A 72089-nucleotide genomic window follows, 5' to 3' on the forward strand; every position below is an offset into this window, starting at 1 on the left:
ACGAACAATATTTAATATTTCCGATTCCGGAATTAATTTCCGTTTCGAACAAATATTTAATATTTCCGTTTCCGGAATTATTTTCCGATTCCGGTAATATTTCCGATTCTGACAATATTTCCGTTTCCGGCAATATTTCCGATTCTGGCAATATTTCCATTTCCGATAATATTTTCCGACACGTACCATGTTTCCGTTTCCGGCAACATCTACGACTTGGATAATATTTATATTTCCGATACGATCCATATTTCCGTTTCCGGCAATATCATCGTTTCCGGAGTATTCATTCCTTGCCTGTGACGATCTTAGCTCCCACTGAAACCAAGATCCGTCGGTTCCGAATATTCATAGATGGAGTATTTAATGCTATTAAATACTTGATCCGTTTACGTACTATTTGTGTGACCCTACGGGTTCAGTCAAGAGTAAGCTGTGGATTAATATCATTAATTCCACTTGAACTGAAGCGGCCTCTAGCTAGGCATTCAGCTCACTTGATCTCACTGAATTATTAACTTGTTAATTAATACTGAACCGCATTTATTAGACTTAACATAGAATGCATACTTGGACCAAGGGCATTATTTCCTTCACGTTGAGCGATCCCCACCACCAGGGATCACAAGGGAACCTACGGCCGTCGTGGTCAAACATAATTGCACTCCCTATATGTCACGATAACCGGGTTTTGTCAGTTTTTCTCATTGTCGTTAAAAACTGAATAGCGACTCCTATATTACTAGTCAATTGGGTGTAAAGTCACAGGAAATCCAATTACACTTAATTTGACAAAAAGAAGCGTCACACCCACGAGGGACGAGGTCACGCATTAGCCTCGTGCTTTTTCGACCCCCTCACACCAGGTCATTCCGCAATTGCTTTCCCATCTCGTTATTTTCAGAATTCGAATGCCGCTCTTGCTAGTCTTCCCACCGGAGAGCATAATGAGACCACCTGGTTTCCTGATTCCGGAGCATCTTCTCACATGACTAACGACCTAGGTATGTTATCTGACAAATCTATTTATACTGGTCCTGTTCATGTTGAAGTAGCGAATGGTACTAAAATCCCAATAAAACATGTTGGCAAGGTCACATTAAACTCAAACAGTCGTCCTTTGGTTTTAAACAACGTTTATCATTGTCCCAATATTAAATTTAATCTAATGTCGGTGCAAAAGTTAGCTAAAGATAACAACTGTACTGTGAGTTTGAATGGTTCTCATATTTTTGTAAAGGACAACCAGTCGGAGGAAGTGCTTCTCAAAGCTTCTAGTCAAGGCAGTGTCTATCCCATCACCCTCACCAACACCCTTAGGAGGCCAGTTGCACTTGCGTCAATCACAGCTCCAGGTCCTACATGGAATCGTCGTCTTGGTCATTGTGGTGATAGAGTATTAGGTGCTCTTAAAAGCAATAAGGCAATAGTTTGTGCCAGTAGTCATGCATTTGATTGTGTTTCATGTTTCCTAGGAAAGTCTCATAGGCTACCTTTCCAGGATGTAATACACTCGTTTGATAAACCCTTGCAATTGGTTCATTCGGATTTGTGGCAATCGCCTATTTTGTCAAACCTTGGTTTTAAATATTATGTTTGCTTTATTGATGATTTCTCTAGATATACCTGGATCTATCCCTTAAAACGAAAGTCAGAAGTGCATGATCGTTTTATGGATTTTCAAAATTTAGTTGAGAATTTATTTGATTGCAAAATAAAATATTACCAAAGTGATGGGGGTCGAGAATTTGATAATGCTCCTTTACTTGATCATTTTCGAAAATGTGGAATATCATTTCGCAAATCATGCCCAGACACACAACAACAAAATGGTGTTGCTGAACGAAAGCATCGACATGTAATTGAACTAGCTCGAACGATGCTCATTGAGTCATTGCTTCCTGGACAATTATGGGTCGATGCTGCGTATACGGCAACATATATAATAAATCGGTTGCCTACCCCAGTTCTGCAAGGCGCATCTCCTTTTGAAAAATTATTTTCGAAACAACCGGATTATTCGTTTTTACGTGTGTTTGGTTGTGAGTGTTTTCCAAATTTAATTGCAAAACCATCAAATAAATTGATTCCGCGGTCTGTCCACTGTGTCTTTATTGGTTATGCTCCTGGTTATAAGGGTTATCGTTGTTATGAACCAAAGTCGGGTCGTGTTTATGTGAGTCGGAATGTGAAATTCCATGAGTCGGTTTTCCCGTATAGAAATCTAGTCTCGTCTCGTCCTTCAACGTCGATAAATTCTAGTGATACGGATCCCTCTCTCCTCCTATTACCATCGTCTTTGTCCCATAGCGTCGCCCAACCATCGTCTAGCTATCCTCTTGCATTACCTATAAATGAGTCCCTTGTGTTGCCTAGAGTTGGGATGGAACAGGCTTGCCCACAGCCTGACCGTGGCAAAAATGGCCACGCCACAGCCAGGCCGTGGACCAGTCTTCCTAGCCGTGGAAAATTAAGTCAGCCGCAACAAAATTATGGTGAGCCAAGCCCAGTCACTTCCAGACCGTGGCCCACCATGCATGCCTCCATTGACTTGCTTTCCTCTCCATCCCCAAGTCCAACACATAAAGCCCAACTGGAAATAATAAATCCGGCATCCCCATCCTCTAGGAAAGACCCCTCTCCTAGACCAACCAATCAAGCCCAACTGGACATTATTCCAACGTCCCCACACTCTAGGATAGACCCCTCTCCTAGCCCAACCAATTCGGTCCAGCTGGCAATCAAACCAGCGCCCCCACCCCTTTTGCAGTCCTCCAATTCGGCCCATGTGCCTACCACGGCCCACTTGCCTCCAATCCCTATTGACCCATTGTTGTTATCACCTCAAATCCATAATTTACCTTCCCAAGCACCTCCTTCGAGTGGTATTTTCACGGCTCCGTCTACAAGCAATGTTCATGAAATGAGAACACGTGCTAAAGACGGCATTTATAAACCAAAATCAATATTAAATCACAGTACAGTTGAAAAAGAGAAGGCACCGACATGTTTTGCTAAAGCAAATAAAATTCCAAAATGGCGTGAAGCCATGGCGGAAGAGATTAATGCCATGCTTGTCAACAAAATATGGGACTTAGTACCATTTGATGCATCAAAGAACTTGGTTGGTACGAAATGGATTTATACGATAAAAACCGACGAAGATGGTCATGTGATTAGGCCTAAGGCTCGTCTGGTTGGTCATGGGTTCGGACAGCAAGAAGGTATAGATTATTCTGAGACCTTTAGCCCTGTTGTTAAATCAACAACTATTCGGTTGGTTCTGTCTTTAGCTCTTTCCTCACATTGGGTCATTCGTCAATTAGACGTTAAAAATGCATTCTTACATGGTGATTTAATTGAGGAGGTATACATGAAACAACCTGCAGGTTTTATTCATCCTGATTTTCCTAACCATATTTGTCGTCTTAGGAAAGCAATCTATGGTTTGAAACAGGCTCCTAGAGCTTGGTATCTTCGCTTCAGCAGTTTCTTGTTACAACAGGGCTTCTTTTGTTGTCAATCAGGTAATTCTATGTTCATTTTTCGTCGTGACAAATTCATTGTTTATCTTCTTTATGTCGACGATATCATTGTCACGGGCAACTCGGCTCCTTTGATCACCAAGTTCATATCTCTTTTGTCTACCGAGTTTGCTATGAAAGATCTAGGTGATCTGCACTACTTCCTAGGAGTGCAGGCGATACGTACTTCCAAAGGTTTATTTTTGTGTCAGAAAAAGTATGTCCATGATTTACTTCTGAAATTCCATTTGCACACTGCTAAACCTGTGCGTACTCCTCTTCCTAGTTGTACCACCCTTTCTATTAACGATGGTGATTTATTATCCGATCCTACTGAGTATCGCAGTATGGTTGGGGCTTTACAGTACTTGACTATGACAAGACCTGATATTACATATGTTGTGCATTTAGTTTCCCAATTTATGCATGCCCCCCGCACATCTCACTTGTTGGTGGTTAAGCGTATATACAGGTACTTGCAGGGTACTGCAGACTACGGTCTATGGCTTCGCCCCGCCCCAGACATGTCAATCATGATTGCCTACTCGGATGCGGATTGGGCAGGTTGTCCTGATAGTTGTCGTTCCACCACAGGTTATGCAATTTTTCTTGGTGGCAACCTAATTTCCTGGCGCTCGAAGAAGCAACCCACCGTCTCCAAATCGTCCACGGAAGCAGAGTACCGCGCTGTTGCGTACACGGTACAGGATACTCTCTGGATTCGTTCCTTGTTAGCTGAGTTGGGGATCGTCATCCGCGCACCCGTCAAGCTCTTTTGTGATAATGTTTCTGCATCCTATCTTGCGGTCAATCCGGTTCAGCATGATCGTAGCAAACATATCAAAATAGATTATCATTTTGTTCGGGAGCGTGTTGCTCATGGTGATTTAGTTGTTCGTTATGTCCCTACTGAGTTACAATTCGCTGACATTTTTACGAAAGGTTTGTCTGGTCAGCGTTTTGAGTTTTTAAGGTCCAATCTGCACGTGGTTCCCCCTGCACAGATTGAGGGGGTGTAATAGAGGATACTAAGGGTATACTCGTAATTGTACTATTGTACCATATTATTATATATATGAGTCCCAGGCACCCATAATAGAGTAAGCCGTATCATTATATTCACACTTACCATAAATTCTCTTCCAAACATTTTCAATTAGCATTTTGAAAAGATGAAACCTCTAATTCACCTCATACAATACTTTTTCTCTCAAACCTCTCTTAACCAAACACCACTTTTGTCAAGAAAACAGTGAAATTCTGTCACTCGACAATAACCGAATGATAGCAATAGTTGGACGAGCTTGGGTGTTGTTTCTTAAGTGGATTAGTACGTACATTGTCTACGTTCACTTGTTCCCTTTCGTTATCGTTTGAACAATTACCAAACAACGTGACACTAATGACCATCAGCTATCCAACTTGGATTGGTTGATGTTCAGCAAAACGAGACCAATAATGAGGTGATCGAATGACACCGTTGAAATCTTGATCATAGAACAAAAACAGAAGATATATATTATAATAAGATGAAAAGCAAATTAGCATAGATCATGAGTCTCAAAGTCCTGCATTTTCATTAGAAGCTCAACAGCCTAGCTAGCTAGTTCCATAACTTTGGTGATCAGCAGGGCAAATCAAGAACCTATGTGCACAAATCACAACCAAGAAAAGCAACACCACAATGGAAAGAGTCGACAACACAAGTTTTTACCAGCAAATTAAAGTTAAACAAGTACAGGATTATAAGTCGATCACTAGTATGACCAAAAAGATTAGTCTAGCAATGGAATCAGTTAACCGGAATGAGCACCACATCCATCCTCTCCTCAATCCTGGCCTTAGGAATAGTAACCTTGAGCACTCCATTCATCATCTCTGCCTTGGTCCCTTCAACCTTGTGGTTAGGCGTCAAGCTCAAACGGTACTCATACGATTTAGGACAGCTCTTATATTCACGACACTCATCAAATTCAGGGTCCGACTTCCTCACTCCCTTCACACAAAGAGCGTGATCGTGAAAGCTGCCCTCTACATAGATCTTCACATCTTCTTTGCCTACCCCTGGCATATCCATCTTCACGTACAGAGCTTCATCGCCATGCTTCACATAGATTGACTGCTTCTCTTTATAGTTTGGCTTCTTCTGCTCACCATCAGCTTCCGATTCATCACCAGAATTGTCACTTGAATCGTCACTTGAGGTATCATATGATGGCTGCTTCTTTCTCATTTCTTCAGCAGGTGAGGACGACGGGTATGGGTATCCATACTTAGCTGAAAACAATGTAACAAGATTAAGCTCATAAAACTGATCCACTAATCCATAAACAAAGCTAATTAACTTAAGGTTATACCAAGTACTCCGTATATTTTACAATTTACTAACGATACTCTAAAGTTTCTTTTTCATTTCTAAATACCCAAATTAAAGTTCAATAAACACATGCATATAACGACTAATCAAAATTCAAAATGCTTAAGTTTGTAACTTATAAATTGATTAATGAAACCGCCGAGATCTAGTTAAGTTAACCCGTTATGCCTACTACGACAATCGATTCATCATCTCAAACCAAATTAACACAAATCATAATCAATCAATTGACAAGTTAGATGCAAAATCCTACAGATACAAACTAACAGTCACAAAGTTCTTTTTATCAACTTCAAGACACTCAGGTTGCCACTTTAATACGCTAGGAATGTATTAAAAACATCTCAAATACAAACATATAAACGTACAAAATCACAAGTGAAACAAATATTCCAAATAAACCAACCTCAAATTTTCATTTACAATAACCAAAATCCATATTAATATCCATATACTAAAGGGTTTGAGAAACGGGGTATTTACTAAAAGCCACAACACAAACAACAAAACCCAGACAAGGGAGGTCCGAAACAGATTAAACGCTTTACATTTTTGGTTAATCAAAGATACAAACCTCAAACCCTAGCAAAAATCAACACTAGATTTAAAATCAAAAGCAACTTTTCTTAACAATTACTCCCTATATTGACATAAAAGAAACGTCAGCCCGATTTGTCATCAGCATAACTCAAAGTTCCTAATGAACTTAGATTTATCACTTAAGATATTCACAAAAAGAGAGCAAGCATAAACCAATCTCAAGTAAATAACAAGCTAAAAGTACCCCCTGATTCGAAAGGGTTTAAGAAATGGGTTTTTTACCTCGTATAACCACAGTGAAAAACAACAAAATCCAGAAAATATAGGTCAGAAACAGATTAAATGCACACAATCTTCAAGAAATAATGTGACTCGTATCTCAAACCGTAATAAATATTAACCACGAACACACACTAGCTTAAGCTTCAAAACAACAAATTAAAAAAAAAATTGAAAAATGGTAATGAAATTACCTCGGAAGGCACAGGAAGGAGGGAGTCTGTCAGCATATCTGCAGTAATAGGAGAGGTGACGAAGAGAAGTTCCAACAGCAGTAGGGAGTGGTTTTGGTGGTGGTGGAAGGCTGAGAAAACCGTGGTTGAGGTTGTTACGGCGGGAAGAGACTCTTGCTACACCAGCCATCATCACACGGAAACTCATTCTCTCTCCTGTTTTTTGAAGATTGTAGTAAGAGAAAGTGATAGAACAAAGATGAAATGAATTTGAGATAAATAGAGCAGAAGATCAAACTAAACCATGGTTAAACTAAAAAACCTTTTATGAAGAAATTAACTAGAGTAAGCAGCTTGCTTACCTGCCTTTAACTGCTGTAGTACGAATTCAGCCATAATTAATGAGGTGGCGCTACAGTATTGGTTACTTTCAGCGTTTGGAGAGAGGCAGAGGGGGAGTGCAACAGTGCAGTGGCCAGTGTGCGGTGCAGGAGATGATCACAGTCCACCCTATTTTCATGCAAATCTTTTATTTTGGACGGATTCGATTTGGGTGACCGAGAATTCGGATATTCGAGGCTGTGCCAAAAATATACTCCCTTCGTCCCTTAATACTCGACATGTTTTGACTTTTTGCACTATTCATATAATTCACTTTGACCTTATTTTATTTATAGTATATGAAAATAAATGTTAGTATATAATATATTGTTGGATTCATCTTAATATATATTTTCAAAATATTAATATTTTGGCAAATTTGCCAAAAACAACTTTTTAAAATCTATTTTTTGTGAAGAACAACCTTTTAAAAATTATTTTGCAAAAACAGACCTTAAAGTAAAATTAATTTGCCAGAGACAACCTATTTGCGTTTTCAGGCGTTGACCATACATTTCCGGCTTTGACTTCCCTGATTTTACTACCCTCACCCATATTCCTTTCAATTTTTCCCCTTAAACCCAAAATCCAGCAAAAATTCCCACCAAAAAGTAAATAAAATAAATAATTCCCCCTTTTCCTTGGGTTTGTGTAATTTCTGGGTTTTTATTCCATAATGTAAATGCATCAGAAAAAAGCTGAAGTTCAAATCGGAAAAGAAAGTAATGACATCTCTTCCGATTTCAACCCAAGTCCACCATCTTTTTTAAGATCTTTAATCACCCAAAAACACCCAAATTTTGGCAATTTTAACCATTTTAATCATCAAATTATTGAGTTTCAATCAAACCCACCTCTCACTTCTTCAATAGGTCCAATTTCTGGTGTTTTGGATCCAATTTTAGTGAAGAATGGTCCCAATTTTGGGTCAACTCCATCACCTTCATCTTCGATCAACGTCAACACCTAAAAACCCCATTTTTTCACCTCCTCGTAAGAGGCCTTTGATGAACCCAACTTAATCCCTTGTTAAGTCCCCTACTTTACCTTCATCTCTTAGAAATTACCCTTTTTCTTCAACACCCACATCGGATATCAAGTATTTTACGGTGAATTTGCGTTGTGCATCATTGTTATTGGTGGTTTCAACAACGAAATCGGCTGCGTTTTTGTTAATCCCCCAATGTCGCCACCTTCGCCGCTATCGGGTTCACCTGCGCCTGCTGCTTTTGCTTGCCTTACCCTTTTTTTTTACCTCTTGGTGTTGATTTCAGTGAATTAATTGCTCAAGCAAATTTGGGGGGGAAAACCCTAACTTTCCTACATTAAAATTACACAAAATTAATGAACAACACTTACCAAATTGTTGTTGTAGAGTGTCAAAAATGATTGAATTGAGAAGCAATCTAACTTGGAAGCAACAATTTCATACAAAATGATTCAGCAGGAAGAGAGGGCAAAAAAATTGGTGGGGGAAGAAGAACAGAGAGAGAGAATTTTGGGTGTTTTTTTTTTTTTTGATTTTCGGCTCCAATTTGGTTTTAAGTGGGAAAAGGGTGCATGTAGTAAAACCGGGAAAGTCAATGCCGAATATTTATGGTCAACGCCTGAAAACATAAATAGGTTGTTTCTCGCAAATTAATTTTACTTTAAGGTTTGTTTTCGCAAAATAATTTTTAAAATGTTGTTTCTCGCAAAAAATGGGCTTTAAAAGGTTGTTTTTGGCAAATTTGCCTAATATTTTATAAGTTTATATAATACTGCCTCTGTTCTTATTTATATGATTGGGTTTTAGACACTATTCACACAAACACATTTGACTTCCTTTTGTGGTTTATACATAAGAAAAAGCATAGTCGTGTGGGGACTTATTAGATTCGTATCAGTAAATATTATTTAAAGATCAACTTTTTATAATTTTTTCCCATCCACAATTAGAGATATTAATGTTTGAAACCGTGCATTGGCAAACGTGCTTAAATAATTGTGTCATTTAAAAAAGAACGGAGGAAGTATGTAATTAAAGAAATTGGTGATCAAAGTTGTGCATTGACAAGCGTGTCCGGTCAAAACAGGTCGAGTATTAAGGGACAGAAAGATTAACCAGCTACTCTCTCTATTTGAGGTTTATATTTTTTTTGTCTTTCATCGAGCTCGAACGATGTAGCGGATTGTTGCGTGTGATGGAGTTGTAAATTTGTGCAAGGTTCAGAGATGAGTCGATGAGCAATGGTAGATGTTTGATTGTCTAAACTACGGAGTATATGATACAAGTAATTAAAGTTAGATGATGATATAGGTCGCAAATTGCGATAATATTTAGTTGTCATAATTTTATGTGTCGCAGTTTAATTGGTACATAGGCGTTATGTAGGTTATACGTCATCATAAATTTTTACTATTAATGTAATATTTTTACCATGAATATGTAAGTAAATAAGGTATTCGATATAAAGAATGAAACAAATTAGAATATTAAGATTTTTCTATTTTTTTTTGAAACATGGATAATAGTTCATATAAGTTAAATATTTTAGTTTTCAATTTAAATTATGGTCCAAAAAGATGTCATGTCATCATTGTGACATGACTTAAAAGGTCGCATGTTCAGATATTGTATCTTGGACTGATAGGACTTTTCATACGGAGTAACGTAACTTCCATCATTACATTTAGATTAGATTAGCCGTTATAATTCTCATTGGGAAACACAAAGGGAAAAAAGTGAGTGAAAATAAAGAGTCTCACATGGAAAAAACTCTTCATATTCTCCTTGTTTCATTACAACATATAAGATCAGAGAGGGCGGAAAATATCGCCCTCTTTGATGTAAATCTCGCCCTTTTAGGCTATTAGGGCGATTTTAAGGCCTGTTAGGCTCGTTGTATTAGCTTAGCAGGGCAAACAATATTTTTTGCCCTCTTTGATTTCAATCAAATAGGGCAATATTTTTCGCCCTCCTTGATTGAAATCAGAGAGGGCAACTTTTTTTCGCCCTCTTTGATCATTTCAAGGAAGGCACATTTTTTGCCCTTCTTGATAGGAATCAAGAAAGGCAACCTATTTCGCCCTCTTTGATTGAATCAAGGAAGACCTTCTTTTTGGCGCCCTCTTTGATCTAGTTTGCTTTTTTTAATTTCTATTTCTCTTTTAAATATTAGCCAATTCATCAAATAAATTAACCTACATGGGATTCGAACCCACATATTTGCGCATTTGCACAATGCTCTTCCATTTGAGCTAATAGGTTAGTGCTACATATCTCTAAAAATGAAATGCACCTTCTGGTTTCTGTGTGTACATTTAAAAGATACGATGACAAGAATGTCAGGCAAATTACACAAAGAGGCTACATGAGATCAGTGTGTGAAATCATGCTTTTAAATTTCAATAGGTAACTCAAACAGTAACATACAAAGACCGATGATGCTCTTGCGTTGCCCCCGCACTGTCGAACCCGAGTCGGAATCCAATTAACCTTGCTGCCAACTGTCAAAAACAAAACAACAACAAAAAAACATTCAAAGAAGTGATTCCTAATCATGCATACAACTGAATTATAAGGTTTGATCAAGGTCGAACAAACGGGGGGAAGGAGTGTCAAACATTTGTCATGTAGGCTGTAAGAGTACATGACTCGAGTATCGTCGAGTTCCATGACATAGTTAACAGAATTCCCAGGGACACCGTTGCTGTCTCCTGCACTAGTTGAGCCCCAGCACCAGGTCTTACAACACTTACCTTCCATGACAAAAAATGCTCGATCATCTAAGGAGTTAACTTCCACCCAATTCCTTACCTTGATATCCAACTCCCAAACTTTTATAAAGTTATAGCAAAGGTTGCGACCATATCTTATGAATCTTCCTACACAATATACCTTACCACAAGATTCAATCAGATTCATGTGTCGACTAATCCATTCGATAGATCTGGCCATTCTAATTCCAAGTTCTTGATGGTGATGGAGTTCGTAGCATCCACTTCTATAGTCACAACAGTCCACTGACTGGGAATCTGCAGGCGTGCAAACCCCAAAATTTAACATAGTTAATTTCCTAATCATGCATACAACCCTAGAAATATCATAACGTACTTTAACAAAGGAAAAAAAACGTTTTAGTTAATGTTGTAATCATAACGAACTTTAACAAAGGGAAACGTTACGTTGATATGATGTGTTACCTCAGATTCAGTATCTTGATTATCTTGAGCGTCAACAGAAGTATCGACACCATCGATAACAGCGATGTTATAGATGACATTGTCAAGAACAGCTGGGTAGTGTAGAGCTACTCTTCTACCATCAATCTCAGGTCTTACCTTGACCCAAGTAAAATCACTCGTTATAGGCCTGCAAAAGAAGAAAAGACCATAAAACATCTTACAGAACATTCCAAATTAGAAGTGATTGATCAAATAGACTATTACATTAATAAGTGGAGTATAAGGTATTGGAGTTATCTGTAAATAGCATACAATTTTAGTAAACACAGTGCCCAAACTATGATAAGCTTGTGGAATGACACCTTCTACTATGTCAAATATCTGACGAACTGCTCATGGAACGACACTAGCCTCAACACAGACACTAAAGTTCCTTAACATGTATAGTTCAAGTTTTCATCACATATATTGATATCAAACATAGAAGCAGCAGGCAAAACTGAAAAAGAATGATGCTTAAGAAAATGCATACATTATTGTCGGAAAGACATCTCTCTACGTGACTAGTGAAAAAATAGAAAAACAAATCTGCTACACATCTTCCTTTTTGTCTTTGACACGATTGAGATGAAATCAAAGACCATCTAGCTAAAAAAAGGCAGTTCGAAAGTCCAGAAAACTAGCAGATTCATAAATAAACACTATATGGAACCAATTAATTTAAAACTAAATCAAAGGTCTGGGATAGTCTTACCACTTTACTGGCATACTCCTTTTGTTCTGTCATACTAAAAATTAAAAGCGGGTGAACACTACAGAATAGCTATCTAGCCAAAGGCTCAGGCATATATTTTTTGCATCACTATATAAACTGATAGAAAAATATTAAAGAGGTTCGGTGATTCCATGAGAATGAGGAGATGGATAATTTGCCTGCTATATACATGGATATTGACTCCGATGAACACTTATCCAGCAATTTCTTACAAGGAATTAACAAAATAGAAGACAAGGAAACGGTTCCATTAGAAACTTAGAATCAAGCTGAAAGGAAGAACCAATTATCCTTCCCTAATTCAGATTTCCTTATAAGAATGTCTAGTCTAGGTGTTCAGATTTTAAACAATTCAATATACATGTATGAAATTAAGAATCAGAAAACATTGCAAAGAAAAAAACTAGAAATTAGAGAAAGAACTACACTATAATACTAATCTCACACCAAATAATCAAAGAGTATATATAAACAATCAAAATCAACAATGAAATTAGAACATTAGAATCAAATTAATATAATACCACAAATAAATCGCAATGATTGAATAACAAGCAGCTTAAACTTAGAGTATCAACTTATAGAACATAAAAACCTCAAAACTTTGAATTATGTCCATTCTGCAAATTTTGAATGTTCAACCTCAATTAGCATGAAAGTGCAACAGATCAAATTCAAAAGTACGATAGTACCTGAAATTGAAGGTTGATCTAAAAGGAACGAGTAACTCCAACACAGACCTCAGATTGTAAGAGTCCGTAGATTCTCAGTCCAAAACCCTAAATAATTAACCTAAAACAGCAAATTAACCGGAATTTAGTACCGAGTTTTCAGTACACTCAACAAATTATATCGACGAACGTATATTGTGTCTAATTAACAAATTCTGGTTCCATTTATGGATTTTTTGTATCAAAAATCATATTCAATAAAAATACACTGAATTCTGAGGTTTCATGCTAGTATGTTAACACATTATCGAATCTCGACAAAACTAAAATCAATCATCCAAATACCAGAAAAATCAATCATTCAAACATAAATATAATCAAACAGAGAAGATGATACCAGAAGGTCAGTATTTGATAGAAATCGGATATTTTTCGAACAAATCTTCAAGCTAACGAACTCAGGAACGAAGAAACTGAGAAAAGTCGACCAATTTTTTATTAATAAGAGCCGGAGAATCAGGAGAGAGAAAGCAGCATCCATTACTTTGGGATTTTAGGATTCCTCGCCATTTTGGGGATTATGGGTTAACAGGGAGGATTTTAGGCGTGTGTTTTATTTTAATTTTTTCATTAAGTGATTTTTTCAAAAAGCGCGATTTTAAGAAGTCGCGTTCTGTGTTTTATCAAAGAGGGCAACTTCGCAATTTTCGCCTTCATTGTCCTTTGTTTATAAACGACGACTTTGATATCGCCCTCGTTGATAGTGTCGTAATTGCCCTATTTGACTATTTATATGAAGACGATGTTAAAATCGTCCTCCTTACTTAAAAATTGTCGCCCTCTTTGCTCTTCATTTTTGTAGTGTTTATTAATTGGGGAATGAGTGTAATTCTTGTTTAAAAAAGTGTGAGAGTGGTATGGGTGGACACATCGCGCGCGCGCCGGGCCGGGCTCGGGCCGTGGGCCATGGGGAAATTCATTCACATAAAATACGAAAATACATTTCTTCTCTCAAACAAAAAAATTGCTCTCGGTTTTGGGCATATGTTCTGACTCCATCCGGCTTTGTGAGTGCACACAACGTCGGAGTTGCGCTAATCCTGGAGGGCGACCGCATTATGTTCTACTGCACTCGGAGGTAGTGCGGAATCGTCTTTTAGGACAGTGGGTGTCCACGACGCAACAATTGTTCTTCGTTCAGTTCATCGAATCAGATAAGTTTGTTATAATTTTTGGTTTAATCGCAACAGTTGAATTTTAGACGAAATAGATTATCATGGATGAGCCTAATTGTTGCAAATGTGGGTTTTGCGCGAGTTGAATTTTAAACGTCAAAGGTAGTCATTGATTTAGATTTTTTCTAGTACATAACATAAGTATGGTTTGTGTAATAAACAATGCATCAAACCATCAATAGTGTAGTAGTGTTCATTTTAATTATTTCAATGATAATCATTGTTTTTCGAACGTTATGGATTTAACATTTGGACTTGTGAATTGTGATCATGGTATTTTTCAAATCAAAATTATTGTCAACATATTGTGAGTAGTTCGATGTCAAAAATCATGAAGAAACAAAAATTAGAAAATGCATATCATTCTCAATGGAATATGGATATAGAAATATATATAGTACTCGTTTGAGATTAAAGGACCTTAATGGTAAATTGTGTACCCGAATGCATTTAATATTCTAATATTCTCTTACATTGTGATGAAAATTCATAGTATTATCTCAATTAAATTCTATTTCTTGACCTTAAATTATGTTAGAATAATGCCTTGAATCGGTCAAGCCCCTTATTTAGGGTTATCTGTTTTGGGCCTATTTTCTGGGTTTTTCCGTATCTGTCTAGAGAAAACTATATAAACTATCTAGGTCATAAACTAGTTGTATTCTGTAATCTGTACTCCTCGAGATCAATAAAACTTTCATCCCCTCTGCATGTGGACGTAGCTAACACATTGTTAGTGAACCACGTTAAATCTATGCGTTCTTTATTACGTTATTTAATCTTTCTTTGCATCCGTTATAACAAATTATATTTTGGGTGCTTGTCGAACAAGTCTAATTATTAAAGGTGTACTAAAATTTCATGACCTTATCATTTAAGGTTTTCAAAATAGATTATCACACAAAGCCGGTTGACTTTTACTCTTCTAACCATTACTTTGACTCTTAATATTATAAACCGTGTGCAAGTAAAATTATAAAAAATGAATATTTGGAAAATACATATGGATACGAATCTAACGTGACCTCACATGACTAAAGTTTCCTTATGTACGAATCACAAAAAATGGCCAAAGTCATAGTGTGAATAGTGTAAAAAACAAATGGTGCGATATTTCTGGAACGGAGGAAGTATATGGTGTTAATATTGAGATTGTAAAATTCTATAATTTAGTATGTGATTGTCCGATAATGAACAACAATGATGTTATTTTGTTACAAATGTCATTTACATTATTATATTTAATTTTATTCTTCAACATGAACACCTAATATGAAGCTAAAGCAGTACTCCGGCCGTATATTTCAGCTACGATAGCTAATTTAGGGAATTAGGGTTCACAATGTCTAATTCTGCTATATACCTACTGTTACTTTGCAACTTTACAGGCTGATGATTGTTGCCTTGTTGGGATTCACGAGTCGGATACCAGCTTGGTTGGTTAGTTCCTGGCTATTCGATCATATCTCCAATTAAGGGTGGATTCACAATCTCACATATACATATGACGTAGTATTAGTATATAATGCATGCACCGAGTTCTTGTATTATTGTATTAATGATAGGTATGATGTGTCTGGCAGAAACCTTCTCTTCTGGTAGCTTTGACATTGACGTGTACGGCCATAATCTAGTGGATACTGATTACTTAAACAATGTGGTTGCAGAACCAACAACAGCTAAAATATCAAGCATTATTTTTCTGAATGAAAAGCGGCTCAACCCAGGATTCATGAAAGTCCAAAGACCAATTAGAATTTCATAGTCAAGCTAGGTTATCATCCACCACAAAATTTGTAGCATAGAAACACCAAGTTACAAGATCCGAGATTCAATGTATATGATTTCTCCTGTACGAAACATATATATATATATGCCACCACTAAGAAGTAAGAACCAAAGACTCGTAGTTTTCTGATGAGCAATCATAGAGTTACTGATTTCACAAAAGTGTGCAGTACTAAAAATTTACTTGGAAAAAAATGATACCAAGTTGAGGTCGACCATAGTTCTAAGAAAATATACCCTCCCAAAGCAAAGGACGATTCCTGCAGTTGCACCCTTGTACAAGGAGAGAAAACCTTCGTGTGTAAATTGTAATTATCTCACGAAATGCATGCACCCAAGACTTGTATTTTGTTGTTGCTTCCCCGCCTGAGTTCATCATCATTCTTCTACTAACACAAGTCACTGGATAAAATACTACTGGAAGACTAAATAGCATCAAGTCAGTACGCGTCCTTGCTGAAAAAAATGTACTTGTATCCTGCATACGGTTGGAGAACCAGAACCAGAACCAGAACCAGAACCAGATCAACCTCCAGTGTAAAATAGTAGTGAATTAAAATTGCAAGTAATGCCATACCAGATCAGTGTCACGTTGAGCATCCATTTTTTTCTTATTGAAATGCCATGCCACCATTCCGAGAATGCTTAGATTGTATCCTATGTATAGTCCAATCACGCCAGCCGATTTAAGTGTTTTCTTCCACACATCGAAAATACCAGTGAATTGCCTGATTGCATTAATTTTTAGGAGCAGAGTCCAAAGAAAACTCAACTCTTCCAGCAGCTTCCACATCATTGGCAAGACGAGTACGAGCATAATCTAACGGATACTGAAATAAAGTCGCACAACAAACTGCAGCTTCAAACTTAAAATTGCCATACTTGTCACTTTTGTTATCACCCACGTTGTGCCAACAGTTCATAGTGATGGAAAGCGCCAATGCCTGAATGAAATGTTGAAATAACATGAAATACTTGTGTTGAGTAATGAGGTTTTGATGATTGTAAACTAATGATGATTATCTATTTAACATGTGTGTCAAGATGCGCGCAGGATGAACAAGTTATGATTGAAACAAGAAACAAGTAACACGAGCAATGAGAAGTTATTGTTCACTAAAGTGAAGATGGCTACGTCATACATGTTGTTTATATGTAAATTAGCATTTACATTGGTAAACTTCATGTGGTAAGTACAGTGACAAAGGAAGAACGAAATGATACTTTATATGGTCCAGCAGGAACAACCAGAAAGAGATCAGAAACTGTTTATCAGAGTTCCTAGTTGTCTGACTGTTCCTGTTCCTAGTCACATGTACGACATGTACTTGTATGCGTTAATAGAGTTTAGGAGTGCATATAATACTTTCATATTTGCATCCTAATATGTTTGTTATACTGTAGGTAAGAGTCCATATTGGGATAAGTTGTTTATTAGACGTAGGATTTTGCATTAGTCTAGGTCTCTCATATTATCCTATCATAAGTACATATTGTTGTATGTGCTTAGGACTCTTCATATAGTTAGATATGCATTAGGAGTCTTCTAGGAATGCATTGTTAGGTTATGATTCATATGACAGTTCATAAATCATGCGGAAAAAACCATAAAGCCAGGAAACATATTATTTACACATAATCATTTAGCATAGTTTAGATGCATACTCTTTGTTGCGTGCCTTCCCTAACTGCGCCCGAACCGAACAAGAACAAGTCTTTAGGACTCCAAGTGTCGTCCCTCCGTAGATAGTCCACAGCACGTCCGGATCCGCCTTAAGATTGACCAACTAGAATCGCCCTTAAGGTTCTAATATTTTCGGTTAGGTAGGCAAGAATATTGGCTGATTTTTCTGCTTAAAAATCTTAGTTTTGAATACTTAAAAACTTGTTGTATAAATAATGACCCCTAGGCCTTTATTTATAGAGTTATGGAAAAGGAATCGTAATCCTAGTAGGATACGAATTAATTGAAATTAGAATCCTACATGAATTCTATTTAATTAATTTATCCAATTAGGAATAGAAATTTAATCATACACTGACTCTTGTAGATTTAGGAATCACGCATGAGCACAAACTCACACACACACGGCAGCCACAAGGGCTGCCCATGCGCGTGCGAGCAGCAGCCCACGCAGCGCGGCCCACGCATCCGTGGCCTTGGCGCGCGCTGGGCCTGCCTTGCGGTAGGCCTGGGCGCTGCCTTGGCTGCGCGCGTGCTTGCTGGGCGATGGCCCGGCTTCGTGCTGGGCCTTCGTCCGGCAGGCCTCGTCCGATGCTAATTCGTACGATACGCTTCCGATTAAATTTCCATTTCCGGAATCTATTTCCGATACGAACAATATTTAATATTTCCGATTCCGGAATTAATTTCCGTTTCGAACAAATATTTAATATTTCCGTTTCCGGAATTATTTTCCGATTCCGGTAATATTTCCGATTCTGACAATATTTCCGTTTCCGGCAATATTTCCGATTCTGGTAATATTTCCATTTCCAATAATATTTTCCGATACGTACCATGTTTCCGTTTCCGGCAACATCTACGACTTGGATAATATTCATATTTCCGATACGATCCATATTTCCGTTTCCGGCAATATCATCGTTTCCGGAGTATTCATTTCTTGCCTGTGACGATCTTAGCTCCCACTGAAACCAAGATCCGTCGGTTCCGAATATTCATAGATGGAGTATTTAATGCCATTAAATACTTGATCCGTTTACGTACTATTTGTGTGACCCTACGGGTTCAGTCAAGAGTAAGCTGTGGATTAATATCATTAATTCCACTTGAACTGAAGCGGCCTCTAGCTAGGCATTCAGCTCACTTGATCTCACTGAATTATTAACTTGTTAATTAATACTGAACCGCATTTATTAGACTTAACATAGAATGCATACTTGGACCAAGGGCATTATTTCCTTCAGTCTCCCACTTGTCCTTAGGGACAAGTGTGCATTTCCTAATTCCTTTGTCGCTCGATGCTTGCTCTTGAACATAAGGTAAGAGTTGTCATCCTTATTATGTCCAGAGGTGTTCCTCGGTTTCAGAGTTCAACTGATCAAATAAACAGATAATCATAGCCTATGATTCATCCGAGCACGGCCATGCATTTCACAGTTTCTAGCTCTCCGAGTGGCCTTGTACAACTTTTAAGCATCTCTTCCCGATTTATGGGAGGACAATCCCAATCTTGCGATCTTGAGATTAGACTTCGTTTGATAGGTGATTACCTGAGCGTTGCCTTTATAGCCTCCTTTTACGGTGCGACGGTTGGTCAACGTCAAAGCAACCAGTTCTCAAACAAGTAATCTCAAATCACTCAGGTATTGAGGATTTAGTGTCTAATAATTTAATGAAATTTACTTATGACAGACTTTCATCTCTTACAGTAAAGTTTCATAGGTCTTGTCCGATACTAGTCTTCCCAAAGTAAGTATCTATGCAAATGATTATGACATTGCCATGTCCACATAGTTCAAGAAACAGAACTACTAGTCATCTTGCATTCTAATCGTCTAACGTTTTCTATGCGTCCAATTTTATAGAAAACTCCGATTAGGGACCATTTTCAACCTTTGACATTCAAGTTCACTTGATAGACATTTCTTAGTCACAGGACTGGTCCTGACAGTCTATCTTGAATATATCGTCAAATTGAAGGGACTCATCATTTAATACTAAACCAAGATTAAATGGAATATGAAAATACATTTCATATGTGATAAATGTTCAACCCCATGTTTTATAACCATGGGCCTTAAACCCATCTTCTAAAACAATTCATGGAATTCAAAGCTATGCTTGATTTCCAGTGCTACAACGTGAGTGTTGCTTCTCACTTGTTGCATAGGTTTAGTTATCATGCTTTGCCAATCTTAATATCCTTTTCATCGAATGTTCTTCGAGATATGATGATAAGATCTTTTCGAGTTTGTTTATTATGTGATCTAGTCTTTCTTACTTCGATGGTGGTTTTACTCACTTTGCAATGAAGAACCATCAAGTTAGCAGACGTTTTTCTTGCTTCAAGAGTGGTTCTACGCATTTTTCAATGAAGAATCATCAAGCCAGCAGATAGGTGATCTACCCAAGTTCAGTGAAGAACTTTAAACAACCCTGTTTTATTGCTTCTTAGGCAATAATTACTTTTACTTCAACTTTATAGGTTGCTAGTGATGCTTTGTTTGGATTTACCTATCCAAGCAGTTCATAGATATGTGGAAGACTTTCCAGCTGTATCTTAGAACATAGAAATTAATATTTTAATTTCCCACGCAACAACTCATGGTCTCCAACCCATGTTGCCATTTCAAAACACGATGCTCTATAGCTCGTCCTTGTCAATGGTTAACTCCAAAGGGGTCTTGCTTGATCCTTTGCCAGTGTTTCTGCGTGTAGCATCAATATTTAGCATATCTTTATTTCCTTGAATCAAGAACTATTCCTATGTACCTTTTCAAGTACCATAAGTATTCTTGATCTCAATCTAGTTGATCTTCACTTAGATCAATAGAGATTGGTATATGTTCGTCATGGCTAAAGTCATACGATACGTTTTTGGCGATCCTCATATTATATCATACATGATAAATTCTTTTGCAGAATAATTCCCAATTGAATTCTATTCATGTAACTTTAGCTTATTCAATTTCAGCAGATACTGAATCCAGCTAAATTCTTTGACATATAATATAGGTTAAGAATCTCATTTAGACTCTTTGATGTTTAACTTAGTAAATGCTTATACATAGTTCAAACATCCTTTACTTAGATTTATTCACATGGGTCGAATATCTCCAATGGAGACTTTCGTGTTTGATTTAGTAAATGCCATTACTTAATCCAAAACAATATCATAAGATTTTTGCAAATAGATCTTAATACCCAGTATGTACTAAGTTTCGCCATGGTCCATCATTGATGAATTATTTCAAATCTAAGTCATTAGCATTTGAATGTTATTTCACAATAGAGAGATATGTGTGTAATACACATAGGACCAATTAAGTTTTAAGTACTCCCACTAAACTTCTTATATATCTATAAGAATCATGTACATTTTATGAAACTAAAATACTTATTAGCTTCACTAAAATACATTTCTAATTCCCAATTGCTTGCTTAAATCTGTACTTAGATTTCATAAGCTAGCTTTCCTTTTCATGCATTTATTTGGATCCACAAATCCTATGACATACCATGTACATAGTTTATTCCAACATTTGATTGAGGAATACGTTTTGTCATCTAATTGCCATATGTACCAATATGCAATCATTGCTTGAATTATAGACTTAAGCATTACGATTTTGCATGAGGTTTCAACACAATCCATGCCATGAATTTGCTTGTAACCTTTAGCAACTAATCTAGCTTTGTGTGTGAACACAATTCCATGTTTGATGGTTTTTTATCCTTAAAACAAACTTGCAACCAATAGGTGTGAAACTATTCTTGCAAATCAACAAAATTTCAATTTTGTCATCAAAACATTGAGTATGTTTTATGGCCTCTAACCATTTAAAACATTTGAGTCTATATATGGCCTCTAACCATTTTAGGGAATCTAGGTTTCGTCATAGCTTTCTTACAAGTCATAAACTCATTAATCTACATGATAATAGTTTGACTGCAAGTTGTAGGTTTCTTCACTATCGAATAGAAGAATCTCATAGTTTCATTGACCAGAACTCTATGTTTCCTTACTATCTAATAGAAGAATCTCATAGTTCCAGTGACTTGAACTCTATGCCTACTTGGGTATAGAACATCAAACAATAGAACATCAACAGGCACTTTGAGAGTCCTTTGAATATTCTATTCTCCTTGAAGCACTTTTAAAGTCTTCTAAGAGATGTCTATTCTTTAAAAGCTACTTCTAAAGTCCTTTCAGAATAAGTTCGGATTTTCTGAAGCACTTCGAAAAGCCTCCGGAATGTCCGTTTATGTTTGTTGTTCGCCTCGAAAACTTTCGAGGTCTATTTTCTCCCACTTGTCATTTTGGAAACGAATCTCCAAAAGGACATTATTTCGAGCAAACAAACATTATGTTCTCAAAAATTCGTGGTAGAAACAATACCCTTGTGTCTCATTTGAATAAATCACAATGAAACATATATCTAGACTTGGGCCTTAGTTTGTTGAATAACAAACACTAAGCTCCCACTGAGTTTAGCAACTCTTTAGATATATATAATTGAAAAGATATCCTGAAATTTCTTTTCAATAGCTTTGACGAATTTGGTTTAGTTTGGTGGTAGTTGAGCATTTTGTTTTAGAAATTATAGGAAAAGTCTTTATGATTCATCATTGATCGAATCAAGTACTAATTGACTTCGATCATTCCAACGTAGATATGCCATATCTTATGGAGCTAGATTGTGAAATTACAACACACAATCATTGATGATCATATTTGGTCTCAAGTAATCATCAACATGATCTAACCTAGATCTTTATGATTTCTTGCCGAGTGGATTTTATACTTCTGAATCTTTGAACTAGCCAAACAGATTCAACTTATATCACATTTGAGTAAATAAACCTATATTCACTCAAATCCATGTGAAATAATAAAGTCATAAAACCTTTCTTTAGCTTTGAACTCTATCGTCTAGGCGTTCTAACAATAGTTCATATTCTTTGTTACTTTCAACAAGTAAGACTAGCTTGTCTTAAGTTGATCTAGAAATCAACCAACTTTAAAAAGTCCATCAAAATAGAGCTTATGAATGTTAACTTGTTGATATGGTCTAAGCAACAATGCCAAAGATTTAATGGAACTCAAATCAAGGGTTTGATTTGAACCTAGTAAAGTTCTTTAAAGAGTTGTTTGTTTTAATCAAGCATATTGACTCAACCAGTAATTGACCATTTCATTCAAATAAACAAACAAACAAGCATTGTTTTTGTTCTTCTGAATGTGAGTCTTTCTGTGTTTGAAGCAGAAATTTAGGTATGCTGATTATGGAACAAAATAGCCATTAAGTTCCAGCCTTTGAAAGGTCTTAAAACAAACTAGATGACCCTACAACTAATGTAGCATTGCCATGCTTCATTTCCCACTTGTAGGTCATTAGTGTATCCTAGCTTCCATTGTTTGAGTTATTACCGAAGTAAGAACCTCAAGCGGTATATGATACCAAGGAAGTTTGATTGCTAGGTCACTTCTCTTTAAACATAATTTATAGGTAGAAACGGAATCGTAAATTCCTTTCATTTGTTCCTCGTTTTCTTATTTCTTGTACCCTTTCTTATAGTCTTAAGAATTGAATTCTTTAGTGTTGACTTTTATACTTTGTTAGACATGTCCAATGTCACCAACAAGGTTCTTTACCATTTTAATTTATGTTGAATATTCTGTTTCAACTAGATGATCTTACCAGAAGCTTCTAAAGTTCTCTAAGTATCGATCTATTCGAATGTCTAGGGACTAGACTCATTCGAGAAATAAATGGACAAAGATATTAGGTTGTTAACCATTGGTAAGGCTGAGCGTTTAAACTCAATGCTTTATGATCTCAAAACTACATTGTATTTTGAATTCACAAGCACCAATTGGTTTGCCATTCGACTTTGATATTCGAAAACAACCATAAAAGTCGATATAAGAAACGTACATTTTAAATTGCTCACTTTCTCTCTTTTCCGTGAATCGTTCTTGGATTCACTACCAATCGAGGAAATTTACTGTTACCTTTCTAAAAGGATTTATTGCAGTGCAAGATATTTAATTATAAACAATAATTAAAACATACATTGAAGCATGCAAAGTCTAAACATTTATCATGAATAATAACTTGAAATTAAAGCAACCATGCAATTCAAACAAGTTATTAGCATTTTATTCGATTATATTGTTCCGGCAGGTGTGAATAAAATGATTCCAAGACCCTAAAACCATTGAAGAATTAAGCACAGTTTGTCGACTCAATTCTAAAACATTTTAGGTAAGCAAAAGCCTTTTGCTAATAGTCTAGAAACTATTCTTGGTTGATAGGTACGTCTAAGAACTTATTAGGTAAACCTATCGAATTTGCCACGACATAAAAGGACTCCTTACTTATATCGTTGAGTTTCACCAAAACTAACATGTACTCACAATTATTTGTGTACCTTGCCCCTTTAGGACCAATAAGTAACACCTCGCTGAGCGAAAACTATTACTAGATTGATGTAAAGGATATCCAAGCAAGTGTATATTTTGGCATGGCACCTTTTAACTCAATTTTTAAGTTTGGAACTTAAGGCTCTTACTATGTTGGTTAGATTTTAAGTGAACTAAAATCCTTAATCATGCAACATAATCAAGCTTTTGATCTCATGCATTTTAAGACATATTTAAAACAATAAATAACTTAAAACATGCATAAGATATTTGTGATCTAGTATGGCCCGACTTCATCTTGAAGCTTTGACTTCAAAGTCCGTCTTGAAAATCTCCGTGGGAGGCACCATTTTCTTCAAATAGGATAAGCTATAACTAATTACAACTATTTGATGGTTCGCAGACCATATTTGAATTGAAAAATAACTTTGGTACTTTAGACCAATTACATTCAAATTAATGGTACGCAGACCATATTTTCTATCCTATTTGGGCCATACTAGTCACTTCATAACCTGCAAAACAGTACATATACAATATATACCATTCACCCATTCATTATCATGAATGGCCCACTTAGCTGGTTAGTAAAACACATTATGCATCACGTAAACATTTGCAGCAATTAATCAAGGGCACCAATAATCTACCAATTATTCAGTCCTTATTAATTCTAATCAAGTTGTTTTAACCTTAAGGATTTGTAGACCTAATCAAGAGTTTATGACTAAAAAGCGCTCCCACTTAAACCAATAAATTCATATGCTTTACCAATTTTAAACATAAAAATGTATTTCTAGTCTAACCGGAAACATACAAATTTAATTAAAATTTAAAGCTCATATAAATTTATAATTGAATCCAAAAACTTTAATATAATTTCAGTCGTTATTTAAATTAATTCATGATTTTAATTTTAGTAAAATAATTAGAATAAATAACATTTATTATAATTACAATATTCAAAATTAAAATCCAAGAAAATAATTCAAATTATTAATTTTAAAATTAATTAAAATTACGTGAACTGAAATTTTCAAATTAAACATTCAAAACGATCTAATCGTAACGCAAACACCCTACGCGTTGCACGCCCATGGACCGTACGCACACAGCCATTGCTGGCCATGTGCGCGCAGCCCATGCGCTCGTCGCATAGCTGCTGCTTCCCTATCGCAAGCCTCCGCACACATCGTGCTCGCTGCGCGCGCCAACGCTCATCGCACGCGAGCTATCGCTCGCAGTGCGCGCGCGCGACATCGCTCGCTGGGCGCGCGAGCCATCGCTCGCTGGGCGCGCGACATCGCTCGCTGTGCGCGCGACATCGCTCGCTGGGCGCGCGACATCGCTCGCTGTGCGTGCGAGCCATCGCTCGCTGGCGCGAGCCATCGCTCGCTGGCGCGCGACATCGCTCGCTGGGCGCGCGACATCGCGCGCTGTGCGCGCGAGTGATGCTGGGCGCAGCGCTCGTGGCACGCGAGCTTGCGCTCGCTGCGCGCGAGGCAGCGCACGCTTGTGCGAGGCAGCGCGCGCTGTGGCGCAGCTCGCTTGCTGCCCACACGCGACTGCCTTGGCTCGCTCTTCGCCCATGCCCATTCGTTCATTGCTCGTGGCATACGACACAAGGCAGGGCTGCTGCCTTGTGCTCGTGCACTACGCCCTTGCTCATTGCATTCGTGCCGCACGGGCGACGAGCTCCCTTGCTCGTCGTCGCATGCCCGCATTATACAACACCCCTTAAGGGTAACACGAAGCGTCCATTGCTTCGTGCGTGCAAGTTATATGAACGAATCGCATAAAAATTTAAAATTTATATTTAAAATTAATGACAAATTAATAAATATTATTAATTTCATAATTTTAGGGCGAAAAAATCGAAAATTTATTATCCAATTGATTTCCGATTGTTATGGATTCAAGTCTAGGTCATAAAATTTAAAATTTATCGTAAATTTACAATTTTTATGGTGGTTTTTAATCATAGGTTTCTAATTAAATTACAATTAATTATGAAAATCAAATTAATTCTAAATTATTCTAATTTTCAACAAATTAATCATAATTACAAATTAGATTGCATAATTAACAAGACTAGGCATTCAAACTTGTTAAACATATGCAGTAGGTCAATCAAAAATTCAAGATTTATCAACAAGAATCGCAAATATTTAATTTAACATCTTAAATTTACGAAATTTTGCATTCGAAAAACTAAAACCTTCGAAAAGTCATAGTTAGGCTTCGAATTTGAGAATTCTGGGTTCGGCAGAAAAAAAACTATTTTTGTCAAAATTTTAGAATGCCTTTTACATGCGGAATTGACACAAAAATCACTCAATTCGGATGAGTAACGAAGAAACTGCCGAAAAACTGCGTACGTATAATTAAATAAACGCAATTTGCAATTAATTAACAATTACGAAAATTAATCACCCCTTTTAATTCTTGCAAATTTGTAATATTTAACCATGTTCATGCAATTTAGATTATGAAAATAATAAGGGGCTCGTGATACCACTGTTAGGTTATGATTCATATGACAGTTCATAAATCATGCGGAAAAAACCATAAAGCCAGGAAACATATTATTTACACATAATCATTTAGCATAGTTTAGATGCATACTCTTTGTTGCGTGCCTTCCCTAGCTGCGCCCGAACCGAACAAGAACAAGTCTTTGGGACTCCAAGTGTCGTCCCTCCGTAGATAGTCCACAGCACGTCCGGATCCGCCTTAAGATTGACCAACTAGAATCGCCCTTAAGGTTCTAATATTTTCGGTTAGGTAGGCAAGAATATTGGCTGATTTTTCTGCTTAAAAATCTTAGTTTTGAATACTTAAAAACTTGTTGTATAAATAATGACCCCTAGGCCTTTATTTATAGAGTTATGGAAAAGGAATCGTAATCCTAGTAGGATACGAATTAATTGAAATTAGAATCCTACATGAATTCTATTTAATTAATTTATCCAATTAGGAATAGAAATTTAATCATACACTGACTCTTGTAGATTTAGGAATCACGCATGAGCACAAACTCACACACACACCTAATATGTTAGATTTAGGAATCACGCATGAGTTTAGGAGTGCATATAATACTTTCATATTTGCATCCTAATATGTTTGTTATACTGTAGGTAAGAGTCCATATTGGGATAAGTTGTTTATTAGACGTAGGATTTTGCATTAGTCTAGGTCTCTCATATTATCCTATCATAAGTACATATAGTTGTATGTGCTTAGGACTCTTCATATAGTTAGATATGCATTAGGAGTCTTCTAGGAATGCATATCATAGCTGGTGTCATTTATCATATATTATGATGTATTGTAGACGGTTTAGGAGTCTAAGAGTTTTAGTTTGCATAAGCATTTTAGGAAAGATTAAATGCTTAGAGATTAAGCTTTCATAATTAGTATTATGCGTAATATAGGACTGTTTAGATTCACTGTATTTTAGGTATTTGAGTCACATAATATTTGCCATACATATTAAAGTTCTTATTAGGGTAGGAATATTATTTATGTATTAATATATTATATTCCATATTATCCTATGTGTATTTTAGTCAAGCAAATATTATAATATATGATTTATGCATATCTATCATACTTGACTCAATATCTAACGTGGTTTATTATGCATGCAAAGAAATGATAAATGACGTGTGTAGGTAAGACTTTGAAGAAGACCCAAAGACTTACAGGAAGAACGAGGATTCAAGAGTTAGAGAATCCAAGAGAAGAGGAACTTGGACTCGAGGAGAATTAAGAGTACAAGTACAGAGAAAGAGAAGAGAAGAAAATCTAGTAGCATTAGTGTGCTTAATAGATTTGTTTTAGAAACTGAAAGTTCGGAGCTGGTGGAACAACGTACGTGGAACAGTGTCAATGACGAGGGTACTGGTCCTAGTCTGCACGTAGTATATAGGATTGCATGAGTATAGTATTTAGATCACGTTACCTTAGAGTTTGCGTCCTAATAGAAGTCTAAACATAATAATACTAAGTCATGTACTAAGGAGTTTTAGTATATTTAGGATTATGTGTTTGATAGTAATTAGGATTGCATTAGTTAATGGTTAAATAATGTTTATCTTGTTTAAGAGTCATGATAGGAAAGGAGTGTCGTTTAGATAGAGTTTTCATTAATATATCTACTGCATAAAGAGATATTATTCGATCATATGTTTGTTAGAGTCTTAGGATAAAAGTCTATCATGATAGAGTTCTATTAGGTCTAGGATTCCTAAATAAAAGATAAACATAAAATATATCTTCTAGGGTTAATAGATAACATGCATCACTATATATACTGCATTCATAAGTCTAGGAAAATTGTCTGACTTAGTGGTGTTACGTGCTTAAGTTAAATCTACATTATAACCCACGTCAGTACCGTCAGTTCCTGTTCCACATACGTAGTTCCTGCTCCAGCAGAATTCCAGATTCTATTTGTTATTCTATCTTTTATACTTGAGAGTTGGGAAGGGGTTTGAGTGAACCTTGTAATTGAGAGAATCAGCTTGAGTCGAGCTGAAGAGTTGAGAGAGAAGATCTCTAGAGAGATCATTGAGAAGGAACGGTTGAGGGACTGTTCATAAGGGAGTTGAGTTTAGGGAACTGTGATTTTCCTAATTAGTAAAAGGGTTTAAGTCCCTACGGGGCCGTGGTTTTTCCTCTCTATTAGGGTAGAGAGGTTTCCACGCTAAAATCTCTCTTGCAATCTCTTAATGTTTTTAATTCCGCGAAAAAGTAGATCCAACATCTACAAACACTAATTCACCCCCCCTCTTGTGTTGTTCATCTAAACTAACAATTGGTATCAGAGCCGGTGCTCTATATTTTACAGGTAATCCTGATGAGTGATCCGGGAAAAGATGAACAAAGTTATGAAAGAAACAGTTCCCACAATTCTGCTGTTCCTGATGGACGAAAAGGAGGATAGCACGTATTTGATGATGATGATTAACACAAAGATTGAAGAAAAATAATTGGAGGTAAATTTTCAATCTTTATGATATTATTTATGTTCGCTCTTAATTGTTAAATATTATGAACATCATACGTTATATATTATTGGCCATATGTGTGTTCATTCCGTAACGCAGAAATAGAAATCAACGATTGATTGTGAGCAACCTTGAATTAACCATGTTCATTTACAAGTTTTCAATAGGGCTTTGCTTTAAATTTAAAATAGTTCTTGCGGTTTTGAAGAGGAACAAAGTGGTCTTGTTTGTTTCACAATTCCAGCAAAATTAAAATTTTCTACTAGTCTTGTCGATATTAAAAATATTTCTATTTTTCCAAAAGGTTTGAAATATAATTTTATTATCTTGAATCTGAAAAGTTTGATTTTTAAATAGATTTTAAAAATTGCAAAGAATTTGTTTCATAAATATTTTACCAGGAACATGTGTGCAACAAGACTTGTTAAAAGCAATATTGATTTGAGATATCAAAAATTGTTTTTGCAAATTGTCGAAAAGGTCATGTAACCTGAATTGAACCACGTGACCATGAACACCAAAATTATTGAGATGGAACTGAGATTCGTTGTTCCTTGTGTTGTTTTCGGTAAAACAATTTTTGGTTCCAAAAGAGTTTTGAAATCTGTGTTTAAAAATTATTGAACTTCTTCATAATGCAAATAAAAAGGAAAAATCAGATTTTCAAAATAAAATTTTCAAAATTTGAATTTACTAGGAACAACCTATATATCGTTTATGGAACAAGTCATATCAATTTCAAAACACGTTTTACGAATCAAAATAAGTTTCTTATTGGTGAAGTGTTGAACACATGTAGAGAACTTATATGGAAAATTCCGACTTTGAGTTTTGAATTGACTTTGATGGAACTAAGACATGTTCCTACAACTGTTTCTAGTAAAGATGACCTTATCTATTTTAAGAATTTGAAATCCGACTTTAACTGTTTTAAATACGATATTTATGTGTCGTCAATGGAAGAGAAGGTTTTCAAATCATTTCAAAAATTATCAATCTTCATCTCACTAGAAACAGTACAAGGAACAGATCTGGAGGAACTGATTGTTCCTACTTATGGGAACTGAATTATTTAAGCAGTGTTATTTTAATATTTTCAAGGTGTATGCCTAAAGTCAAGAAGGTTATGCATTATGAACTATTTACTTATTCAGTACCATATGAATGCATAATTAATCTTGTTAGTATTAGTAGTATAGTAAAACATGTTTAAAAAAAAAAAAAAAAAAAAAGGCACATCTGACTACTCCTACTAACAACAAGGGACTCAAGCAAATTTGAGTACCCAAGACCAAGAACTGATCTATTTTGCAGGCCATATGTGAGAAAAGACAATATAAAGCTCATGACAAAAATGTTATTCATGCACATATTTGAAGACATATAAGTGTGTCTCACGAAAAAAAAAACTTTAAAAGAGATTCTAGCAGAGAAGTTGTGTTACATGTTTATATCATCATGCAAGAGATCTATAACGAAGAAATGGACAGCAAACAAATCACACAAAAAGGAAAGGAAAGATGGTGTATCCCTTAAGGTCCGTTGAAATATCAGGAACAGACGCAGTAGGAACTGGATAAGGAAACAGTAAAAAGTCAAATCCAGTTCCTCCACAACAAGTCAGTTCCCTGTAATCAAGATGGATGAAAACAACGAACAAGCTCATATGGATCAAATTGAAGTTTCCAAGACTATGATAAGGAGAATGAATTATGAGTGATATTAAGAAGGGAGCTTAATCAAAATCCTTATTTACTTTGTGTGAATTACTTTGTTTCCTTTATTTCTTATATTATTAACTTCACTTTGTGTTTGGTTAGTTGTGCAAATTAACGATAAGGTTTTGAAGGAAAAGAAATTGAAGCGTTAAAATATGTTCCACGTATCAAGGGAACAGAGACCAAGATTTGGCGGAACGACTGAAGTACTTAAGAATACAGGAACGAAAACCAACGTATCCATAAGAAGGCTTTGACGCTGACGCACAAGTTCCTGGTCCAACTCATGAGGAACTCAATTTCAGAAATATAACAGAAGTTCGGGAACAACTCTCTTAGTGAATGGACAACAAGGAACATCAACAAGGTGTACTGTTGTAAGTACAAAAGAGACTATCAAAAGGGAGTATTCACGTCTAGAATTTTCTGTATATTTATGCTTTAATATATATTTATTTCTTGAAGACTAACCTACTAACCTTATAATTGCACAAAAGATTACATTTGGGTCTTAATTTTAGATTACATCATTGTGAGCGAAAACAAAGATGCTTTACTGGTTAATAAAGACCCCAAACTGGCCAATGCAACTTATTCCTCAGATCTACGAGAGACAAACCAAGATGAAGAAGCATGGTCAAGCATAAAGACCAAAGGAAATAGAACGAGTTCCTGTTCAGATGAAAGAGGAACAGGGAACAGGGAGCAGTTGAGACGAACCATTCAGCATCACTTAGAGCGTTCCAGCAAAGAAGAAAAGAACGCGAACAAGATCTCAACAAATTAAAAGGTGTCACAAGGAGCAACTGGAGTACATGTGAAACTAACACTTAATGAAACTCGTAAGCAAGCCATCAATGATCAAACCATATCCAATGTTTTCAAGCAAGTTTGAACCATGTGAGGTATAACACTCTTACTCATATTAATGATGTGTCAAATTGCATGAATATCGCACCATTTATTTTAAGCAACTTTCTAAATGCTATTTCATGTGAATAAATGCTTTTGATGCTATCACCAAGTAGTAAAGGAACAAGACTTGCTGAAACTAACATGAGCATAAAGTACTCTTTTCCCAAATGAACTTTTTCGTTTAGGGCCCTTGTACACTTTTCAATTGAAGTAAATCATGCACGCCTATAAGTCAATGTGTCACACTCAATTCTCATGTTTTAAAAGACATATTCACTTGCCCAAAATTATTAGAGGACTCGTTGAGAAATTTGGATGTTGTCCCAATACAAAATTCCTAAGTTGCCAAAGGAACAATGAAAGAAACGTTGAAGGAACAAGGCAGTAGTGTTCCTGAAATATTGCACTTCTTTTTAAATCTTTTAGAGGGAACAAACTTTCAATACCAATATCATTCCCCAAGTCAGGTTTGTGTTTTCGTGATTGGGTTGAGCCTACCCAGGCCGAGCCATTAGCATAATTCTACAATCTTATGATTGTGGGTGTGTGCTAAGTTCAATCATACTCTACAATCCTGATCTTGTCTTTCTCCATATCATCTTTCAATAATTTTGAATGTTCTTTCCTTATCTCATATCATATGTGTACTCTACCACTTCACACTCTCACTACCCTTGAACTCCAAAAATATATTCTTCTTTCCTATGGTTCGACGATGCATGAAGAGTAATAATTATGAATATGTTTTGAGAGGGAAGTCAAATATGAAGTAGAAGCAGCGGGTTATTATTTATCAATAAAAGCTTTGAAGGAAAATCACCGTATGATGTACGTATCACATAGAAATTTACTAGGTATCATATGGAACTTCACTTCTACAAGGTTCCGCATGAAAGAAGATGGTAAGGAACTCAGGGGGAATAAGGTAGGGAACATTGAACATGATTTTGATATTCGATGGTGGAACTTATATTTAATGGTAAGTCCTTTCTATATTACTATATGATCTTATACTCTAGGAAAGCTCAAAATTTTGTAATGACGCCTTTGTTTCAAAAAAAAAAAAAAAAAAAAAAATCAAAAAAAAAAAATCAAAAAAAAAAAATCAAAAATCAAAAATCAAAAAAAAAAAAAAATCAAAAAAAAAAAAATCAAAAAATCAAAAAATTGAAGCAAAGGTGATCAATTCTTGTACTTTATTATTTTCTCCTAGAATTCAATTATTATGAAGAATATCAATGAGTTACAGAAATTTAAACTCATACACTCGTTGAGCAGTAAAGGAACAGACGGTTCTAGGACCAGGAACAGGAAAAGGAAGCAACACTAATGTTAGTTCCTGTTCCACTAAACTTGGTAAGTTGAACAGCCACTGCAGGCACTGATTTCAACAGTCAGTCCATGTTTCCCTATGATGTCAGTTCCTTATGGAAGATTGGTGATATATGGGAACTTGGTACGATAAGGTGCTACATACAAAGAGATGGAGGTGTGTTGGGTTTGGTTTCATATTCATTAAAAAGCTCTAATGATTGTTGAGGACCTCATTTAAAAGAAGAAACCACAAACACATCATCTACCCTTGGTTCCCTCTACTCGATTATTCACCAAGCCTTTTCTTCACACCATTTCTACTTAATTCTCGCCCTTGGCAATTAATAATGAAACCATTTTCTTCTAACCTTTTTTTGATATTATTTGTCAAGTTACTTCATTGCTTCTAACATTGGGTCTTTGGATTGTGAATTGGAATTATGTAGCAACAACATCCTTAGTTCAAAATTGGAAACTCGAGGACTTTTGGGACAAACAAGTGTCTAACCTATAAGGTGGTGTGTGTGACATATAAACTCAGGGTGTGTATGGTTAACCTAAAAAGATTGTGTGCAAAGTAACCCTTTTCGATAATGCCAAAAGGGGGAAGAGTATGTATGATGCTTATTGTTTGATATAATACAATCTAAATCCTTATCTATATGGTGTTTATTAGTATTGCTCTTACTATGTCATTATACTTGTTCATAAGTTGTTGGTTTACAAAATTAAGGGGGAATAAGTGTAATCGATTTATTGCTTAAATTGTGATAAGCATCATTAGTTTGTCATCATCAAAAAGGGGGAAATTGTTGAGTAATGAGGTTTTGATGATTGTAAACTAATGATGATTATCTATTTAACATGTGTGTCAAGATGCGCGCAGGATGAACAAGTTATGATTGAAACAAGAAACAAGTAACACGAGCAATGAGAAGTTATTGTTCACTAAAGTGAAGATGGCTACGTCATACATGTTGTTTATATGTAAATTAGCATTTACATTGGTAAACTTCATGTGGTAAGTACAGTGACAAAGGAAGAACGAAATGATACTTTATATGGTCCAGCAGGAACAACCAGAAAGAGATCAGAAACTGTTTATCAGAGTTCCTAGTTGTCTGACTGTTCCTGTTCCTAGTCACATGTACGACATGTACTTGTATGCGTTAATAGAGTTTAGGAGTGCATATAATACTTTCATATTTGCATCCTAATATGTTTGTTATACTGTAGGTAAGAGTCCATATTGGGATAAGTTGTTTATTAGACGTAGGATTTTGCATTAGTCTAGGTCTCTCATATTATCCTATCATAAGTACATATAGTTGTATGTGCTTAGGACTCTTCATATAGTTAGATATGCATTAGGAGTCTTGTAGGAATGCATATCATAGCTGGTGTCATTTATCATATATTATGATGTATTGTAGACGGTTTAGGAGTCTAAGAGTTTTAGTTTGCATAAGCATTTTAGGAAAGATTAAATGCTTAGAGTTTAAGCTTTCATAATTAGTATTATGCGTAATATAGGACTGTTTAGATTCACTGTATTTTAGGTATTTGAGTCACATAATATTTGCCATACATATTAAAGTTCTTATTAGGGTAGGAATATTATTTATGTATTAATATATTATATTCCATATTATCCTATGTGTATTTTAGTCAAGCAAATATTATAATATATGATTTATGCATATCTATCATACTTGACTCAATATCTAACGTGGTTTATTATGCATGCAAAGAAATGATAAATGACGTGTGTAGGTAAGACTTTGAAGAAGACCCAAAGACTTACAGGAAGAACGAGGATTCAAGAGTTAGAGAATCCAAGAGAAGAGGAACTTGGACTCGAGGAGAATTAAGAGTACAAGTACAGAGAAAGAGAAGAGAAGAAAATCTAGTAGCATTAGTGTGCTTAATAGATTTGTTTTAGAAACTGAAAGTTCGGAGCTGGTGGAACAACGTACGTGGAACAGTGTCAATGACGAGGGTACTGGTCCTAGTCTGCACGTAGTATATAGGATTGCATGAGTATAGTATTTAGATCACGTTACCTTAGAGTTTGCGTCCTAATAGAAGTCTAAACATAATAATACTAAGTCATGTACTAAGGAGTTTTAGTATATTTAGGATTATGTGTTTGATAGTAATTAGGATTGCATTAGTTAATGGTTAAATAATGTTTATCTTGTTTAAGAGTCATGATAGGAAAGGAGTGTCGTTTAGATAGAGTTTTCATTAATATATCTACTGCATAAAGAGATATTATTCGATCATATGTTTGTTAGAGTCTTAGGATAAAAGTCTATCATGATAGAGTTCTATTAGGTCTAGGATTCCTAAATAAAAGATAAACATAAAATATATCTTCTAGGGTTAATAGATAACATGCATCACTATATATACTGCATTCATAAGTCTAGGAAAATTGTCTGACTTAGTGGTGTTACGTGCTTAAGTTAAATCTACATTATAACCCACGTCAGTACCGTCAGTTCCTGTTCCACATACGTAGTTCCTGCTCCAGCAGAATTCCAGATTCTATTTGTTATTCTATCTTTTATACTTGAGAGTTGGGAAGGGGTTTGAGTGAACCTTGTAATTGAGAGAATCAGCTTGAGTCGAGCTGAAGAGTTGAGAGAGAAGATCTCTAGAGAGATCATTGAGAAGGAACGGTTGAGGGACTGTTCATAAGGGAGTTGAGTTTAGGGAACTGTGATTTTCCTAATTAGTAAAAGGGTTTAAGTCCCTACGGGGCCGTGGTTTTTCCTCTCTATTAGGGTAGAGAGGTTTCCACGCTAAAATCTCTCTTGCAATCTCTTAATGTTTTTAATTCCGCGAAAAAGTAGATCCAACATCTACAAACACTAATTCACCCCCCCTCTTGTGTTGTTCATCTAAACTAACAACTTGTTTCTCATAACTCTATCACTAAATCCTAAAGAGAATACCGATCGAATTTGGAGATTTACTTACCTGAGTAGCAATGGCTTTGTAAACATTCAAACTGTTTCCTCGCCACAGGGAAATGATCCCGTCCTGTTTGAGTGTTCTATAAAAGCAGTCCTCCATGCCCTTGTAAGGAGTAGATAAGAAACCAGATTTAATCAACTCATTCTGATTTTGTATCAGGAGATGGACTCGTTCAATGGGCGCCATAGTTGTGTTAGCAGCAACAGTGTATATTCCTTCCGCCAAATGGAAAGCTATCAACACTTCTTTACTTATAGGCTCCTGATTAGATGCTACTGGAGGTAAAGGCACTGGATGTGAAAATCGATGAAATTTCCGGTAACTGTCGAACAGCACAATTATCCCATTACCTTGATTCATGTCAATTGTCAAAACAAAGTTTGCCTTGCTCCTACCTAATCAATGTTATATATTTCTGATAGAATATGGAAAGTATTGAGTCAACAATATTTTTGTAAATAATATATTTTGTAATTATGTAGTTTACCTTAGGCACAATATTAGGAAAAATAGTTGCAATTAGTTGCTAGTCTTCAGCCGTGAATTACGTTGTAAACTACTGTATATTAATCTCCTAAGATAATGAGAATAGCAAGGAAATAATCTCTTTCATGGTATCAGATACTAGGGTTTTCTCCTTCTCATCTCCACATTCTTCTTCCGCTGCCCTAGTCTTCCTCTTCCCTCTCTAATTTTTTCCTTCAATCTTTTCGTGTGCTCCATCCATGGCAGACACCAAGTTCCACCCGGCCTTGACTGTCTCCAACATCAAGAATCATATTTCGATCACTCTTGAGATGGACACGGAGAACTATTCGGCTTGGGCCGAATTATTCAAACTTCACGCACGCTCTCACCGTGTTCTTTCCCATATACTGCCGACTGGGAAGGAACAGGCTCCTTCCACCGACGACGAGAAGGAGTTGTGGTCCACCTTGGATGCCACGGTGCTTCAATGGGTGTATGCAACCATCTCCAATGACCTATTGCATACCATCATCGAAGAAGATATCACGGCAAAGGAGGCATGGGATCGCCTCCGTAACATCTTCCTCGACAACAAAAATTCTCGTATTGTAGCCCTGGAACAACACTTTACTCATGTTAAGATGCGGGATTTTCCGCATGCTTCTGCATATTGTCAACGACTCAAACGTCTGGCCGATCAGCTCAAGAGCGTGGGTGCTCCGGTCAGCGAGAGCCGTCTTGTTCTTCAACTTGTGGCTGGCCTCACCGAGGCATACAAGAATTTGGGCACCAATATACGGCAAAGAAAACCCCTAACGCCGTTCACCGAAGCCTGCTCCAGTTTGCGCTTGGAAGAGAAGGCGCTGGCTGACATGACCGACGAAGCTCCGGCGGCTATGGTAGCTGCCACTCACTGCGACTTTGAGGATTCGCAACCCCATGACCACTCGGGCCATCACAACCACCACAACCGCGGTAAGAATCACCACAAGAATCGTGGTAATGGTGGAGGGAAAAAGAGTGGGGGTGGACGGGGTTCCGGCGGAAACGGCGGCAGACGCCGTGGTGGTAGCCGTAGCTCCGGCGACGCACAACAGATCCCAGCACAGCAGTGGCCAGCTCCTCCTTCGTGGCCTTGGGGATGGATGCCACAATGGGCTCCTCCATGCCCATACCCAACTTCACAGTGGCGTCCAATTAATGTTTCTGGCCCAGCCATGCCAATGGCCCAACCAGGAATCTTGGGAAGCAGGCCACCACAGCAGGCCTTTGCAGCAGGCCCAGCTCCTCAGTGGACTCCACACACACAGTGGGCTCCAACAGATATTGAAGCAGCCTTGCACACAATGACTTTTGGCCAACCAGATCAGAATTGGTATATGGATACCGGTGCCACATCCCATATGACGTCCGATAACGGTACTCTCTCGTCTTATTTAAATTTGAGCAATCATAATACTGGTATTATTGTTGGTAATGGACATTCAATTCCAATTCGTGGTTGTGGTCATGCTACATTATCTTCCCCGAACCCCCCTTTATCTTTAAAAAATGTCCTTCATGCGCCCAAACTCATTAAGAATTTAATATCGGTTCGTAAATTTACAACTGATAATTCTGTTACTGTTGAATTTGATCCTTATGGGTTTTCTGTGAAGGATTTCCGGACGGGGACGGCTCTCATGAGGTGTGATAGTTAGGGTGATCTTTATCCCCTCCTTCCATCCACTACTATACACAAGTTACAACCCCGGTCCACTCCTTGTGTATTTTTGGGATACCCACCAAACCATCGTGGCTACAAATGTTTTGATTTATCCTCGAACAAAATCATTATTTGTCGTCACGTTTTATTTGATGAGACTAAATTTCCGTTCTCCACGATCAATAATCCACATACCCACACTTATCGGTTCCTGGACGATGGACTGTCACCATACTTAGTCCATCATCTACAAACTGGCCCACCAGCTCAACCTACTTTTGCTGCCCCTGATTCGGCCCAATCTCCCCATCCCCTCCATAATGGGCCGCCTACAGATCAGCCCCATGCGGCGCCCTCCATGCAGCCTTCCTCTCCAGTGGGCCAGACCCACGTAGACAATTCCTCACCAGTTCAGCGCCATATGCCTCACCTTCCAATGGGCCAGCTCACCCCTACAGCCCAATCCACCTACAACAACCAAAAATCACCAACTCCACCTCCGGTCCAGCAGCCACAAACCCAACCACGAATGGTCACTCGTAGTCAGCACGGGGTTTTCAAGCCCAAGCGCCCTTTTAATCTTCATACCACGGTTACGAAATCCCCTATACCTCGGAAACCGTTGGATGCACTACGTGACCCGGATTGGAAATTGGCCATGAATGATGAATATGATGCTCTTATTCTAAATAGGACGTGGGATTTGGTACCCCGCCCCCCTAATGTCAATGTTATTCGTTCTATGTGGATTTTTACTCATAAAGAAAAATCTAACGGTGATTTTGAGCGGCATAAAGCCTGTCTTGTAGGTGATGGCAAAACTCAACAGGTTGGCATTGATTGTGGTGAAACTTTCAGTTCGGTAGTGAAGCCGGAAACTATCCGCACTGTCCTGAGTCTATCGTTATCTAAGCATTGGCCCATCCATCAGTTGGATGTCAAAAATGCTTTTCTTCATGGCGAACTCAAGGAAACAGTGTACATGCACCAGCCCATGGGTTTCCGCGATCCAGCTCATCCTGATTATGTTTGTTTATTGCGCAAGTCCTTATATGGGCTTAAGCAAGCACCGATAGCATGGTATAAAAGATTTTCTGTTTATGTTTCATCTATTGGTTTTCATAATAGCAGGTCTGACAACTCCTTGTTCATTTACAACAAGGGGCAAGACATGGCTTACATCTTATTATATGTGGATGACATCATTCTTACTGCTTCGTCTGATTCTCTCCGACGCTCAATTATGGCTCTTCTTGGTTCTGAAATTGCTATGAAGGACTTAGGTCCTTTGAACTATTTCCTAGGCATTGCCGTGACTCGTCACAAGGGTGGTATGTTTCTCTCACAGTGAAAGTACGCAGAAGAAATAATTGAGTGTGCCGGTATGTCATCATGTAAGCCCTCTTCCACTCCGGTTGACAATAAACCGAAGGTGAGCGCCTCGTCTAGTGATCCATGTGCGGATCCAACTCACTTCCGAAGTCTTGCAGGTGCTCTTCAGTATCTTACTTTCACCCCCCGGATATTTCTTATGTCGTGCAACAAATTTGTCTTCATATGCATGCTCCACGAGATACACATATGCTTGCTCTCAAGCGCATTATTCGATATATTCAGGGGACTCTGGATCATGGGTTGCATCTCTACCCGTCTTCCTTTTCTGATTTGGTGGCATATACAGATGCTGATTGGGGGGGATGCCCGGATACAAGGCGTTCTACCTCGGGTTACTGTGTTTTTTGGGGGGATAATCTGATCTCCTGGTCATCCAAACGTCAACCTACTCTATCCCGCTCAAGTGCGGAAGCGGAATATAGGGGGGTGGCAAATGTTGTTTCTGAATCTTGCTGGATACGTAACCTCCTCTTGGAACTGCAATGTCCGGTCCGTAAGGCAACTTTGGTTTATTGTGATAACGTCAGTGCCATTTATCTCTCCGGAAACCCGGTACAACATCAACGCACAAAGCATATTGAAATGGATATCCATTTCGTCTGTGAGAAAGTCGCACGTGGACAGGTTCGTGTTCATCATGTCCCATCCCAATATCAGATCGCCGACATTTTCACTAAAGGACTTCCCCAAGTGTCATTTGAAGATTTCCGGGACAATCTAAACGTTCGTAAACCTCCTGTTTCGACTGCGGGGGTGTGATAGAATATGGAAAATATTGAGTCAACAATATTTTTGTAAATAATATATTTTGTAATTATGTAGTTTACGTTAGGCATAGTATTAGGCAAAATAGTTGCAATTAGTTGCTAGTCTTCAGCCGTAAATTACGTTGTAAACTACTGTATATTAATCGCCTAAGATAATGAGAATAGCAAGGAAATAATCTCTTTCAATTTCAGCAGTCAGCTTCTGAACAAATACCCACCACTTTTTGGTAATTCATCAGTACTTGTTGAGATAAATTAGGATTGTAATGTCCTAATACTAGTAGTATACCAGGATATGTAGAATTGTAGTACGTAGGCATATTCAAATTAGAATTGGAGTAGGAGTTAAATACAATGTATTATATATAGCTGCCTAAATGTAATGAGAATATCATATTTTGTGAGATTAAACACATTATTTGTCATGGTATCAAGAGCTAAGGTTTGATTTTTTTTTCCGCCAATTAAACCTAATACCCCAAAGAGTGTATTGAAGGCTGTAAACCATGGTTGACAGCGGTGGCAGTGATGAAGAAGAGGAGGTTGTGCAGCCTCCTACGAAAACAGACAATCTTGTTAAGGCATATTATCTTGGTTCAAGCGATGGACCAGGGAATTTGATCACACCTATCAGATTGCGTGGCTCTAAAAACTACGATGAGTGGGCAGCTTCTGTTCGACGAGCCCTCATATCTAAACGCAAATTCGGTTTTATTGATGGCAGAATTGTAGAACCAATTGATGATCCAGATAAATTGGAGGATTGGATAGCAGTACATTCGATGCTTGTTGCTTGGATTACAAACACGCTAGAGGAATCTCTTCGATCAACAGTTGGTGATTTTGATGATGCGGCAGTGTTATCGCTACATCTCAAGAAACGGTTTTGCGTTGTGAGTGGTACTCGTATTTGCCAATTGAAGACCCGTTTGAGTGATTGTAGACAGACTCCCACAGAGAATGTAGATGAATACTATGGTCGTTTGTCTACAATTTGGAAGGAGATTATACAATATGCAAGGATTCCTAAGTGTTCATGTGGAGGGTGCAGGTGCAATATACAATCTCAGGTGGCTGAAATACGTGCGGAGGATTATCTTCATCATTTTCTTATTGGGTTGGACTCTCCTTATGAAGCAATACGTGCTCAACTTCTTGCACAGACACCACTGCCCTCGATTGATGAAGCCTATCAAACCGTGTCAAATACGGAGAGTATGCGAGTCAAGAATCACAAGGAGGGACGTGAAGCAGTCATGGCTTATAAGGTGGACTCGAAGGTGAAAGCTAGATATGGAGATAGCAGTGACAAGTTTTGCACTCATTGTAATCGAATGGGTCATGAAATAGATGGCTGCTATCAACTCATTGGTTTTCCGGAAGGGTGGCCGCATGATCGTCGGGGTGGCAGAGGACTTGGGCGTGGTGGAGGACGCGCAGGCAGAGGTGGTCGAGGACGCGGAGGATCAGGTAGCAGTAATATCACCAAGGACGGGGCATCTAACGTCCCTGTGCGAGCAAACAACGTTGCTACTACTAGCCAGCAAGCTACAACAGCAGGTAGTAATTTCAAAGATATTGCAGAGGGGTTGGCTGGTGTGTCTGACTTCCAAGTACATCAAATTATGGAGATATTAAGTTCAAATTCCAAACCAAAGCTACAGGGTAAGGATAACAATTGTATGTGGATCGTTGATTCGAGAGCCTCTAATCATTATACATATGATCTGTCTATATTAACGAATGTGAAGACAATTCCCGACTGCCCTGTTGGCCTCCCAGACGGAAAAACGGCGAATGCAAATCAAGCCGGTTCTGTAGTATTGGACGAAGGATTGATGTTACATAATGTTTTGTTTGTGCCTCAATTAAATTGCAATTTAATTTCTGTAATGCAATAAACTGATGAGTTAAAATGTTCAGTTCAGTTTACTAACAAAATATGTGTTATACAGGACCGTACGAGGAAGGTGATTGGCCTGGGTGAACGAGCAGATGGACTGTATTTTTTCCGTGGTGTTCCGTTGGTCAAGGTGTGTGCAGTTGGTAATGATTGTGTGGTAGAGCTGTGGCATCAACGAATGGGCCATCCATCGGAGAAAATTCTGAAGCTGATTCCTCCCGTGAGTAGCTCTGTTAGGAAAAATAATAAAGTATGTGATGTCTGTCCTCGTGCAAAGCATGCTAGGAGTAGTTTTCCGATTAGTGAGAATAATGCAAGTAGATTGTTTGAATTAGTTCATATGGATTTATGGGGGCCTTACAAGACAAAGTCTTCTTGTGGAGCTCGTTATCTTTTAACTATTGTTGATGATTTTTCTAGAGGAGTGTGGATTTATTTAATTAAAAATAAAACTGAAGTTGAGACTACTTTTCTTAATTTTGTTGCTATGATAAAACGACAATTCAATCAGGATATTAAGGTAATAAGAAGTGATAATGGGACGGAATTTAATAGTCTGCAAGGTTATTTCTTTAAGCATGGCATTTGGTTTGAATCGTCGTGTGTTGCCACCCCACAACAAAATGGTAGGGTAGAGAGAAAACATCAACATTTATTAAATGTGGCTCGAGCTTTACGTTTCCAAGCAAAATTGCCGAAGAAATTTTGGGGGGAGTGTGTTTTATCGGCCTGCTATTTAATTAATCGGACGCCTACTCCGCTTCTTAAAAATAGAACACCGTATGAATTATTATTTGGAAAATTACCGTCATATGAGCTTATTCGTGTTTTTGGGTGTTTATGCTATGCCCATAATCAACGAAGTAAAAGTGACAAATTTGATTCTCGTAGTAGACGGTGTATTTTTGTCGGTTATCCGTTTGGAAAGAAAGGGTGGACATTATTTGATTTGGAGACTCGGGAATTCTTTGTGTCTCGTGACGTAATATTTCATGAGAAAATATTCCCGTATATTGACAATGTGGAGCAACAGAGTAGTTTGAATGAGGAAATTGTAGTACATTATAGTAGTGATGATGAGGAAATGGCTTGTGGTAGCAAATTACAGCACCTGCAGCAAGCTCCAAAAGGGCAGGAATTACGTGGATCAGCTAGCCTGCAGCAGGAGCAGTGCTCGCTGAAGGAGGCGCTGCATAAGGCAGGGGAGGCGCTGCAGCGTGCATTAATTAGGTGAGGCGCCAGTCGAGGCGCTGCAACAAGGCTCTGAGGCGATAGACAAGGCGCCAGTCGAGGCGCTGCAGCAAGGCTCCGAGGCGCTGAGCAAGGCGTCAGCTGAGGCGCTGCATCCTGATATACACCCAGAGCAGTCTGCTGCGGGCACAGACACACAGACAGTGCCTGTCATCAACAACAATACGAATCAGGACAGCAGTACAGGGGTTTTGAAATTGAGCAATGACCTTGGGACAGGTAACATACAGGAAGGGAAGACCCACCGAGAGGAGGTAGAAGGTAGTGTAGAGGATCGTGGGAGAGGAAAACGCAAAAAGTTTCCTTCCACAAGACTAAAAGGCCACGTCACACACACCATACGAAAAAATGCAAGTCCATTGCCCGGTTCATCCTCGACTTCATCATCCTCAGGTAATCTCTATCCTATAACATATTTTGTTAATTATGAACGATTTTCTGCAAAACACAGAAACTTTACTGCAGCGATCACAGAAGGGAGAGAGCCTAAATCGTTCAAAGAAGCAATGAAATATGAGGTATGGAGAGAGGCAATGGCTGCAGAAATAAGTGCACTCGAGGGGCAAAAAACGTGGATCCTAGAGACCTTGCCTCCGGGAAAGAAAGCACTTGGGAGCAAATGGATCTTTACTGAGAAAAGAGATGAAGATGGTAACTTAATCCGAAATAAGGCACGCTTGGTCTGCCTTGGAAATCATCAAGTAGAAGGTATGGATTATAATGAAACATTTGCTCTAGTTGCTAAAATGTCAACTGTTCGTACTTTTTTGGCAATAGCGGCAGTGAAAAATTGGGAGGTGCACCAAATGGATGTACATAATGCACTTCTACATGGAGACTTGGAGGAGGAAATTTACATGAAAATTCCTCCTGGCTTTCATAAAGAGAATGCCGACAAAGTTTGTAGAATGAAGAAATCATTATATGGTTTAAAACAGGCTCCTCGGTGTTGGTTTGAAAAGTTATCTACTGCTTTACAGAAGTATGGTTTTAAACAATCGTACTCAGATTATTCTTTATTTACTCTTTCCAAGGGAGGTTTACAGTTAAGTGTGCTAGTATACGTGGATGATATGATAATTGCAGGAAATAATATCTTTGCATTAAACAGTTTTAAAGCATATTTAAGCCAATGTTTTAAAATGAAAGATATGGGGCATGTGAAATATTTTCTAGGGCTGGAGGTTGCTCGCAGCAAGAGTGGATTTTATATTTGTCAAAGAAAATATGCTTTAGATATTATTTCAGAAACAGGTTTATTGGGGGAAAAACTTGTGGATTTTTCGATGGAACAAAACCATAAACTAGCACTTGCAGAAGGAAAGGAGCTCGAAGATGGGGAAAGATATCAGCGTCTAGTAGGTAGACTAATTTATTTGGCCGTCACAAGGCCAGATCTAGCATATTCAGTACATATCTTGTCCCAGTTTATGCAGACACCAAAGGAGGAGCATTGGGAGGCAGCATTGAGGATAGTCCGATACTTGAAAAAGTGTTCAGGTCAAGGTATTCTTTTGCGTTCCGATAGTGCACTACGTCTAGAAGGTTGGTGTGACTCGGATTGGGCAAGTTGCCCGTTGACTCGTCGTTCACTGACTGGGTGGTTTGTTTTACTTGGTCTATCTCCTGTGTCCTGGAAGACTAAGAAACAACATACAATATCTCGTTCTTCTGCAGAAGCAGAGTATCGTTCGATGGCAGCATTAACTTGTGAGCTGAAGTGGTTAAAACAACTACTCAGAGATCTAGGAGTGGAGCACAAGCAAGGGATGAGTGTGTTTTGTGATAGTCAGTCAGCACTTCATATAGCACAAAATCCGGTGTTCCATGAAAGGACAAAACATATTGAGGCAGACTGTCATTTTATACGAGATGCAATCAAGGAAGGTATTATTTGTCCGTCATATGTATCGACGAAGGTGCAGTTGGCAGATATTTTTACAAAGGCACTTGGAAAAGCACAATTTGAATTTTTTCTTGGCAAGATGCGCATTCGAGATTTACATGCTCCACCTTGAGGGGGATGTTGAGATAAATTAGGATTGTAATGTCCTAATACTAGTAGTATACCAGGATATGTAGAATTGTAGTACGTAGGCATATTCAAATTAGAATTGGAGTAGGAGTTAAATACAATGTATTATATATAGCTGCCTAAATCTAATGAGAAGATGAGATTTTGTGAAATTAAACACATTATTTGTCAGTACTACTATTGAGACAATTGATAGGATTACTTTCATATCTCTGGAATCCAATCAAGATTCAAATTCAAGTTACAGTAGAAAATATGGATGTTCAAGTTTGTTAGCAGTTACTTAACACTAAAAGAGTTGAATCAAATGCAAAATGTTACCTCAAAGTTGACAACAACAGAAAACCAGCCTAATTGCACTTTTATGATGTACCCATCTTATGATGTAGTCAGTTACTAACAACAGAAAACTATTATTATGATAGTACCCTAATTGCTCTGTAACTCTCATGTAGTCAGTTATTATGATAGAATTGGTATTTTGAAACATGAATTGCAGAATCAAGGGAAAAGGGAAAAGGGAAGAAGAAACAATAAGTAAGCTTAAATAGGGGGAAATTCCATTATTCCAACTTACGAAATGGGTTCAGGTTCAACGGAGAGAAGCGCCCTTTACTTGGTTACTAGCAGGTGCCTTTTTTAACATACACGTAAGTCGTAACACGATGGGTAGAGTAGAATACTAGGTGGTGACTGGTTTATAAGGTGGTATGACCTGATTATAAATGAAATCAGGGTGTTGTGTACTTGTGTGGGTTAAGGAAGGGATTTGTATCATGGTTTAGTAAAGAAATTGCTGGAGCGACCAATGAGGAATGACGGATTACATGATTCTGTTTAAACGTGGGAGGCTATGACTTGATGGATTGTTTCGAGGTGTTTTTGACTTTTGTATGCATTAAGGGCGGTATTTTTCAGTTAATTCTGTGACAAAATGTGGTACCCTTGAATAAAAGGTTAAGTGGTTAACATATATATAACCTTTAGTAGCTTTTCTCTGAACTGATAATTAAGCACGGCTGAGGACTTATATGCAAAAATACCAACACATGCAGCGGTGTAATGGTGTATCCACGGTAAAGACCAATAATGCCTTCTGATTGAAGGGTCTTCTTAAGAACGTCATAAATACCATTGAACTTCCAATTGCCATTGCCATTGCCATTGCCATTGCCATTGCCATTGCTGAAACTCTTGCCAGAAGAGTCCATAGAAAAATGTACTTCTCGAGCAGCTTTGACATCATTTGCTAGACGTAGTCGAGTATAAGCAAATGGATAACGAAACAGCAGTCCCAATATTCCACCAACCGGTAGAAGCCACAAAACTGGTTCATGGACCTCCTTAAATAAGGTGCTATTACGCCTTAAATGGAGAAAAGCAAAGATGGAGGCCTGAATCACAAATTCACAATAAAAAACAGAGATACAATAAGAGCAAACTGTATTAAGAATTCAGTGAATTGTTTAACATGCTAATCATAACCAACTTTACAAGAGCCTTCTTGATAAAACTATCCATGATAACCCTCTAGGATGTACGTGTTGCTTAATTTCCAAGTAACTTATGTCACATTCTTCAAAGTAACCTACAACTTAAAAATAAAAGCTACTTCGTATTTTCCATTTTCCAACATAATATTGAACTAAAAAAGAGTTAATCAAAATCCGTTCATTGGTTGATGGTGAAAAGTTGAAAACAACTTAACAGCAAGAAATAGATGGTGACAATTAGAGCATTACCTCAATTGTTAGAGCACTCCCATCAATGGGGAAAAAATGTGCTCACGGGGAAAAAAAATACACGGCCTACAACAATGGGTGAATTGGAAATGGCTCGCGAGGAAATGAAGAAAGGAATGCACCGCGTTCCCTTTTTTCTGTTTGCTCACCAAAAATTTTGGGCCCCACTTCTGAAATTTGCAGCCAAAAGTTGTACAATGTATCCGTTACTCCAAACAAATTACTCCAAAAAACAAGGATAAGATTCCCTTTGTGCTGCAAATTTGTCAACGGTCCAGTAGCATGGCGACATTTGTCATCAAAAAATTGTTTGAAATTTGCAACGGTTATAATCTTGTAAGGGCTAATTTTGCCGTAAATAATTAAAAAAAAAAAAAAGTTATACCAACGGTCATAAAATTTCATGATCTATAAATAGAGACCAAATTTGATATATTTTAACACACTTTCAAAAATCATTTTTCTCTCTCTAAAATCATCAAAATCATTTTTCATACTAAGTATTACTATAATTTGTGTTATTTTTTGGAATTTACTGAACATTCCAGTAGCATATATTTTCGAAAATTTTATTTCCGGTTGTTATTTATTAATTTTATCATTATTATTATTATTATTATTATTATTATTATTATTATTATTATTATTATTATTATTATTATTATTGTTTAGTTTATTATTATGGGAAAACACCAAAACATTACAAGCTTAACAAGCTACAAAGATCAAGTGAACTACGAGAAGTTGGAGGGGAGCCGAGATACAATCCGGGCCCCCAATCCTCTAGCTATGGCGAACCCGATCCTGCTGAAAATGTGGGCAGCTGCCCGCGCCCCAATGTCTTGAGCCCTGGAGTACGTCTGGACCCGCTTCAGCAACGAAACAACCCCTTTCTCTAATTACCCAAAAGAAGAGAAGGAAAAAGGAAAGAAACCGTAACCCAACGCCCTACAACGTGCCGCATACTTATCCTGCTTCCGTTGCGCTGTAACCGCCACAACCCGACCCGGAACGAAGTCTGACAACCCAGATTGCGTCATAGGGGAAGACCCAGTCAAGTCAACACACACATCTAGACCGCCATCCCATGAATAAAGCAATATATCCGCAGGACGAAGAGCTCCATCACTCTCACTAGTCAGCCCAACATCAACCTCCTTGCGAGCAGAAATCCCCGACCGATAGCAAATATCCAAAAGGGTATCACGAACAACATTATGACGATGTTTAATACCCACAATCCCAGCACAAGACACGGCATGATACCCATAAATGTCCCCATCGAAAACCCGAGAGCAAGCAGAACACGGCGTCGAATCAGAGAACAACGGAATACCCAACCGATAGCAAAGAACCGAACGATAAGTCTTACCGTTCATAGTCTGGCCTAAATCCGAGATGGGGACTGCCCGCAACCAAGCTGAGGAGTGATCCCCCTGCTGTGATTTCCATAGGGCAACATGACGTGAAGATAAGGAGTAGGCGGATTCCGCATCAGCAGTAACCTTCGTGAAATATATGTCTGCCAATTTCTTCATGAGTGTGGGGGCAGCGATCTCACTAGGGCTACTCATAAGGCCGGTCTCCACGGTCCTATTGAAAAGACCAAGAGCATCATCAAAGGCCGGCCCAGGACCATCAACACCTGAAAGCCGAAGAAGCGAATCCTGCAAACCAGAAGACTGCAAACGGGATACAAGAAAAGCATAATGCCGAACATCACCAACTGAATAAACACTCAATCCTCCATAAGAATAAGGCAAGGTGGCAAGACGCCATTGCCAGTCACCGAACTCAGGTCCCGAAGCAGCCACGAAACGCTCTAAAGAAGCCCGAAGAGCCACATCAAAAGATAATTGGGCCGCTTCAAAATGATGAAGCGGACAAGTGCGCATAGCAAAGTAGAGTTTAGAAACTCCAGTACACGCACGAAGAAGCAACAACTCACACTGGGGATCATTAAGCTTAGCTACAGCATCCATCAACACCACAGTCTTCGACACACGCTGCGAAACCAACTCCTTACAAAAAGAGGAATCCGTACTGACTGGACCACCAAGCAACTTAACACCAAGCGCAGGATGAGGAATATTCGCAAGAAAGACACCCTCTAGACGACTGCGTGGGTCCTCCGAAGGCCAGAAAACCTCTGTCTTCTCAACATTAACATGGAGACCTAAATGAGGACCCTCCTCCAAAATCAACTCCAAGACCTTTCCAACCACCAAAGTGTCACCAACGATAGTGCCATCGTCCAAGTACCAAGACTGAAGAGATAGATCAAAAGAGTCTTGATTCGACACACCAATGGATGTAGAACAAGAGAAAAAAGCAAAGGGCCGAGAGGATCCCCTTGCTGCACACCTTGACAAGATCACAAGGTATGCTCCCCATAATACAGCCGCGCTGGAGGAGAGTAGCAGAATTCAACCCAACGCGAAAGAGCAGGACAATGTAGCCGAACCTCACGCAACAAAGCCGATCGATCAACTAAATTGAACGCATTCTGAAAATCCACCAATAACATAGAGAGGCCAACATCGGCCCCACGAGCCTCAACCAAACAATTGACAGCATGGAGAATGGCCTCACCACCTGCTGGAACCCCAACTCCAAGCTGAAGCCCTCCTAAGTAGTTTCCTAAACGCGGACCAATCAAAGCAGCCTCGACCTTAGAAACAAGGCGCCTCCAAATAGTGCCCACAGCAATAGGCCGAATACCACCACCAGGCTTAACAAGTGGCGTAAGGGGAGCACTAGCAATATATCCTCCAAGCTCAGCAGGACACTTTCCAGCAAGAAAGAGATTAACTACCTGAGTGATAGCATCAACCAACTCATCAGAAACAGCTACAGCAGCACCACCCAAGCAATCCAAAAGGTGTTGAGCACGCAAGCCATCTCTACCGCACGAAGTGCCACGCGGAAAGCCCCTAATCTGCTCCAAAACAACAACGGAGGAAGTAGTAAGGTGATGATCAACAGGGATATCCGGTAAGGAAGGGACCGGAACAGAAGGGTGCTTAGCTTGCAAATCTGCAAGAGTAGCATCATTGTAAGGGGCAAGACCTGAGGACGAAAAAACTCTAACGGCAGCAGTGTAGCGACCGTCAGAAATCTTTCTCTTGCATTGCTTAATATTACGCTCCGCCAAATCATGGTCTTCGTCAACATCCAATAGAGAGGGAGACACGCTAGCCAATGTGTCTATGACAAGTTGCTCAGAACCACCAGGCACACCCCAAGAACGAATAGCAGAGGTGATACCCTCTTCCTGAAGTCGCCGCCTAACACCGGAGGAACACTCACGATTACTTTACGGAGAAAAAGTCTTGAGGATACAAAGAGGTAACACGAGCAACTGAACCCAACAAGCGCCCCTTTTAGAACTCGCGAAAAACCCAAACGACATTTAGGAGGGATGGATTTCACAGAACGCAACCGCTTAGACAATAAAGCGTTTAGAAGAGCAACATCAAAAGAAAAATGATGTTCTCGAGGCGCGTCAGAAGTAGACAGCTCGGAAGTAGGAGCTTGCGGTTTTTGAATACCGTAGAGAATAAAACGGATAGTACCATCCCCAGAATCAGGTGGGTCCACAAAAACAGTACTAGAACCACTGCCATGTCGACACCTAATACGATGAGTATGCGTCTTGAAACAATCTCCACATAGCCAAATTCCCATACGACGAAAGGTCACCTCAGCCGAAGAAAAAACCTGCAAATTGGTAGTAAGGGAATGACGGGTTACATCCCGCACACCAGTGCAACAATGACGATCCCGTAAGTGAGTGATCAGAGAACTCCTCACCAGACCACGCCCACCTCCATCCTGGCACCCGCTAAGACCCACAAAAGGGCAATGAAACTTCTCCACGGAAGTAGCCATATCAAAACACTTCAACCAAAAAGTAACTCCAACGTACCCACTACCAAGCACACTTACACACCCACAAAGACACACAACACACCAACACCACACCAACGAACAACAACTACCGAGAAAAGCAGTTGATATTATTATTATTGTTTAGTTTATTATTATTGTCATTATTATTATTATTATTTTTATTATTGTCATTATTATTATTGTTACTGACATTATTATTATTAGTGTGCTTGCGTATTTTTTAAAAATAAAATGGACCCTAATTACTATTCTCAAAATTTAGAAAACAATTTTGATGATTTTGATCTCAACTCTGACAACAATCAGCATCCCGGCTATGATTCTTATTCGCAGGGTAATTCTTCCTCTCAAAATTTCCAACAATCTTTTTATGCTAACACTATTGTTGACCGTGAAGCTATAGAGGAACGTGTTATGGAGACACAGGAACCCATCATGACACATCCATTTCCCGTCAACCCAAATCAACCAATTAAGGTTGCATCTCAGTCTCGAAGTTGGTCGATTCAGGAGAATGAAGCTCTGGTTGATTCCTACATTAAAGTTTGCTCCGATCAGATTATAGGCACCAACATAAAAAAGCTGATATTTGGAAGCAAGCTGCTGCGCGCTATAGCCAAATTCAAGTAGGTAGACCGTACGAACTTCCTGTAAGAAATGCAAAATGTTTAGAGAGTCGTTGGGGAAGGATGTCTCCAGACATCATGTTGTGGGCTGCTAGTTTTGAAAAGGCTGGTAGGTTATTTGCAAGTGGGAATAATGATGCGGACCAAGTTGCTACCGCTCACCAGTTATTCCGCACAGAAAACAAAAAGAACTTCACATTGATGCATTCTTGGAAGATGCTTACTAAAGAAAACCCAAAGTGGAGGGTGATGATGTTAGGTTATGATACATATGAATAAACATAAATCATGCGGAAAAACCATAAAGCCAGGAAACATATTATTTACACATAATCATTTAGCATAATTCAGATGTATACACTTTGTAGCGTGCCCTCCCTAGCTGCGCCCGAACCGAACAAGAACAAGTCTTTAGGACTCCAAGTGTCGTCCCTCCGTAGATAGTCCACAGCACGTCCGGATCCGCCTTAAGATTGACTAACTAGAATTGCCCTTAAGGTACTATAAATTTCGGCTAATAGGGCAAGTGTTTGTGGCTGATTTTTGCTTGAAAATATTACCTTTGAATACTTCAATCCTCGATGTAAATATGTGACCCTAGGCACCTATTTATAGAGTTATGGAAAAGGATTTGGAATCCTATTAGGATACTAATTTATTTAATTATAATCCTACTAGGACTCTAATTAAATAAACTAAATCTTTTAGGATTAGATTTAATCATATGACGAATCCCGGTAGCCTTAGGATTCGAGTAACACACTTCGAGTGATATGCTAGCACCGCACGCAGGCCTTGCGGCCCACGCACAGCGCCAACCCACTCGTCGCAGCCCCACGCGCGCGCCATGGCCATTGTTGGGCCTGGCCTTGCGCTGGGCCTGGCGTGGCTTGGCAGCGTGTGTTTGGGCGCTTGGGCTTGCTGGGCGTAGGCCTGGCTTCGTGTTGGGCCTTCGTCTAGCAAGTCTCGTCCGATGCTAATTCGTACGATGCGCTTCCGATTAAATTCCCGATTCCGGAATTAATTTCCGATAGGAACAATATTTAATATTTCCGATTCCGGAATTAATTTCCGTTTCGAACAAATATTTAATATTTCCGTTTCCGGAATTATTTTCCGATTCCGATAATATTTCCGATTCTGACAATATTTCCGTTTCCGGTAAAATTTCCGATTCCGGCAATATTTCCAATTCCGATAATATTTTCCGATACGTACCATGTTTCCGTTTCCGGCAACATCTACGACTTGGATAATATTTACATTTCCGATACGATCCATATTTCCGTTTTCGGCAATATCATCGTTTCCGGAGTATTCATTTCTTGCCTTTGACGATCTCAGCTCCCACTGAAACCAAGATCCGTCGATTCCGAATATCCATAGATGGAGTATTTAATTTCATTAAATACTTGATCCGTTTACGTACTATTTGTGTGACCCTACGGGTTCAGTCAAGAGTAAGTTGTGGATTAATATCATTAATTCCACTTGAACTGAAGCGTCCTCTAGCTAGGCATTCAGCTCACTTGATCTCACTGAATTATTAACTTGTTAATTAATACTGAACCGCATTTATTAGACTTAACATTAAATGCATACTTGGACCAAGGGCATTATTTCCTTCAGATGATGAGGTGGGGTATGTCAAAGACAGAGAGAGAAACATACGATGTCAGTCTACCAATTTCTACTGAAGAGAGTGATGGAAGTGGCAAGAGAACTAGAGTTGATGATGATGGTGACACCGTCTTGCCAAGTGGTGGGAGCTTCGTATCTGGAGGTATATCTCGACCAGATGGTGTAAAGAAAGCTAAGGCCAGAAGAAAAGGAAAAGGGGCAGAATCATCAGAGGCAGTTTCGTCTTTTGGAAGTCGTTTGCAAGCTAACACTAAAGTGAGGAATAATGAGCACGAACTTAATTTAAAGAGATTCGAGCGAGAAGCAGAAAAGACTATAATGCGGAGGCGACAACTTGACATAGAGGAACAGAGAATTTAGATGGATAAGCAAAAAATGAAACATGATTTCTTGCAAACATTGGTGTCTAAGGCTTGTCTAACTCCTGATGAGGAAAAGGTTAAGGCAAGATTGATGTTGGAATTTTATGGTGGTGATAATTAGCAAGGTGTTTAATGTTTAGTTTATTTCATGTGTTTAAATTTTATGTCACAATCTAGTTTTAATAAGTTTTAAATAAGCTTGTATTAATTCGTGTTGTGCCTTTAAACTTGTATTAGTTCGTGTTATGTCTTTAACTTTGTATTGTTTTGTGTTATGTAATATATTATATTATTTTTTATTGCCAAGTAGTATTTTACACATTGTTGTTATTATATTATAAGAAAGTACAATATAATCTTATCAAGAAATCCATAAAATCTTATCAACCAATAGAAAATCTAAGAAAATCTAAGAAAATCTAAGAACATCCAGTAACATCTTATCAAGAAAATCTTATCAACAAAATTTAAGAACATCCAATAACATCTTATCGAAAATCTAAGAAAATCCAAAAAAATCTTATCGAAAATCTAAGAAAATCCAAAAATGTTATCGAAAATCTAAGAAAATCCAAAACTCTTATCGAAAATCTAAGAAAATCCAAAAATCCATATATTCTTATCCACATTACTCTTTAAATACACACACATTATCAAACTCATTTCTCACACTCACTTCTCATTATCACGCTCTACTATATCTCAAAAAAATGTTATTTGCATACAGTTCAAGCTCAGAATCTGCTGATGAGAATCCATACGGAGAAGTTGATCGAATGGTTGAAGAATTTTTCACGCATCACTTACCAAACATATTCTTTCCATGAGGTCCTAGACTTCGAAATGTGAATGATACCATTTCGATTCCAGCAGATAGAAACCGTGAAGAAAGGCATAACCGCTTGTTTAATGATTACTTTGCGGAAAATCCAGTATATTCAGACAAACAATTTCGTTGAAGGTTTCGAATGAGAAGACCTTTGTTTTGCCGTATCATGAACAAAGTGGTTGAAAATGATGTTTTCTTGCAACAGAGAAGAAATGTTGCCGGAAAATTAGGGTTATCAGGATTGCAAAAATGCACTGCAGCTATCAGAATGTTAGCGTATGGTTTGGCTCCGGATGCAATTGATGAATATCTGCGAATGGGTGAAACAACTTCAAAAAAATGATTATTACATTTCACTCAAGGGGTAATCAAGCATTTTGAAGAGGATTACCTAAGAAGTCCTACAGATGAAGACTTAAGGAGAATCCTTTATCAAAATGAAATGCGCGGATTTCCAGGCATGATCGGTAGTATTGATTGTATGCACTGGGAATGGAAGAACTGTCCTACCGCATGGAGAGGTCAATACCAAGGACGCAGCGGGAAAGCGTCCCTAATTCTTGAAGCTGTTGCAGATCAAGATCTATGGATTTGGCATTCATTTTTGGTATTCCTGGTTCATCTAATGACCTTAATGTTCTGCACAGTTCTCCTGTTTTTGATGATGTTTTGACAGGTAAGGCACCTCCTATCACTTTTCAGGTGAATGGACATGAATACAACATGGGGTACTACCTCACAGATGGTATTTATCCAAATTGGGCTACGTTCATTCAAGGATTTTCTCGTCCCCAACTTGAAACTGAAAGGTTGTTTGCTAACAGACAGGCGCATGTTCGTAAGGATGTTGAACGTGCGTTCGGAGTTTTGCAAGCAAGATTCGCCATTGTACGACAACCATCTCTGGCTTACGATGAAGATATATTAGGCGATATAAAGAAAGCTTGTATCATCTTACACAACATGATAGTTGAGGATGAACGAGATATGTATGTCCGAGCTGATGTGTTACGAAGGTACTATGAAGAAGACCTTTCGAGCTTAACCACAACAATGAATAATGGTGAACCCTTTGAGTTCCAGACTGGACAACCCTACTCCATTAACGCATTATTGCGGAGAATAACAGCTTTGCATAGCAGTCAAATTCATCACTCTTTGAAAGAGGATTTAATTTAGCATAACTGGCAAAAATATGGAGGCAATAATCATTAAACTCATGCCTCGAAGAAGAGTTGTTATTTTAGTGGTTGCGTTTGATTTATCGTAATTTTTTTTTAAATTATATTTTGGCTTTATGATGTTTTAGTTTATGACATAGTGTGTTTAGTTGTTGTAATGTTTTAGTTATCCGAAACTTGTCTTGCTTTAGTCCATCTATTATGTATTTATTCAATTATGTCCCTTTATTTTATTTAAATTTATGAAATATTTTCAATAAAATTTATAGTATTAAAAATAGATATAAAAATAACGTAAATAAAATAATTAACGTAAATTAAATAATTTATCTTAACTGATTGTTAAAATTCATTTAAGTTATTAATATAATTGAATAAATACAAAAAAGATGGAGTATGTGGTAAATAGAAAGTGTGGTGGAGTTTAGTGAATAGTACAAGTAAAAGTGGTGAGGAGTTTTTTTTTTTTTGCTCATTGGTGGGATGAGTTTGTTGTAACAAAATTTGTATGTGAGGAAAGTGATGTGGAGGAGTAAGAAAGTGGTAGAGAGATAGTGGTGAGGAGTTTTTTTTTCCCATTGATGGGAGTGGTCTTAAGGGTGTGATAACATTCATACTATTACCCCGCCAAAGGGAAAGGACACCTTCATGTTTGATTGTTCTGAGCAAGCAATCCATCATTCCTTTGTAGGGACTTGAGAGACGACCATGTTTCAGCAACTCATTCTGACATTGCATCAGGCTACAGACCCGTTCTATAGGAGCCACAGCTGAAGCTGAGATAACCATAGATGTTCCTTGCATTATACCATGTAATCCAGGATTCTTTTCACGTGGGTGAATTTTCTTCTTCGGAGTAACCACGGAAGAGGACGATAAATTTGGGGATGGTTGTAATGAGTTTCTATGTGCCACTACCAACAGGGAAGAATCTGTGAGTAATTTTTGTGATAAAATGGTGCTACCAAGAATGTGGTAAGGTCTAGGATAGTTGTACAGTCTATGCAACTCTGTAAACGTAGAAGTACGGTCAGATTTATTAGCCATTCAGATGAAAGTTTTGCCTGCAAGAATTCTATAGAATAGTTAAATAACTTTAACAGAAGGAGTGCTTACGGCATGTTTGATTGCCGGTAATAAATGGTGGGAATAGTAATAAATCTATTAACCTAAGTATATTTGGCAAGAAAATAACATCATGATTTCCATGATAATGAAATTTTGTCTCAAACTTGGTGTTTTTCTTCATAAATTTGCATTCACATCTAATACCACCCCTCAAATAGTAATGGATGATAATGGAAATTTATAAAGAAAAAAATATAATATTGAGAGAACTAGCATTATACCATGGAAATGAATTGTGATTTTCCTTATAAATTTACATACAAATTTAATTCCCATTGACACCATTTATGGCCGGCAACCAAACAAGCCGAGAGTAATTTTCTCAATTATGCTTTCCTCGAAGGGAGCAGCTTTTGGCTCGACCCAAGTGTTGTAATAATTGGGTCTTCAAGGCAAAATACTAGAATAAGAATAAGAACGTGTTTAGGAAATCGTTGCGCCGTGGTAACCAAACCACTGCCTTGAAAACGAGATTCGGTGCAACCGGGGTGTACAATTGTATTCACCGATTCGTTCCCTAAGGTTTACACAACCCTCATCACACAAAGGCACTTTTGGGTGATGAGATGGAGCCACATAAACTTATGCCCAAAAGAAGGAAAGGAGAGGAGAGAAATAGATGACAAGTATGATTGTATGAACATTTCTTATATTGGTTTCCAAGAATGAAAGAACATATATATATAATGTTCCAATCAAGAAGAGAAGGAAGCTATAAGGTTTTGGGAAAACCAACCACCAAATGAAGTCCAAAGATCTAAAGAGATCAATGACCATAAAGAATAATAAAATCACTCATAATCATGAGAGATTTAATTATCTCCATAAACATGGAGAATAACCACAAAGAATAATTCATCAAAATCAGTAAAAGGGAGGTTACATATGACTTAGTGGAGGAATCAAAACAACCCAAGGAAGCCAAAGGATTCAAAGGAATCCAATGACCATCATCAATAGACTTAGTATGATTATGAAGAGTTTAATAACCTCCTTAATCAAGGGGATCATCAAACAACTTAACTCAACATAATTGGAACAATTAAGTCACTCAAAATATCAACAAAAATGTTGTTTACAAAAGGAATCACGAGGAACCAAATCCAACGTCCAAAAGACGTCTTTTTGCATCCGTCCGATCGGGCGCCCACCGCCCGATCGGGCAACAACCGCCCGGTCGGGTGAATTACTCGCCCAATTTTTCTTTGTACGCGCGCCTGATCGGGCGCCCTCCGCCCGATGACCATCGGGCGGACCTCTTTTTCAAGCTTTAATTCCAACACCAAGTCAAGTGCCCCTTGGGTCAAGCCCTCCTTACATTGTAAAGGCACACTACTCCTTTGGTGGTTATTTTGCCTGCAAGGCCTTTCCTCACATAGTTGCTTTATTTGAATTGTAAAATTTCTTATAAATAAAATAAAATAAATAACAGAACTTAAATATTTCAATGCAAAGTCATTATAGCCAATCATAGGAAAATAATCATGTTTCACTAAAGAAATATAGTTAGGATACATTTCACATTCACGGAAATTTCAAAGGGCTACATAAAGATGTGTTCAATCAACAAAAATGATAAAATATAATGTTGTTCCTAAACATGAGGACCAGACCAAGTTACAAGACTTCAGCTCTTTAACTAACAGAGATGGAAGAAAAGAAACTTCCAAGTACACCAAACAATAATAATAATGTGTCTAGATAGAAGGATTTGCAGAGAGGAGGAAGAGAATGATAAGACCACTTTCCTTTACTTAAATAGAAAAGCGGAGAGAGATGCTTAATACTATTCAGATAAACCAATTCTTTTCAACATGGGAAAAACACAAGCTTTCAACATGGGGAAAAGTGGACAGAAATGCTTAATACTATTCAGATAAACCAATTCTTTTCAACATCAGAAAGATTTTGGGGAGAACAAGCTCGCTTCTCCCTACTTTTCCGTTCCTCTCCCTCCGCCGTGTCTACCTGAACAAACCGTAGGACTGTCACCAAACAACCAACGACACATGAAATAGTCAAATAGATGTTCTATCAAACTGATTATTCCTCAAGTCTCCATCCCAACATAAACTCCAAACTATCTTTTCCAGGATGTCCCAATGTAATCTTCACACTTGTATTTCCAGTAATCTTCATAACTAAAATACTCCCTCCATCCCTAATTACAAGCACCATTTTCCATATTAGGAAGTCCTTAAACATTTTCGACATAGGCCCATTTCCGTTTATGGGCATATATGTAGTTCTCCCACTTTACTCTGTCATCAACTACATATGGCCTCAAAACTTTACTCTTTAATCAAATCCACCCAACGAAATATTAAAAATCGTGTCGAACACCAATGGAGCATACAAATAGGGACGGAGGGAATCCTGCTTTCCACATTGCTTTCTCCATCTCACCTATCCGTTCTTTTCTCCTTCCTTCTCCGTGTACTTACACATACGAAGTAGAGTACTATATTCTCCCAATTCATTTCTAAACTTTTTAATCACTTTTAGCAACTACAGTACAACAGTACTATAACTCAACACGCCAAATGGAAGTTTGAAGATTATTTACGGGCCTAGGGAGAAATGTAATTCAATTAAGGAAAATTTGCCAAAACAAACCTTTTATAACTCCAACTTTGCGAAAAACAACCTTTTAAAAAAAAAATTGGTAACTTCAAACCTTTAAAAAAAATTCTTTGTAAGAGACAACCTTAGTGTTATTTCCGACGTTGACTAGGCCAATTCCGGCATTGACCACTGTGTGACTATCACGTGCTTCTCTATTTTTCTACTTCCAGCCTTTTTTTTTTCCTTATTTCCACCCCTTCCTTTTACCCTGCAATTATGCATCTCCTCATTTCAACTTCATGTTCTTCCCAAATTCAAGGGTTGGAGTAAACTCTTGGCTCTATAATCAATTCTTGGCGGCTGAAGTGAAGTAAGAATGAAATCACCAACCCAAAACAGTAAGTATCAATGTTCTTCAATGATTTAAATGTCAAAGCTTTCCTTTATTTCTGAAAGTTGTAAATCATTTCTCTTTGCTATGGAGAAAGCTAAACAGAAGGTTGTGTCACCATAAAAAGAAGTGGGGGACCAATTACAGGCTTATACAAAAACCCAGGTATTTTATTAACCCTAATTAAGATTTTTAATTTAAAAAATAAGCGCTTGAATTGATAAATAAACCTCCTTTGTAGCTTCAGATCTAATGTATAGAGAAAATGGAGGAAAACTGTTTGTCGGGGACTTTTGGAGGTAAAAGGAAGGGGTGGAAATAAGAAAAAATAGGCTGGAAGTAGGAAAATAGGGAAGCACGTGAGAGTCACGCAGTGGTCAACGCCGGAATTGGCCTAGTCAACGTCGGAAATAACACTAAGGTTGTTTCTCACAAAGAATTTTTTTTTTTAAGGTTTGAAGTTGCCAATTTTTTTTTAAAAGGTTATTTTTCGCAAAGTTGGAGTTATAAAAGGTTTGTTTTGGCAAATTTGCCTTCAATTAATCCTAGAAATGTAAGGAGCATTGTCGATAATCTATGTCAAGATATGACCCTATTACATTATTGTGCCCTAAAGTCTCTAGTAACAAACATTAATCCCCAATGCCTTCAAAGATTCTTCCAACTTGAGCACCGCCTCAGATTTAAGGTACTCAGGGAAAAAATTTGCTAAGCCACCGAAAATCAAAACATGGTGATATTTTGCGATAATCAAATGGTTATGTTCAATAATTTTTCCAAATTTCAACAAATCAACATGAAACTTCCGAAATTTAAAAGGGTATTGATAAGTTGCGCAAAATAACAAAGAAAAGGCAGAAGTTGGACCCCAAAAAAGCCGAAATATTCAAATTTTCATTTTCAGGGCAGAGTATAATGTAGGAGTCAAATTATACTAGACACTGATTTCCAACAGCAAATTTTTCAACCATTTCCTAAACCCAGAATTTTAATCAACTCTGGAAAAAAGAACAACACATTTCGGTTGCTAAACCCCTGGATTATCACATATTCACATTGATCAATACCCAGAAAAATTTAGTGAAAAAACGCCAAAAAAAAAAGAGGTGAAATTATACTTTTCAACCCCGAAAATGGGTCATATTATGAACTGTAAACAAGGGAAAACAATCAAAACAAAGCATGATTCGATTTATTTTAATATGAACTATAAATGTTTCATAAAAATAACAAAAATTGCAGAATGCGAGGAATCGGAAGAAAATAAATTAAAAAAAAGTAAGGAATGTACTCCCTCCGTCTCTTTTTGTTTTTTACGTTTTCCTTTTTAGGTATTTCAAAATGTTCTTTACCTGTCCTTTTATATTATCACTGTTATTCCAGTAGGAACACGCACAAGAGGGGGGGGGGTGAATTGTAATTAGAACTTTGATAAAGTTTCTTGCGGAACTTAAGAAACAATCAAGAAACTGAGAATAGAGAAGACAATAACAACAATTGTGAAAACTTCTTGATACTAATCAAGAAGAGAATTCTTTTATTATGGTAATGCCTCGATTACAATAATCTCTCCAACACAAGTTCCTCTCAAACTCGTGTTCCTCACAGTAATCTACTTCGATTACAACTCCTTAACTTCTCTCTCTCAGACTTAAACTCTAAGTCTAAACAGGATAACTCTATCCTTACTAATACAAAATATAATTCGTGTTTGGATAACTCTAGATATTAATAATGCTTTTGTGAGGATATAAGAAACTTAGGAACTTTGAATTAACTAGGACACAAACTGTTTTAGAAAATCTTAGACAAAACGTTTTTAGGAAAGCAAAAACTCTCAGAATGTTTGTGTGCTTTAAACCAAAAACGATTTCCCTTTTATAGTGTTTATCCTTAGGGTTAGTTCCCTTCAAAACCTCAACTGCTAACTGCCAGCACTTTGGTCTCCACGTCCCTTGACTTGAGGAACAAGGGGAAGACCACTTCCCACGTTCAGCCATGAAGCAGTTGGAGATTTGACTCAATCAAACCCTAAAACATTTCTTTAAAACAGATTTTATTTATCTACAAAAACTTAGGAGTATTTTTAGGAAAATAAGTTTTGTTTAAATAAAATAAAACGTAAATCTATTTTATTTTAAATATGCAAAACTTGTTTTTATTTATGAAATGTTTTCCATAAAAATCGCTTCCAATAAAATAAATGGCCTAATTAAATCATAAGTTCCTTGAGTACTCTATATACCATTAGCATAATTAATATTTACATAAAATTCTAAGTACAGTGGACTACCTAGACTTCATGTCTTCCCTTTGTCTGGAACTTGCAACTCAGAAGCTTCAGACGTTCCAGCCAAGGAACATTGATGAGTTCCTCTCCAGCTAACACAGGAACTCTTGGCTATGAGTCTGTAATAGTTCTTGTGGATATTCGGAACTCTTGATATGTAACTGTGTTGCTCCTCTTGTGACTTCAAACTGGAACAGATACAACTTCCATCTCTGAAACTCCATTGACTGTTCCAAGTGTACCTCAGGAACTTCACCAGTTTATTCAAGTTCCTATCCTAATAGAAACTTGGGCATATGCCTGTTCAAAGTCATTTAGCAACCATAATCAGGAAGTTTGCAATATGTGTGTGTCATCAACCAAAACATAGGAACAACAATATTCCCCCTTTTTGGTGATGACAACACTTGCAAACTTTTTACAAAGAGAGTAAGTACAAACAAACAAGAACTTATACAGACTATTGTGAAACAGAACATAAAAATTGAAAAACAGAAGAGAAAGATTAGAGAGAAGAAAGAGGAGCACCCTTGGCTTACAGAGAGATTCAGAGAGATTGATTCAGGAACTGGATTGAGTGTGCCTTGGAAGTTTGCACCCATGACTTCCCCCTGTTGACATCAACAAAAAGCATAGCACGAAATATAGCCATTCCAAACACAGTGCCCCACGATCAACGTTTGGCAAGTTAAGCTAGCCTCAAAGTATTAAACTAACTCATACAATAAATTGAAAGCAAGCAGTAATGATCAAGACTAGAAAGCATAGATATGTGTAACCAAGCAAGTCAAAATAAGATGGAACAAATACCCAAGTTTAAAAATTATACAAACCAAAAGCAAAAAAAATTGTTCCATGGCAAAAGATAAAAGAAACATGGGATAGGGTGATTTAGGCTTGGGATGGGGAACCAGAACCAGCAGTTTCTTCTATCACAGTCTCCTCAAAAGATTCCAGATTGTTGATCTTGGTGAGGATTGTGGCACGAGTTGCATTGGCTTGTTCTGAGTAGTGGTGAAGATCGTTTTGGAGAGTCTTGACACTTGTAACCAATGCACCTATGTGGGCCTGCATTGAGCTAATCCTGTGATCTGTTCCCTCCTGTAGTTCCACCAGACGAGCAACTGTTGCCTTTAGCTCCAATATCTGATCATCCTTTGTGTTCCAGGCACCCCCATGATCTTGAACATGTTCCTGTTCAGATGGAACACAACGAGCTTTGGACTTTTTGGAGGATCTGGGTGTCCTTTTTCTTGGCCTAACAGTTTCAGGCAGTTCCCCTTGATTCAGGGGAACAGCATCCTCCTCTATGGGCATCTCCTTGACATCTCCTTCCTCATTTATTTCCATGAAGACAGGCCCTCTTTTCTTGTTCTCCTTCATTGCTACCCTCATGCTCTTTCTTTTTCCTACACTCTTCCTGTTCCCTCGAGGTAAAGGGACCTCTATTTGTTCGAGTTCCTCCTCCTCCTCCACTTCTTCTTTAACTGCAATTCCTTCCTGATCTTCCTCATCTTGTTTCTCTTCCTTTCCAGCCCTAATGACTTTACCCTGAACCACTTTAAGATTTAACAGATGGAGCATTTCAAGTTGAAGGATTTGGGTGGATTTTAAGGGAATCACAAAGTATGGGCTAAGGTCAACTGAGAAGCTTTTGAAGATTTCTGTGAGAAGGGAGGAGTATGGAATTTTGAATTTGGGGATACAGGTGGATAAGTGTTTGATCATGATTGCAGGAAAGTTTATGGGAATTTTCCTTTCAAGACAATACATGAGACATGCATCAAACAGACTTGCTATGTTCCTTTTCTGAGTTCGAGGAACTACACCTCTCCACACAATATTAAACAGTAATTTTTGAAGAGGTGAAAAGCAGTTGTGTGAGGTGGAGGTGGATACTTTAGAATCTCCTCCAATGGAACCAACTATATCTTTCTCATCTACATTATCTATGGTCACTGTGATTTGACCTTTGAGCCACATATCAAAACCCCTATTGGGTGTACCAAACAGCTGTTCCAGATAAGAGGCATCAAATTCGATGCGAGTTCCATTCACTTTACTTGAGCAAACATTATCAACACATGCAAAGTTCTTGCAGAATTCTTTCATAGCTTCAGGAATTAAGGGGGATTTGGCATAGGTACTCAAGAGACTTACCCACTTTTGTTGTTCAAGGATTTCCATCAACTCTTTAAATTTCGTGGCTTCACACCATGTTGAGTTGATTGCGAACCCCTCGACCAGATTGTTTTCCTTTGCAGTGAGTTTCTTGGACCCTTTTACTTCCCCCTGAGATTGAGCAATCTCCTCTGTTTCCTCGATGTTTTCACCAGAAGTTTCCACTCGTCGTTTTTTGGATTTTCTTGTGGAGGATCTAGGGTTTGAGATTGGGGATTTCATTTCGATGTCAGTGTTGGTTTGTTCCCCCTGAGTGATTGCGAGCATTGGATTGTGGGATCGAAGAGGAATTGGCGATTGAATGGGTGAGGTATCCATGGGAACAGGTGATGAAGGGTTTCTCTTTCGTTTGAGGGATGTGAGATCAGTGTTGTTGCTTGTGAGAACCATGGTTGAGGTTTTTTATTTTATAGGTGGAAGGAGAGGTGATGTCAGTGGAGAAGGCGTGTGAGAGAGAGAAAGGGGGTTGCATGGATTGATTGTGGAAAGTGAAGAGTTTCTCCTATTTATTGCCAATGGAACCGTTCCAAACATTCTTTGAATATGGGTAATCGGTTTTTATTTAAAAAAATAGATAAAAATAAAAGGAAAATGAAAAAAATTGTGTTTGACTTTGACTTGCTTAATTTAGTATCTCTGATTTAACTAGTTTGAAAGGAACTGCTTACCTTGCTCATTTGAAGTGTGAGTGAATTTGCCACGATGGTAAGCTTCAACTATGTTTGCACACAAGATTTTGTGTTTGTAATAGTCTATATGTACCATGATTTTTGCTTTAGCCTTAGAGGAACTCCAATTTGGCAATTACCTTAGCTTGATCATTCCGAGTTCCATTCTCATTTTCTCATGTTTCTCTCTGTTCAAAGGCTTAGTTAAAATATCAGCAATTTGGTGATCAGTTTGGCAAAAGTCTAATTTGATCAAACCTTTCTCAACATTATCTTTAAGGAAATGGTGTCTGATGTGGATGTGTTTGACTCGGGAATGATGAACCGGATCTTTTGAAATACAAATAGCACTAGTGTTATCACAATAGATAGGAACACAATCATAGATAATACCAAAATCTCTTAACTGTTGTTTTATCCATAGAATTTGTGAGCAACAAGCTGCAGCAGCTACATACTCAGCTTCAGCTGTGGATAGAGCAACAGTATTCTGTTTCTTGGAACCCCAAGAAACCATGCATGGACCTAGGAACTGTACCATACCTGATGTGCTTTTTCTATTCACTAAGTCACCTGCATAATCAGCATCTGCATATCCTCTTAGCTCGAAGGATCCACTTCTTGGATAGTAAAGGCATAGGTCATCAGTTCCTTTGAGATATCTTAGTATTCTTTTCACTGCAGTTAGATGGGACTCCTTTGGATTTGATTGAAATCTTGCACATAGTCCTACACTAAAAGAAATGTCAGGTCTACTGGCTGTTAAATATAATAGAGATCCAATCATACCTCTGTATTTTGTTTGATTCACACTTTTCCCATTTGGATCAGTGTCTAATCTGGTAGCAGTTCCCATGGGAGTGTGATTTACTTTGGCTGACTCTAGCTCATATTTCTTTAGGAGTTCCTTCACATACTTTTGTTGGTGTATCATGATTCCCTCCTCGGTTTGCTTGATTTGTAAACCAAGGAAGAAGTTGAGTTCCCCCATCATACTCATTTCAAATTCACTGCTCATCAAGCTTGCAAAATCTTTGCACAAATTTTCATTAGTTGCTCCAAATAATATATCATCAACATAAATTTGAACTACTAACAAGTCAGTTCCTCTAGATTTTAAGAATAAGGTTTTGTCTATTCTACCTCTTTTAAAATCATTTTGAAGGAGGAACTTTGATAATCTCTCGTACCAAGACCTAGGGGCTTGTTTTAGTCCATAGAGAGCCTTATCTAATTTGTAAATGTGATTTGGAAATTCGGGATTTTCAAATCCAGGGGGCTGTTCCACATAAACATCTTCCTCTAGGAAACCATTTAAGAAAGCACATTTAACATCCATTTGATAAAGTTTAAAACCCATGAAAGCAGCAAAAGCAATTAAGATTCTAATGGCTTCTAATCTAGCAACAGGTGCAAATGTTTCTTCAAAGTCAATGCCTTCCTGTTGATTATAACCTTTGACCACTAACCTTGCTTTGTTCCTTATGATTGTTGCATGTTCATCTTTCTTGTTCCGGAACACCCATTTTAGCCCTATCACCTTCTGGTGCTTTGGTTTGGGTTCCAAGTGCCATACCTTGTTTCTTTTGAATTCATTTAATTCTTCTTGCATGGCAATGATCCAGTCAGCATCTTCCAGAGCCTCAGTGTGATTTCTTGGCTCAAATATGGAGAGGAACGCGTGGAATGCGCAGAAGTTCCTTAGTTGTGACCTTGTCTGAGTTCCTTTTCTGATGTCACTTACAATGAGTTCCATTGGGTGGGACTTTAGATGCTTCCAAGGTTTAGGTTGAAATTGAGCTACTGGTGTTGTGGCATTTTCGTCAGTTCCTTCTATGACCTGAGTTCCCTGTTGGGGTTCCTCTGGTGTTGTTTCTGGATCTTCTTGGTTTTCTGCTTGTTCCTCTAGTACTGGAACTTCTTGATTTTGTTGAGCAGTTCCTCTTGCTGTGTGTTTGCTTATTTGGAACTCCTCATCATTTTCTGCAGCACGAGATAAACCAATCTCGAAAAATTCTTGTTCCTGTACTATGTCAGTTTTGTTAGATTCATCAAATATTATATGTACACTTTCCTCAACACACATAGATCTTTTGTTATAAACTCTATAAGCCTTGCTATTTAAGGCATATCCTAGGAACACTGCCTCGTCGCTTCTTTCATCAAACTTCCCCAAGTTCCTTTTTCCATTGTTGTGGACAAAACATTTGCTCCCAAAGGCTCTAAAGTAAGAGATGTTGGGTTTTATACCTTTTAGTAGCTCATAGGGGGTTTTGTTTAGGATTGCTCGAATCATAACTCTATTTATAATGTAACAAGCAGTATTGACTGCTTCAGCCCAGAAGTTCCTAGGCAAGGAACTGGCTATTAGCATGGTTCTTGCCATGTCCTCTAGGGTTCTATTTTTCCTCTCAACAACTCCATTTTGTTGTGGAGTTCTGGGAGCTGAGAAATTGTGGTCCATACCTTGTTCCTTGCAGTATTCATCGAATTTGTAGTTTTCAAATTCTGTTCCATGATCTGATCTTATATGGATCAGTTGATGACCTGTGGTTTTCTGGATTTTCTTTGAAAATGTAACAAACTCATCAAACGTTTCATCCTTGCTTGTTAGAAATATGACCCAAGTAAAGCGAGAGTAATCATCAACAATAACTAATACATATTTTTTCCCACTTCTGCTTTGAATTCTCATTGGTCCACATAAGTCCATATGGATGAGTTCCAATGGTTTTGTGGTGCTTACCAATTTCTTAGATTTAAAGGAACTTCGGACATGCTTGCCTTTTGCACATGCATCACACACTTTATCAGTTAGGAACTTGATTGAGGGGAGTCCTCGAACCAGTTCCTTTGATCTTAGTTTGTCAAGCAACGAGAAACTAGCATGTCCAAACCTCCTGTGCCATAGTAGGGAATTTTCTTCAAGGGCACTGAGGCAGGTTAGATTGTTCCTGGGAACTGTATTGAGATCCACAGAATATGTGTTCCCTTTACGAGTTCCTTCCAAAATAACCTTCCCAGTGTTATTGTTTATAATTTGACAGTTTTCAGAAGTAAAACTTACAGAGTTTCCTTTGTCACAGAATTGAGAGATGCTTAGTAGACTGTGCATCAAACCCTCGACTAAAAATACATTTTCAATGGCGTAGGAACTTGACCTTCCAACTTTTCCAATTCCAATAATTTCTCCTTTCATGTTGTCTCCAAAGGTCACAGTTCCTCCATTGTAGGCTTCTAGTGAGAGGAATTTAGATTTGTCTCCTGTCATGTGTTTGGAACACCCGCTGTCGAGATACCACGAGCTGTTCCCCTTCACTAGAATCTGTAAAGAGATCAAAGGTTAGTTACAGGAACTCGGGTTTCCTCGAGTTCCTTTTCAACTATAACTTCAGACTTCTTAACCCATTTTTGTTTTACATAATTTATGTTTCTTTGATCCTGTTCCTTCATCTTGGAACACTCAGTACTTATGTGACTTCCACTTCCACATGAGAAGCAGACTTTTACACTAGGAAGATCCACATACTTCTTCCTATGACTATTTTTATGGTTAAAGCCCAATCCTTCTGTTCTCTTAGATTGAGCATTCTCAATCCATTTGGGAGGAACTTTAGGTGGTTGTCTCTGTGCCCTGGCCATGGATAGTTCCCTTTCCAGTTTCTCTTTTTGTTCCTTGGTGGTGATCAGATCTTTGTTTAAATTTTCTAAGTCGATGTTAAAAATTCCCATGTTGATTTCCAAGGATTTTGTAGGATCTAAACTTAAATTAAACATCTTATATTGACTGAGTTGAACTTGTAGAAGGATGTTTTCATTTCTAATTTTTTCGAATGACTCATTAATAGAGGTATTTCTATCTAGTAATTCAAAGAACCTGCCTTGGACATCAGATCTAATATTGTTCAGATAATTTATGTGGTCTTTACTGAGTTCCAAGGCTCTATCACTTTGTGCTTTTAATATACTTAGCTTTTTGTAATCATCTAGAGTTTCTAGCAACAGTTCAATTAGTTTTGACTTTGAGAGACATTGAAGAGTGGAGGAACTTACTTCTTCTGATGGAACTTGATCAGTTCCTTCTGTTCTAGCCATAAGGCAGAGATTTGCAGTTTCTTCATTTGGTTGTTCCTCATCGTCTTCTGAGTCTGTTGCTTCGCCCCATGCAGCTATCATGGCCTTCTTGAAGTTTGGTCTGTTGAAGGTAGACTTGTTAAAGCGATCTTTGACCTGTTCCTTCCCTTTTCCTCTGGTCTTGTCGTTCTCCCACAGAGGGCATTCACGAATTTGGTGATCAGTTTCTCCACATTTGAAGCAACCTTGCTCAGTTTTGGAACTAGTGATTTTCTTGGCAAAGTTCCTTCCTTTCTGGTTTCCTGGTTTGAAGTTCCTATAGAGCTTTCTCATTCTTCTGACCAGCATGGCAGCCTCTTCTTCATCTGGTTCAGATTCATCGAGTTCCTCAGCCTTTAGAGCAAGTCCTCGATTTCTTGAGCTCTCGGGAACAGCAGCTCCAAGATGCAGTTCGTGTGTCATCAAGGAACCAGCAAGTTGTTCAATGTTGAACTTGGTGAAGTCCTTGGTCTCAAACAGTGCAGTGACCTTTGTTCTCCAGCGATCATCTTGTGGCATGCTTCTTAGTATTTTTCTTACCTGTTCATCTGTGGGAATGATTCTACCAAGAGAAACTAATTCATTGGTTATGTTAGTAAATCTAGTGAACATTTCTTGAATAGTTTCTTTTGGAAGCATCTCAAATCTTTCATATTTAGACATCAAAAGGTCAATTTTGGAACGCTTAACTTCATTAGTTCCTTCGTGGGTTACTTGAAGTAGTTCCCAAATCTGTTTTGCGTTCTTGCACCCCATGACTCTGTTGTGTTCATGAGGTCCAAGCCCGCAATGCAAGATTTTGACAGCCATGGCATTCATCTCATATTTATCAAAGTCTTCTTTAGAAAATTCAGACATTGGTTTAGGAACTACCTCGTTTTCAGCATTGGTCTTTGTTACCTCGAAGTCTCCAACTTCAATTACACGCCAAACTTGGTAATTTTCAGCTTTGATGAATATCTCCATTCTATTCTTCCAGTATGAGTAGAACTTGCCATTGAACATAGGTGGCCTTTGTGTCGAGTAACCTTCTTCCAGTTTCTCTTGTGAGTTCATACTTTCAGGAACTTGACTCAAACAGGGTTTCCTGTGTTTTGGTGAGTACTGGCTCTGATACCAACTGTTATTCCAGTAGGAACACGCACAAGAGGGGGGGGGTGAATTGTAATTAGAACTTTGATAAAGTTTCTTGCGGAACTTAAGAAACAATCAAGAAACTGAGAATAGAGAAGACAATAACAACAATTGTGAAAACTTCTTGATACTAATCAAGAAGAGAATTCTTTTATTATGGTAATGCCTCGATTACAATAATCTCTCCAACACAAGTTCCTCTCAAACTCGTGTTCCTCACAGTAATCTACTTCGATTACAACTCCTTAACTTCTCTCTCTCAGACTTAAACTCTAAGTCTAAACAGGATAACTCTATCCTTACTAATACAAAATATAATTCGTGTTTGGATAACTCTAGATATTAATAATGCTTTTGTGAGGATATAAGAAACTTAGGAACTTTGAATTAACTAGGACACAAACTGTTTTAGAAAATCTTAGACAAAACGTTTTTAGGAAAGCAAAAACTCTCAGAATGTTTGTGTGCTTTAAACCAAAAACGATTTCCCTTTTATAGTGTTTATCCTTAGGGTTAGTTCCCTTCAAAACCTCAACTGCTAACTGCCAGCACTTTGGTCTCCACGTCCCTTGACTTGAGGAACAAGGGGAAGACCACTTCCCACGTTCAGCCATGAAGCAGTTGGAGATTTGACTCAATCAAACCCTAAAACATTTCTTTAAAACAGATTTTATTTATCTACAAAAACTTAGGAGTATTTTTAGGAAAATAAGTTTTGTTTAAATAAAATAAAACGTAAATCTATTTTATTTTAAATATGCAAAACTTGTTTTTATTTATGAAATGTTTTCCATAAAAATCGCTTCCAATAAAATAAATGGCCTAATTAAATCATAAGTTCCTTGAGTACTCTATATACCATTAGCATAATTAATATTTACATAAAATTCTAAGTACAGTGGACTACCTAGACTTCATGTCTTCCCTTTGTCTGGAACTTGCAACTCAGAAGCTTCAGACGTTCCAGCCAAGGAACATTGATGAGTTCCTCTCCAGCTAACACAGGAACTCTTGGCTATGAGTCTGTAATAGTTCTTGTGGATATTCGGAACTCTTGATATGTAACTGTGTTGCTCCTCTTGTGACTTCAAACTGGAACAGATACAACTTCCATCTCTGAAACTCCATTGACTGTTCCAAGTGTACCTCAGGAACTTCACCAGTTTATTCAAGTTCCTATCCTAATAGAAACTTGGGCATATGCCTGTTCAAAGTCATTTAGCAACCATAATCAGGAAGTTTGCAATATGTGTGTGTCATCAACCAAAACATAGGAACAACAATCACATCTATCAAACTTTGTGTCCAATTATTATTTTAACCAATTAAATTCATTGGGTCATTTAATCTCTCACACTTTTCCATTGTGACATTAAATTTTTCTCATTTCCCAATATCAGAATTTTGATAAAAGTAAAAACATTATAAATAAACGTAATTTACCTTGTTTAAATAAAAAATTTGAGGAATCTCGATGCAAATTAATTAATCGTTAAAACGCGTGAAAAATACAAAACGTAAAAAACAAAAAGAGACGAAAGGAGTACCTGTTTTGAGTTTGATTTCGCGGGATCAAGAAAAAAGAGAAGGAAAAAAATTCACAAAAATGGAGTACGAGTAATGTTAGGTTATGATACATATGACAATTCATAAATCATGCGGAAGAACCATAAAGCCAGGAAAACATATTATTTACACATAATCATTTAGCATAGTTTAGATGCATACTCTTTGTTGCGTGCCTTCCCTAGCTGCGCCCGAACCGAACAAGAACAAGTCTTTAGGACTCCAAGTGTCGTCCCTCCGTAGATAGTCCACAGCACGTCCGGATCCG

At 37.8% G+C, this 72089-nt stretch overlaps 2 protein-coding genes, 1 long non-coding RNA gene and 1 pseudogene across 4 annotated transcripts; all 4 read right to left on the minus strand.

The window, feature by feature from the left end:
* Window positions 1–5019: 5019 nt before the first annotated feature.
* LOC110804236 (small heat shock protein, chloroplastic) lies at window positions 5020–7405 on the minus strand. The gene is made up of 3 exons (XM_022009793.2): window positions 7256–7405; window positions 6915–7109; window positions 5020–5801 (listed from the first exon to the last, which is right to left on the minus strand). The coding sequence occupies exons 1-3, from the start codon at window positions 7287–7289 to the stop codon at window positions 5317–5319; spliced, it is 714 nt and encodes a 237-aa protein (XP_021865485.2). The 5' UTR covers window positions 7290–7405; the 3' UTR covers window positions 5020–5316.
* A 3117-nt stretch (window positions 7406–10522) lies between these two features.
* LOC110804231 (uncharacterized) lies at window positions 10523–13585 on the minus strand. 2 transcript variants are annotated; one of them, XR_002537667.2, is made up of 5 exons: window positions 13285–13585; window positions 12909–13008; window positions 11460–11628; window positions 11155–11291; window positions 10523–10763 (listed from the first exon to the last, which is right to left on the minus strand). It is a non-coding gene; the product is annotated as an uncharacterized lncRNA (long non-coding RNA). The 2 variants fall into 2 exon arrangements; XR_002537666.2 differs by having other exon boundaries at window positions 10523–11291; window positions 13285–13582.
* A 3062-nt stretch (window positions 13586–16647) lies between these two features.
* Window positions 16648–36347, minus strand: LOC130463070 (ADP,ATP carrier protein 1, mitochondrial-like). Its single transcript, XM_056832097.1, has 2 exons — window positions 35972–36347; window positions 16648–16854 (listed from the first exon to the last, which is right to left on the minus strand). The coding sequence occupies exons 1-2, from the start codon at window positions 36326–36328 to the stop codon at window positions 16648–16650; spliced, it is 564 nt and encodes a 187-aa protein (XP_056688075.1). The 5' UTR covers window positions 36329–36347.
* Window positions 36348–45582: 9235 nt separating this feature from the next.
* LOC110799722 (uncharacterized) lies at window positions 45583–56832 on the minus strand (annotated as a pseudogene).
* Window positions 56833–72089: the final 15257 nt, after the last annotated feature.

The sequence above is a fragment of the Spinacia oleracea genome, chromosome 6, assembly GCF_020520425.1.
Source record: "Spinacia oleracea cultivar Varoflay chromosome 6, BTI_SOV_V1, whole genome shotgun sequence".
Classification (NCBI taxonomy): domain Eukaryota; kingdom Viridiplantae; phylum Streptophyta; class Magnoliopsida; order Caryophyllales; family Amaranthaceae; genus Spinacia; species Spinacia oleracea.

What these genes read in the sequence shown, in the direction of transcription:
- LOC110804236 (XM_022009793.2), bottom strand. Translation starts at nt 7,289, where the DNA reads ATGGCTGAATTCGTACTACAGCAGTTAAAGGCAG. An exon ending in ACTACAGCAGTTAAAGGCAG is followed by an intron (nt 7,110 to 7,255) that starts GTAAGCAAGCTG and finishes TTCAAAAAACAG; the next exon opens with GAGAGAGAATGAGTTTCCGT. An exon ending in TCCTTCCTGTGCCTTCCGAG is followed by an intron (nt 5,802 to 6,914) that starts GTAATTTCATTA and finishes CATTGTTTTCAG; the next exon opens with CTAAGTATGGATACCCATAC.
- LOC130463070 (XM_056832097.1), bottom strand. Translation starts at nt 36,328, where the DNA reads ATGAATCAAGGTAATGGGATAATTGTGCTGTTCGACAGTTACCGGAAA. An exon ending in ACAAAGCCATTGCTACTCAG is followed by an intron (nt 16,855 to 35,971) that starts GTAAGTAAATCT and finishes CATTTCATTCAG; the next exon opens with GCATTGGCGCTTTCCATCAC.